The following is a 72,089-nucleotide window of genomic DNA, read 5'->3' on the forward strand; positions in this document are numbered from 1 at the left end:
CAGTAGCTCCTGAGGGAGTTGTTGAGGATGTGATGGTGTCCATTGATTCCTAGGAATACCCTGTTGACTTCTTAGTTCTCCAACCTAATACCAATTTCAATGGTTATCCTCTCATCCTTGGAAGGCCATGGTTAGCCACTAAGGATGGTTACATAAGTTGCAGGGCTAGGAATATGACCATTCCAAATGGGCATTTGTCCAAACAATTGGTCTTGTACCCTCCTGCTCAACCATCTCTGGAGCATGACTTACCTTTATGGTTGGAAGAGGACGAGGAAGATGAAGTCTACTCTTTCCCAATATGTACCCTAGATGCTATTATAAGAGAGGGGCAACCTGATGAAGATGACCTGATTGAGAAAATCCTCCAGAATCAACCCCCAACACCATGTCTCTTGAGGAGTTAGTGAAGAAAGATGAAGATAACCCTTGAAATGATTTGTGCCTAGCTGACTAAATTCCTACTCATGTCAAGATGACAGAGTTTGGCCTAGAAAGAACATTGAAAATAAACCCCTCTCTCTCTATAAATCAAGAAGAGGAGTTATGTGACATGCTAAGGAATCATCTGGATGCCTTTGCCTAGAGTTACAAGGAAATGAAGGGAGTGAACAATTCGGTGTGTACTCACCACATTTACATCAAAGAAAGTTGCAAGCCAGTACGCCAACCTCAGAGGAGAATGAACCCAGCGCTCAAGGATATAGTCAAAGAAGAACTGCAAAATTTTTTGGACGCAGGGTTCATTTACCCCATCTCAGATAGTGAGTGGGTGTTTCCTCTGGTTTTGGTTCCAAAGAAAAATGGGAAGTGGGGGATCTATGTAGACTACATAGAGCTAAGAAAAGTCACAAAAAATGACCATTTCCATCTACCTTTCATTGACCAAGTATTAGATGGTCTGGCAAGAAATAAGTTCTTCTATTTCCTGGATGGATTCAGTGGTTACAATCAGATCCAGATCAGCCTAGAGGACCAAGATAAAACCACATTTACCTGTCCCTGGGGCACCATTTCTTATAGAGTCCTTCCTTTTGGGTTATGCAATGCCCCTGTTACTTTTCAGAGGGCAGTCCTAAGCATCTTTGCGGAGCTAGTCCATGAATCTGAAGAAATTTATATGGATGATTTCACCCCTTATGGGTGTGATTTCTAGGAGGGTGTGATTTCCAGGAAGCTCTCTCTAACTTGGGGAAAGTATTAAACAAATGCATTGAAATGAACTTATCCCTTAGTCCTGAGAAGTGTGAGTTCTTGATGACTATAGGGACTGTTCTAGGTCACTCAATATCCCAGGAAGGACTACAGGTGGACCCAAATAAGATAGTTATCATAAAGAGGGTCCCTACTCCTTAGAAGCAGAGAGATGTCACAAGTTTATTAGGTTTAGCTAGATACTATAGGAGATTCATAAAAGAATTCATCAAAGTAGCCTCACCTTTGTTTGTACTATTGGCCAAGGACTCTGAATTTTTATGGTTAGAAAGATGCCAAGAGGCCCTAGAAACCCTAAAAGACAAGTTGACTATTGCACCTATACTCTGAGGCCCAAATTGGGCTCTTCCTTTCCACATCCATGTTGATGCCTCTGAAAAAGCTATAGGAGCATCTCTAGGCCAAATATGGAAAGCCAACTTATTCCATTTACTTCATCAGCAAAAATATGTCCAAAATTGAGTTGAACTATACTGTGACTGAACAAGAACTCCTAGTTGTTGTCCATTCCTTGAATAAATTTAGACATTACATCACTGGTTACCAGACCTTTGTACATACTGACCATGTTTTTATTAAATATTTGATGAACAAACTTGATGTAAAGGCCCGAATTATTAGATGGTTTCTTTTGTTACAACGGTTTGATCTAACTATCATTGATAAGCCTAGCAAAGAAAATGTAGTTGTAGATTTTTTTGTCCAGATTGGCTTTGCCTGCAGGTGAGGAAGGAATGGTTGATGACCAGTTGCCAGATGAGAATTTATTCGTCATTTCAATTCTCTCTCTATGGTTTGCTAACATAGCCAACTACTTAGTAGCTGCACAGTTCCCGCCAAATCTGTCCTCCAAGAAAAAGATCAAAATTATAAGGAAAAGCGCACCATTCACTTGGATTGCAGGCAATTTCTTGAAGATGGGCCCAGATCAAATTCTGAGAAGATGTGTCAAGGAGGAGGAATTTTTTGACATCCTTCTGGCCATTCATGATGGGCCTTGTGGATGTCACGTTGAATCCAAAAGGACAGCCTTCAAGGTACTACAAGTTGGCTAGTAATGCCCCACTCTCCACCAAGATGCAAGAAGATATGCCAGTCAATGTGACCGGTGCCAAAGAATGGGGAAACTTACTCCCATGGATGAAATGCCTTTGAAACCTCAAGTGAATTTTGAGTCATTTGACAAGTGGGGCACTGATTTTATTAGGCCCATTGATCCTCCATCAGGGCAGAGAAAGTACATCATTGTGTGCACTGACTACTTGACAAAGTGGGTTGAAACCAAAGTTGTCAAGGTAGCCACCAAAGAGAAAGTAACTGAGTTCTTGAGGCAGAATGTGTTTTACAAGTTTGGATACCCTAGAGAGCTAGTCACTGCCCAGGGCACTCAATTCACCTCACACATGATTGAGAATATGTTAAGATATCATAAGATCAAGCACAGAAAATCAACTCCTTACCACCCTCAAGCCAATGGACAAGTAGAAGTTACCAATAGAGCAATGGAAAACATTCTCACAAAGGTGGTGAGCAGCAACAGGAAGGATTGGGCTGAAAAACTAGTGGAGGCCACTTGGGCCTACAATACAACTTGGAATACAACCACTAGCTTCACCCCTTATGATTTGGTCTATGGGAAGAAGGCTCTGCTCTCCATTGAGTTTGAGTACAACACTTTAAGAATGACAGCGTAGTTTAGATGTTACAAGGGCACATCGAGAGAGTTTGCTCCAGTGTAATGGGTTATATGAACTCAAGATGCAGGCCCTCCTACACACAAAGGTGACTCAAGTACAAAGAAAGGTTTGGCATGACAAAAATATCAAAGACAAATTGTTTCAAGAAGGTGATTGGGCTCTGTTGTATGACTCCAGGTTCAAGGATTTCAAAGGCAAGTTGATGACCAGATGGTTGGGCCCATATGTGATAGAAAAGTGCCATGACAATGGGGTTGTTCAAATAAGAACCATTGATGAAGAAGGTATCCCCTTGCTTGGCAATGGGTATAGATTGAAATCCTAAAAAATGTCAAAGGAAGAGTTCGTCAATAGTATCAGTAAGGCAGTAATGGTGATTGAAGGAGTTTCGACTTCCACCTCACCAAATTGTTGGAGACTATTGAATTTTGAAAAAAAAAAGAGGAATAAACAATAAGAGACCTAGGTGAAAACCTCCATGAGGCACCTAAGGCCCACATTTGGGTTGAAAACCTCCTCGAAGCAGCCCAAGAGTGAAAGAAAAAAGAAAATAAAAGACCCCTAGGTGAAACTTATGGGAAGAGGATTTTGGGGATTTAACCAAAATCCCTGTCCCTTAAAAAAACGATCCTGAGGCCTATGGGTTATGGGCCCACTAAGCCTATCGGAAGCGTTTCTTAGGCTTCTGCCTTTAACCGTGGACTTACATTAGACCCGGAACCATATAAAATTATCGGCCTTTTTACACTATCGGCCTTTTCACATCTATTGGGAGCTTACACATGGGCATTTAGGCCTTAAACCCCGTAACCCATTTAACTATCGGAACATAAGAATACCCGGGAAACCATAGGAATTCCACCTGAACACATACACGGACTTGAAACATTGTTATCCCAACTTCACAATTCGTCGGCGGGTTCGCACTTCGAACCTCCCGATCGCCGATTGACGCACCTCCGATCTCCTCCAAACTCCGACTACCCGATCGCCGATTAGTTTATCGGCGATATCGCCATCGGCGTATCAGCCCTTCATTGTTCCGTTGTCCAAGTCCTTTGGCCTCTTCGATATGCGATCGCCAATCGCATCTAGGTCGTCGATTTGACGCCAGATCCGACGGCTGTCGCTTAATCGCAACTTCGCGTTCACAGTCGAACTTTAGCTGGTTCCGATAACTCATAAAGAGTTATGTCGATGTGATAAAGGATTTGGACCGTTGATCTTTCAGCTTCAACAGTTCCTGTGTATTCTCGCCATTTTGATGGAATCTCTGCGCTTTAAACACAGTTCTCTGCCACCTGCGTTCACACGCGACATGCATATATACAACGGTAATTTGATATCATAGGGTCGCCATCGATCCTACAGGAATCGATGGTTGACCAAACCTGCACGCGGAAACATTCAAGCTATCCACATGACAAACACATAAACGCACAGTTTCAACATAAACACACATATATTATATTAACACAGCACGGTTACAATTTCTAAGGCATTTCAGCCTTAGCAGTAGTTCTCCTCTCGACTACATTTTGTCTATCTACTGCTCTCTCTCTACTCTTGAACGTGCAGGTTCGTATATATAAGAAGTGTGTATCGGATCCTTCTGTCCTCTAACAAAAGCCCTTAAAGCTCGATAACGCATGCATGGCAGATTACAATAAATATATATATCTAAAGGAACACTAGATCGAATCACTGGGAAGGATCCGATCATATCCCTTCCTCAAATATCTCAACTAATTCGCATACATATGTGGCAGTATTACATTAATAAGTCTCCTCGAGACTTTATCCATTCCATCTTTAGATCTGTTTTAAAACAGTGTGTTCTCTGTTTTGCTCCCCTGGTCCACGTCTTCCTCTTCGCTCCGCTTTTGGATTTCTCCCTTTGACTAAGGGTGTTGGATGCCCCTGCATCAGAAAACCTCCCTTGAGGCGCCTAGTGCAGGCAAACAGGGTGAAAACCTCCTTTGAGGCGACCTGGTTATCTTTCAAAAAAAAAGAGAGAGAGAAAAAAAACACAATAATGTAATGGCAGGGACCTCAAATCTGCCCACTAATAACAGTTCCTGGTTTTTGCAAGTTTTCAAGAAAATAATAGGCACCAAGTTCAGAGGGCAGCACGCCATGCAAAACCCATTTTTTCTTCACTCATTTCATATCCTCCATGACCACCATGTTTCGTCATCCATACTCATCTCCAACCATCAAAAATCCAATTTCCAAGCAATTTTGTGACTTCTACAGAATTTCCTATAGTTACTACACAGGTTTCTTGTAGTAGTACAGGAAGTCCTGAAAATCTATAGGAATGAAATTCTGGTTGAAAAATCATGATGCAGACCTATTTTGGGTTGAAAAAGGAGGCCATTGACCTCACCACATCTCAACCAACACCATTTCATGACCATATCACTCTCTGTGTCCATCAAGAAATTCACTTAGAAAAATGAAAAATATATATATAAAAACAAAAAGGAAACAAAGAAATGTAAAAGGGCCATACCATCAGTATCCTACTTCACCTACCACTCCATCTCCCCATTGCCACCCCTTCCACTCCTATTTCAACACCTATTCATCCTCCAAGCAAAAGAAAGACAAAAAAGAATATTCAGAAAGAAGCAACTACAGGATTTCCTGTAGTACTACAGGAAACCCTATAGCATCCTATATTGTAATCGCAGCAGTCTCCAGGCTCCTCCTTCAGCGCCCATGCAGAGGAAGAATAGCAGCACACCTGAGGCACTATGGCACCTATCCAAAGCTCAGCAACAATAGAAGAGACCAGCACATGCACATCACAACAAGAAGACACCCTATCAGCAAAATAAAATCAACAAAACAAGAGCAAAAGAGAAGATGTACCTGAACCAGAAACAGCACAACATAGCCACCCTCTAGCATATATCAACAAAGCAAAGGAATCCACATGCATGGCACCTCATCCACACTCTCTCCTAAGTACGAATATGATTAAAATTGTAGTAATATGAAAAAGTTGGTCTTATAAGTTGAAGGTGGCCAGTTAACTTGGCCACCCTTGGCCCGATAACAAAAATTTAAGTTCTAGTCAGGTGAACACGTGGCAAGGTCACATCAAAGGAAATAAATCGGAAAGGTGGTCGAGTTATGTTGTACAAGAGTGGGTGATGATTACGAGAAAGGGTTGCATGATAACTAATAGTGGGCCAATGGTCCAAAAGGAGAAATTACGTACCCAGACAGCCAGCACATCACTCAAAGGAATCGACCATAAATAGAAATATTCCCTAACTTTCATGCAATACATTGTTCATTTCGAGATTTTGAGAGTTGGGACCACCTGGAGGAGCCATCGAAGGAGAAAGCTAGTCTCGGTCATCCTACAGGAAACACAAGAAAACTACAGGAAACAGTGAGAATTGTCAAAAATTCTATGAGGGGGTGCCTAGGGCCCAGCTATTCAAGAATTCTCCTCAAACAAGGCATTATAGTGAAAGGTAGGTGGCCCATATCCTCTGTTCTTTCATTTTTAAAGAGGAAAGGAAAAGAAATTGTCATTTATTTCTAGTAATTACAGTGTGCATAGAGATAGACAGAATTGTGTGGAGGAATTGTGTGGAGTTAAAGGGAGAATTGTAGTCATCACCCTCCTAAAATCTAAACCCTCATTCACCTGGGAAAGCTCTTAAGCTATAGCCACCAAACTTCATACAATCAAATTGATAGAGAGAGAAGATGACAGCGGGTTTCAACAGAAGGGAACCCACCAGAACAACTAGAATACATCTCAATCCTCTTATGGTAGATATATTTAGAAGGAATCAATGGTTGGGGTTCTTCAAGCTACTTAGAGGATATGATGATGATGTAGCTCAGGAATTTGCAATGTCACTCACACCTCAAGCTAGAGTCAGTGCCACTACTGTAGTGAGAGGATTGTCAGTAACAATTACCCCTAAAAGCATTAACAGAATCACTACACTTCCTCTAGGTTTACAATGGAGAAAAGAGGATAAAGCTAGCAGCACTTATGCCAAGAAGAACTTTTTCTTGGAAGATGAGGACCAATTGAGGACAAAAATGGGATTAGAAGGGAGAGAATTCCATATCCTTGGGATGAAGTAAGTTATCACATTCTCAAGTATATTTCTTGTGAGGGAAGGCTCAGTATAGTCTATGGTTACCATTTTAGACTCCTCCATGAGCTGAGATTTGGAGAAGAGTTACCTCCTCATAGAAGACTTAGTGTGCCCTACTCATTGTTGTAAACAATAATAGTCATGAGCATCAAAGTACAGGAAGGAAAGCATCAGCAGTTGGCACATCATGGACTAATCAAGCTCATACTTGAAGACGCCTTAAGCCAATTAAGAATCCCTATTATGTGGTCCACATTTGAAAACATGGACAGAGAAGATGTAATTTAAGCAATTGGGTATGAAAGGGATGCCACCTCTAGTGGTGAGGAAGAGGGAGAAGAACCAGAAAAAGAAGAGGAAGAAGAGTCTGAAGAAGAGGAAGAAGAACCTGAAGAAGGAGAAGAACATGGAGAAGAAGATGAAGAACCAGAGGAAGATGAGGAGGCAGAGATAAATGAAACAAAGGAAGAGAAGGAAAGTAGGGAAGAAGCACAAAAGGATGAGTCAAGCCCTGAAATGCATAGCAAGGAAGGGGAGGAATCCCCAAGAGTGTCTCTTGAATCCATAGAGGAGGAGGCAGATGTTGCCTTGACTATTCTAAGTACAACCATAAAGTCAATAGGAAAGAGGCAGAGGTAGACTCCCCTATACCAAAACAAGAAGGAGCACCAGGATAAAACAAGGAAGACCACAAACACCTACCAAGCCTCCTACCATCATTGAAGCCTCGCCAAGAGGACAAGAAAAGCTAGTCTCCCCAGGAATAAAAGGTGAAGAGGGCACATCAAAACAGGCTTCTCCAAGGTCATCAATCACCTATGTTAGGAGGCCTATCACCCGGTCAAACACAGCAAAGAAAATTAGAGAACCTTTGACCCCTTTCAAAAAGGGAAAAGTCTCCTACAGGAAACACAAACAGTGCTACAAGAAACTCTGTCAAAATTACATGAAACATAGAAAAAGGAGCAGGAGTGACAACAGGGACAAAGGAAAGGAAAGGAAACAATGACACAAGTACAGGGGGAGACGGATACTCCAAAGACAGTAAAGGAAGAATCCCAAGAGCTGCAATAACCTAGCCCACAACCCAATCTTAGCTCCTATTACAGATTCATTGAGGGAGGCAGAGTAATACCACAAAAATTTTCCATCTCTATATTCTTTGAGCTTGAAAAGGAGAGAGCAAGGACACATCGATAGATGCAAATTTTTAAATCAAAGAGTGTAGAGGATGTGGGCCATATGGAAGAGAAGTTGCTAGAGATGGGCAGAGAGTTGAGTGAGATAACAGACAAGGAAAGAGTGATGAAACCTCAACTAGAGTCTGAGAACACATGGCTGAGGAGGCCAATACAGGAAAAAGAGAGCCAATTGGCCACTATGGCAAGTCTCTCTATGGAGGCACTCTAGTGCAGGATTCCAGCAAAATCATATGCCTTGTACCTAAAAGAAAAATCGCTGCAGTGTCAGATAAAGACCCTAGCACAACGAGGGACTATGCCTTTCCAAGACTATAGGCAGTTCATTGAGCTCTAACCAAAGCACACTGGAGGACAGGGCCAAGATATCTGAATTCTACTTACATAACTTGGCCTTAACATACTTGAATGTGTGGGACCCCAATCCAAAGCTGGGGGACTTACAACTAATGAACTTCGCATCATGGATGAGTCATGAGGAGGCCAAAGCTAAGGAAGTAAAAATAGTATTGGAAAGAGAAGAAACATAGCCCCTTTACATCATAGCAAAACAGATCAATTCCATGGTTGTCATTAGCACCCACAACCTCATCGCCAATGATCCCCAGCTTGCACCAAGATACCTAGCTACACAAGAGCAAGCAGTCACTCATTTTGAGGACACTTTGAGATTGCTAGGGGATGAAAGCCAGCAAGCATGCCAAAGGAGATGGGGCACCTTACCATACAACCTAAAGATTAGGGAGTATCATTCCCCTGAAAGAATGAGGGATGCACTAGAAAGGACCCCACTGTATAAGAAGGCACTACAGAGACTTAAAATAAACTAGATTGGCTTGAAACTCAGTGCACCATTGCACTTGGGTATGTTAGAAGCAAGAAAGGAAGAAGAATAAAGAAAGCAATGGGAGGAAATAGAGAAGCATGCATGATTTTATCCACAAGAGGAGGATACAACAACAGAAGCCTGGAATGTCAGAGAAGCCACCAGAGCAATGAAAGACATGGACATAGATTGAGTTGCTCCGAGGATGAGCAACACACTTTCAGTAGGGGGATGATGATGAGTCTCATCAATCAGTAAATTATATGGACCTTAATGCCACTCTCCAGCTTACTAAAATCAACTTTTCTCACATTTCTCTACATGTTTTGTTATATGTTGCTTAGTAAGAAAGGTAAAGATGAGATGCTATGTCTTGTGGTCTAATGTGCATTAATTGAAGGAATTGGATATTTTGGCTAATTAAAGTGCCGGAACTCGAAGTAGACAAGAAAGAGGGATTTTAGGATATTGGATCTCCCTCCTTAAATCCTCCATCAATTGAAGATTCCTCCACCAGATCTCATCAGCTCGGAGTTACACGCAGCCAAGCCACTAAGGTCATTGGCAGCCAAGCTAGTGATCGTTGAAGACCAGTTGATCTTGAGTTGGGAGCCAAGCTTCCCTAAATTTAAGGAAGTCGTTGGTAGCTTCAGTGGTATAAATAAAAAGGCCTAGAGCCTCATTAGGATTTGACTTTTTCTATTGTAGCCAAGAGGCATTTTCGAGCTAAGACATTGTCACTGATTACTCTTATGTATTTTTGATATTTTAATGAAAATGAAAAGCATTCCCTTCATCCAGAATTGAGTTGACTCAGAGGGCTGAAACTCTTGGGTTAGGGCCCAACCCTAGCAGCAGAGGTTCCTCTTTTTGTACTTGTATGCTTAGATTACATTCATAGTTAGTTGTTGAAGTGATTTTGGTTTTGTTAATCTGCAAGTATTTGGATGATTAATTAGTTTTCTTCCATTTTTGGATAGACAGACCAATGGTATCATAGTGACAGTAAACACTTCAGAAAATCTTGTGATAATGCCTTTCACCTCATCTCCCTTATGGGATCATGATTTGAAGGTTCCATCCACATAGCCCAAAAACAGAATTCTTGTTTGATTACTACATAATCTAGGGATTCTTGTTGAATAGATCACTATCTCTGAATTTCTTAGAAGTATTTGCAATTTTCATTTTGATCTCTTGAGTTTCCTATGGTTTAAAAGCATTTCCATTCATCAAGTTAGCCATTAGTTATTAATAACTCTATTTTCCTCTATTCAACTAAAGAATGTTTTCCTCCTTTCAACTCATCTTTTCCATGTATAAATGAATTTGTCCATAAATGAAGTTGTTGCGAGAGCTTCTAATTTGCAAGGAGACCTCATCTCATTCGCCTCATCCAAGTCTTCTCCACCTATGATGCCAAGGTCCACCAAACCCTAATCCGAATTCTTGTTTTGTAAGCAAATTGGTCACCTCCATTGAGTAAATCCAACCAACTTGAAGCATTTGACTAAGCCTTGGATGGTGTACACCTCCTCCATGCCTTATTTCCCCATCAGACACCTTTCCCACACTTCATTCTACCTTTCTTACCATCTTCTAAGCTTTCGGCATGTTTCCTGTAGTAAAACAGGGCATCCTGTAGTAGAACTAGAACACCCTGTAGTACTACAGGAAACCCTGTAGTAGCCTGTTTTAAGCCTGAATTGAGCAGAAATGGTCATCTAAACATAGGTTAGGCCTCCACTTGGCTTCCATATCCTTGAAACTAGTCCGGACCTTTTCCTCCATACATGTCTCCCTTGCCAAAGAACAAGTTGAAAATTAGCATTCGCATTCATAAAACTAAACATCAAAAAGGTTTTTTTTTACAATTTCTAAATTAGCACATGCATGCAATAGTCATAATAGTTCTTATATCAAATTCCATGCTGGGTTACTCCAAGTCACTAAATGTTATAAATAGGGTTAAGCTAGGTTTCTTTTGCAAGAAAAATTCATTGATGTTTAGCTAGATGATTTCATGTCACTTTATAGCACCTTCCAATTCAATGGTTCATTCCCTAGAGTAGGCAGCATTCCCTTCTTGCATTAAGGATCATTTTCCGTTTTATAATAAGGCTTGTCTAACCTTTCCTAGGCACATAAAAGTTGTATTGGACCTTCCCTTTTGCACTTCATGACGTTTTCTTAGCTTAAATGAGTTCTTAGGAAGGTTAAAGATATTTATCATGCTTTATATACCTAATGTGCTCATGATGCAGGATATTGAGAAGATTTGGTACAGATCACGAGGATATCTAATCAAAGAGATTTATGGGACATGTTCCCTGTTGCAAGAAGATCAAACTCATCTAGATTAAAGAACTAATTACTCCTCCCTATAGCTACGAGGTCATTCAAGAAGCATGATCTTGATTTTTAGTAGTTTTGGAAGGGTAGTAGTCTTCCTTTCAAGGAGGTTGCCCCTCACTCATCTTTTATAAATAGAGAGCTAGAATTGCCTGTTAGTCAGAAGCTAGCAATATTCGAGTTAGAGGAAGCAGTAGGCGCTTGAGAGCTTAGGAGTTTTTTAGTTCCAAAACTTTTCATGTACAAGCAATTCTCTGATTAATGAAAGACATATTTGGTTCTTATACTATTGTTCCTTCAGGGATATGAGCTTCCATGGGTTGGGGCCCACCCCAAGTGCTCAATGCCCCTTTTATATTATTATCTTTTACACACTATTTTATTTCTGCAAATTTTATTTATGAGTATTTTTTTATTAAGAGCTAATTAGTTTGTTTTTGAACAAACTATTCTTACACAATAGTTGAACACTATATGGTAGCTTTAGCAGTGGTTATCTTGCTTAGTTAAAATCTCTTTTCATGCATTGAGTTCACTTTGGTTGATGATATTTACTTGTTGTTTATCAATATTGTGTTGTAATTGTACAACCCCCTATTTTCCAAAGCTATAAGAGACTTTATAGTCTCCCATTGGCTGAATAAATCCTTCTACCATTGACATGAGGACATGGATGCATGCTTGATCACTTCTTAGCCTCCCCTTAGCTCATTATTCCTTCAAATTGCATCCTTAGTGCACTTTCCTACTCATTGAATTGTCTCTTGTAGCAAAACAAATACTCTTGTAAATAGTTTGCATTTTGTATCTGAAACTCATCTAAACTTGCGTCCAACTCATGGTTAAACTTATTTGATGTGATAGAACATCCCTAGAATCCTGAAGATGAAATTTATAATGCAAGAGACCAAGTAGATTCTTTGACCTAGTTTGTTGCAGAAATTGTCTTTTTCTGCAAAATTAGGGTTTGTTATTTGCATGCCTTATTTCAATTAGAGTTTGATTTCCCTATACAAAAGAATAGATATGCTTTTATTTCCTCATAGTTAAGATGGTTTGCTTCCTTTTTCATGCAAATAGAATAGATTTTCCTATTTCCTTTTATTTCCTGCAATTCTGAATTTTGCCTATAGTTTAGGACAGTTAGTGTGGTCTCTCAGTAACTAAATCTCATCTCAATGTTTCATAGAAGTCAACAAAGGAAGAAAATAAATACATGTCGCACACATAGTACCAACCCCTCTTAAGATTGTATGAACCTCGGGTTGACTATTAAAGTTGAAATCCTTGGCAGATGCAGTATTCTTGCTGCAATACTGAGGGCCATCATTCATGCCTCCATGAATGCTCCCTCCATTACATTCATGATGTGGACTCCCATTAGATGGCCCCCTTAACCATGGAACTTGACCATGAATCATTTTCCCCTCCATTTCCACTCATTTACACTCACACCTATTGATTGAGGGATTGAGGGATTGACCGTGGAAATGTCACTTCCCTTACGGGTTGAAGGCTAATAGGGTTGATCATTAACCACCTCTATCAAGGTAGGAAACACCTTTAAGGGACTTTGTCTATTTAGATATTGCAAGGTGATTCCAGTTTGAAGTATTAAATTCCCTTAACATGCAAGTTTGGTCAAATTAGATGTTCATATGACCTTAGTCTATAATGAGTGGTTTCTTTCACTAGAGTCTGAGTTGCCTTTGTCAGGGGGCCCACAATAGCCCAAGCCTTTTCAGATAGGTTGATGACTTAGCAAATGCAGTGTTTCCCACTTGCATCGGACAGATAGGAAATATGATGATTGGAGCAGTTGTTGCACTTTGCATAGTACCCATAAGACCCAAGACATTGATCTTATTTGACCTAGCACAAAGGATTCTTGATGATTGCATCACTAGACTTAGGATGCCCCCAGGTTAGCCTTGACACTACCTTATGGGAAAGCCATGATTCAAAGCCTAAATGGGGATGGTCTTCCATGAGATGACTAGGGAGGGCTTGTTGCACATGATAGAGCCTTGACTTTGGAGATAGGAGACATTGTGTTGACCACTGGAGACCCATAGAGATGACATGGTGACACCCCAAATGGATTTGTGACCCCTAGAGATGTTTTGAGGTTAGATTGAAGGATTCTTTTCAAATGATGGATGATCATGACATATGGACACACTTTTAGCCTTATATCCATCATCATATAACATATAGAGCCCAAAAATGGGCGCGATGTCATCATTTAGAGGCTTGTGACTCACACCTATGGGCCTTTTGTGGCATAATTTCACATTGAGCTAGTGGGTTGCCTTGTAACCCAAGGATTGTTTTATGTCTACTCATTGTCAAATTTGTTTAAGGGCTTCTTAGGCTAACGTTAGGTGAGATAGACCTTGCTACCCACCCAAATGGGGAACCCATAAGAAAAAAAAATTCTCCTATATTTGACAGCGATCCAAACGGCCAATAGCCCTTGCCAACCACCATTAGTTGATGATATGCCATATATCTCCACCACTTGCATCAACCATTTGCGTCTCACCCATTTGACATGAGCGTATAGATGAAGGTGGGCTACCACTCAAAAGGTACTTCGATCAGTTTGCAATCAAGTACTTATACTTGTTTGTTTGGGGCATTTAGTATGGATTGTGGGGTGATCTGGAGGATTGTTAGACTTTGAATGTGATCTTTTTCTCTCACCTTACTTGGGCATTTATCATACTCTAGTGGGATCTCCCCTAAGGACATTTGGGAATATGAGGAGCACAACCTGGGAAGCTTTGATTGAGATAGCGTTGCTCCATCTTCCCATATGTCATAATTAACACCTTCCATCTTACATTATAAGCCCATATCTCAACTCCATTCTTCGGGTACAACTTGTCATTGGCTATTTGGGATTTAGCACTCATGTCCACATACCTAGGCAGGGCCCAAAAACTTTTCCCTGGGATGTTGATGCAGCTAAAAGAAATAGAAAGAGCAAATCATGGCCACAATGAAATAAAGGAATGAAAAATCAAAGTGAAAAAAATGGCCAGGGACAAAGCTTAGCATGTGGCAAAAGCCTAGCAAGAACTCTACCTCACTCATATGGCCAAAACAAGGTTAAGTTGGTAACTTATGCATCTACAAATGCTCCCTCCTCATATCTATACACTCAAGATGTCAACATACCCATTAGTTGGTCCCTTTTTCCATGGATTCTTATCCTTGTGTTACCATCATTGATATTGACTAACACCTATCAATTGAAGGGTGGACAAGGGAAATGTTACTTTCCCTTTGGGGCGGAAAGCACCTAATAGGGTTGACCTTAAGCCACCCCTACCTAGGGAGAAAATGTTTTTGTGAGATCAGGGTCCTGATTTTGGAAGGGTATATTTATTTTAAGTATTAAATTACCCTTAACATTCAAGTTTGGTTCACTTAGATGCATTATTCATCTTGGTCCCTAATCACTGGTTGCTTTCACTAGACTCCATGTTCTTGTTAGGTGGTTCAGCAGCCCATGTCCTAGGAACTTACTCCACATGTACCCAAGCCCTTCAGAGAAGTATATTGGCACAAACAAGGGAAGAAAGTTTAGACTCTTGGGCCTCCCAGCGACATCATTGGATCAAACATGCCCCGAAGCACCTCTAGCACCTAAGAAGTTGGTTGATCTTAACCTTGATTAAGGATTCTTCAAGATGACACAACTGGACCCAGCTTGTCACTAATTTAGCCTTGACACAACTTGATGGGAAGCAGCTAATTCATAGCCCAGATGAGGATGCTCTCCCCAGAAGAAACTAGGGAGGGTTTGTTGCACCAATGAAACCTTTTAACGTTGGAGCAGAGAAGGCCACATTTAGCAGTTGGAGACCCATGGAGACCACTTTGTGGGGGCCCATCGAGAGCTTGGGACCGCACAGGAGGTAATGAGGTGAATTTGAGGGCTAGCCCTCAAATCATGGACTTCACTTGCATCAACATCATTTTGGACACCTCATCACCCTGGAGCATGGCATTTGGATAACAGCAGCCCTAAACAACTTACAACTCACACGTGTGGACTAATTATTGCATATAATGTTAAAGCTAGTGGGTTGGCTTCTAACCCAAGGGAATTTACACATGAAACGTGTTTTAGGAGCTTTATTAGGCTAATTATTAGTCCTACTCCTCATATAAATAGAGGAGAGGCTCATTGTATTGGATCATCATCACTTGTGATTGTTTTAAGCCCCCTTAGAGATTTTTGACCTTCTTGGATTCTTATGGAGATGTGACTCTATGGTCTACTTTTCTAGTTGCAGTTATTTCTTTGGTCTTGGAGTTGTTACTTTGGATCAATAAAGGATTGTACATGCATGTTATCTTCTAATCAAGCCTTGGATTTGATAATTTTTTATTCGTATCTAACGTATGGAATGATTTGTTATCTAGGGTTTCTATTGTGCTAGTTATTATTGTAAATCTATGTATGGAATCTAGATAATGGCATTGTACACATTACTCATTAGTAGAATGTGAATGGCAATTCCCTTGCTGTATCTTTAAACTAGCTCTCCCAAGTGACTTTGATCCCTCACAAAAGTAATAGTTAGGGTTTTGAGCTAAAGCTTGAAAATCCCCCTACTCCTTACCAAGACTAAGCAAATTTTTCGCTCCTATAGACTACATCATCCCAAGGACTAGGCATTGGCCTTGTCACTTTGTTGATCACATACAAAATTTACCCTAAACCTAATTTTCTCTCTCCTATTCTGATTTTAAGCCCTCTTAAGGTTAAGTTGCTAGCTAGGGCTAGGGCGCAAATTGAGCTAGTGTGGAAGGATTCAACATTGGAAGGAGTGTCAGTTGCCTCAAAATCACTTCCTTCTAGTGGCAAATCCATCCATTCCAAGGTTGAATTATTTTTCCCAAAGAAAACCCTTGTTTTCCTAGCCTTCAACTTGGGGACTTGTTCAAGGTTTCTTGTTCCATTCAGTTGCTAGTATTCATTGTTTGGGAACCTTTTCTTAACCACTTGACTCTAGAGTAATACATTAGGTTTGCTATCTCTCAAGCCCTAGTTCATTTGTGCCCTAAATGGGCATGTGAATTGCCCTTTTATACTTGTTGAGCCTAGTTCTTAGAAAGAGTTGTCCTCTATAAGCCTTCATTGTCACCTTGATCCTTGAACTTGATATATCCTAAGGTGACCTATACAAAGGGGAGCCTCCCTCGTGCTGAAAATCCATAAAAGAGCAGGAGTTAGTGGTTGTAGTGATAGTGGGCCACACCTCATTGTTGTCCCTTAGTCTAGTTTTGCCTTGTATGATGCCCCTTACGAGACCTACTAGATTTTGAGGCAACTTACCTCATATAAATAAAAGGTCACCTCACATCGCATTTCATCATCCCCTGGACTATTTCAGCCTCCTTAGAGATTTCAGCCTAGCTGTTGTAGCCTTGTACTCTTGTGGAGATGTGATCTTTATGGATACTTTTTCTATTGGAGACTATTCTTCATTGTGGAGACATCACTTTGGGATAAAGAAAGACTTGTTCATGAATATCTTGTGGTGGATATCTTGTGAGTATCTTTATGGTTGAATATATTCTAATGGCTATTGCATGCAAATATTTTTGCTAAGATTTTTATGTTCTTGTAATAATCACACATTTATATGAGATTTTGGTAGAATATTGTATGCTTTAATTAAAAAATCTTGGACAACCCTTGAGGACCTATTACAAAGCTTTCCTCTTGAATTTACCCCCTCATAAAGTGATAACTAGGTCTTTGAAAGATGAAAATTGGGATTCCCCACTCGCCCTCCCCTTACTCCCTTCTAAGTTTTGATATCTCCATAGTAGTTGTCCCTTAGACTCCATCACCCAAGAAGTAGGCATTCACAACCACATAGATGATCAAACCATATCATAACATTATTCTTCTCTCTCTTTTTCCTATTTTCAGCCCTTCAAGGCAAGCCCCTAGGGCTAGAGCATAATGTCGAATTCAACTAAGGCCAAGTCATTAGCTTGTTATAAGGTGTTTCGTGTGGATTGAACCTTATTGCTTCAAAATCTAGCCTTTTCCGCAATTGGAATAGCCTCCCTAGCGCTCATGTCACAAACCCCAAGTAATTTTTCCCTAAGAAACCCTAGTCTAGCATTTAAGCTTCAACTTAGGCTGTATTAAAGGTTTGTGGTTCCATTTGTTGATCGTACATATTGTTCACTAGCCTTTTCCTAGTATTATATGCATTTTGTAAGCCACTCTTGTTGCATATTCTTCAAACCTTGGGCTATAAGTTCCCTTGATAGGTCTCTTGGAGAGCACGTTATTCATTGTTCCATTGGATTGAGCCTTGTCCTTAGTTTGAGTGCCCTTCTTGAGCTTATCCAAGTTGTCGCATTTGAACTATTACTTTAGAATATCTATTATGTGACCTATACTGGGAAGCCTCCCTTGTGGTGAAAATCTACTAAAGCGCAAGAGGCGGTGTGTCGTTGTGACAGTGGGCCCCTGCCTCATTGTTGTCCTTGGTCTAATTCTTGTCTTGTGAGGCCTCTCACAAGGCCTGCTAGATTTTGAGGCAACATGAACTCTGGAGGAAATAGCGATTATCTAAAGGACTACAATGCAAAGAAGAAAATTTCATCCCTTTGGTTGTGCAAACTAATGGAGAATAGAGTTGTGTGGTTGGAATTGTTGTAAAAATCATGTAATTTTGTTTTCACTATGTCTTGAGCTGTGCGAGTGAACTATAGACATCCATGTGTCATCGGGAACTCATAGCTCAACTTGAGGGTGACTTCCTGCTGAAAGAATTGGAGTAGCTGAGACTATAGTTGAGTGGAACATGCAACATCTGCAGTTGGTTGTGTAAATATTTATAAAAATAAATGTTCATTTACTATTAATTTTACAGTGTTAATACTATGCTAAAATGCTTGAATGTTGTTTTTAATTCCATATCTATGTGTTCGAATATTGTTATGCATGTTTGAATCAATTGCATTGACTTTTGTAAAAAATATGGTAGTTGCACGAACACATGTATGTCACTATGTACATATTTCTGCATTTAAATAGTATCACGGTGACTTTTTAATAACGTGGCCTAGCGATGGGTCTGGATACATTACATTTCTTATGTTCTCTCTTTGCCTATCGGATGCCTAGATGCCTAGTTCAACAAATTAGCAGCAGGGTCCAAATCCCACTTTGCAGTCTTCATCATAGGTATCATGAGCTGCCTGACTGTGTGGCAGATATAAGAACTGAGGATTCAAGTAAGAGAGCTATTAGACAAATACCAAACTACATCCTTGAATCTCCTCTGCCTCAATGTCTTCTCCAGCTGCTTCTTTTCAGTGTCTTCTCTAAGCTCCTCCGTAAGCTTTTCAAGCTCCAGGACGGCCATTGATTTTCTTCAAAAAAATCCTCAGTGCTGTGCAATCTATAACCACTAGCGAACAAGTGTACAATGTCGATGACATCGGCACCCTTGATTGCCTGAGAGATTATCAAGAAAAAACCGTTAATTTTCTTGCGCAAAAACCCCAATGCTACGCAATCTACAAACCCTAGCAAACTTTTGTACAATGTCAGTGATATGGGCACCATCGAGAGAGGATCGCCTCCGATGTAGGATCCCAGGACCAGATATCCTAGAATTGCCAATGCTGGCATGTCTCTGCTTTTCAGGATACAAAATAGCAGGAAGAGAACCTGTAACATAGAAATGGCCAGTCTCAAACCCATTTTACATTCTTTGGCAGACATAGCATTCAAAGGCATATTTCTTATGCTCTCTTTGCATATAGGATGCCTAGTTCAATAGAATTGCAGCAGCATTCAAATCCCACTCTTCTAGTCTGAGGTCTTCACCATAGACAGCTTTGCGAAATCATGAGCCGCCTTGGTTGCTGCCTGTACAAATGCATATGCCTTGCACTAAAGCGTTAATTGCACACTACCCTCAACATCTGCGTGTGGCAGGCTACCATGTTTTAATTCTTTTTAATTTTTTCAATTTTTTCTGCTACAAATAACATAGAATTTTAATAATATGTCCAAGTAAACTTTCTCATCAATCAAAATCAAGAAAACATTTTCATAAACTTAAAACAGTAGACTTATAAAATAAAATTTTGCACTGTAACATTACAGAGCCTTTATTGTACCATGGAAAACCATACTTCCTGCAAGGGAGGACTAACAGAAAATAGAAATGTTTTTACTGATGAAAGAATGTATTTCAATTCAGAAATATGTCTAACGTTATGTGGAAAAGAAGGTTTTCCCTAGCCACAAAATGGTCAAATTATTTTTGGCAAGGAGATCTAGCTCACCTGGTAAGGCCACAGTTGGAGAAGGTATGTTCAGGAAGATTCGTAGCAACAGAAGTTTATCTTGAAGAACTGAGGCCCTGATCTTGGGGTTGAGGCTAGTAGGAGGCATAGTGAAATTCATCTGCATGTAAAGAGGGACTATGTTGTGTATTGGAGGGAAGTCGTGGCCTATTTAGTCATGAGAAGGCTAACAAAATGTTTCAAGAATGGCCATACAATAGGTTGGAATTCTATATAGACCTACTAAGGCTAGATTGAGGGTTTGAGGGTTGTTGAAGAAGCCCACAAGCATCTGTTGTGAAGAAAAGGAAGACCAAGGATAGATCTGAAGGGTACAACCAGGAGGGCTGAGTTAACAAGGTCTGTGATGATTTTCTCAATATATGGACATTATATAAGGGAGCAGATAGTGCACAAAGAAGAAGATTGTAGCAGACAAAGGACAAGGGCTAAAACAAGGCACATCAAGGGAACGAGGATAGAAAGGGTTGAACGCAAAGGACTACAACATCAAGTCAAGTGATTTTGTATTTGATGTAATGGAAAGACTGAGGATCATCTAAGAGATTAGCCCTCAAGACATAGTTGTATTTTAGTGTATATAATTGTGTATACTAATTTGTATCATGGTTATTAAAAGGGCCATTGTCCCTGGTAAAAGAGCCCTAATTTTTTCTTATTGATGGACTAATGAGAAACAATATGTTGGGCCAATATTCTTGTGGATTATTGTTGATTTCACTGTTGTTATATTTTCATTGTGCAAAATTGCTTTTAGTTGAGTATCTTTAGTGTGTTTATGATCTAGCCTAGACATAGACCAAACCTGGGGGACAAGGGAATTTCAAAACCCAAGAGGACTAAATGGAGTAAGGAGGAGAGACATGAAGCAATCATTGCAAAAGAGTATTGTTCCTCTCTAATGAGAAACCAGAAGAAGATAAGAACGGGATAAAGAGGAAACGCATACCACACTTTTGGGATGAAGTTTCATATCATATCCTCAAATATATTCATTGTGAAGGAAGACTAAGCATTGCATATGCTTATCAATTTAGACTCATGTATTAACTCAAATTCTAAGCTGACCTACTTATCCATGAGAGGCTTAGCACCCCACATTTTCTCTTCCAATCCATGAAAGAGATGAGCACAAAAGTGGAGGGGAAACACAATTACTAGGCCCATCATGGCCCGATCACACTGATAACCATGGATGCCCTAGAACACCTCTGAGAAAGCCATATCCCCTGGGCATACTTCGTTGACATAGATAGACAGGCATTTTTAGAGGCCCAAGCTAAACTAGTAGAACCAGAGGCAAAGTTTGGTGGGACGGAATTATCAAATCCATAGACAAAGTGGGATGAGTTAGAATTGGAAAAAACGGAGGTAGAAGCAGATTCAGCAAAACACCAGGCTAAATTAGCAACCCCATAGACAAAATATCAAGTAGAAATAACAAAGCCTCAAGAGGGATTAGAAAAATCTCAAAAAGAAATTGAGAAACCATAGAGGCCAACTAAGAGAAGGAAGAAAGAGGCAGTAGAAATCCCTTTAGCACAGGAAGGAGGGGAAGAACTTTTATAGGAGGAAGAAAATGAGATTGTTGCTACATTGGTAGCCCTAGGCACTCCAACAAAACCCAAGGAAAGAAGGCCCACTCAACCAGTTACCCACTTCAAAAGAAGAAAAAGTACTAAAGTGTGGTATACTAGAAAACCAAAGCTTCCATCTCCCACTCCTATAACCATTGAAGAAACCCCTAACCAAGAGAAAGAAGAACCTCAGAATATAGAAGGGAAGAAAATAATGTCATTAGTGGGACAAACAGTAGTGGCACCCACACATCCTAAGGAAATGAAGTTGCAAACACAACCAGAGGGACCAAGTACTCAGCTTACAGGGCTACATGAACAAATAGTAGAGCTACAGGAGCAACTTGCAGGGCTATACTAGAAAACCAAAGCTTCCATCTCCCACTCCTATAACCATTGAAGAAACCCCTAACCAAGAGAAAGAAGAACCTCAGAATATAGAAGGGAAGAAAATAATGTCATTAGTGGGACAAACAGTAGTGGCACCCACACATCCTAAGGAAATGAAGTTGCAAACACAACCAGAGGGACCAAGTACTCAGCTTACAGGGTTACATGAACAAATAGTAGAGCTACAGGAGCGACTTGCAGAGCTACAGGAACAAACAACAGAGCTACAGGAGGTTGGCAGAATAGCAGATCGACCGGCCTCGGTAGGATCTACTTCCCTCTATTCTTGGATTGAAGCAGGAAAAATGATCCCTGTGCACTTGAGTAAGAGAATGATAGTACTCACAGATGGAAATAAATTGTGCAATCCAAGGGAATTGCAGATATTGGAAAAATGGAAGAGGAAATGAAGAATATGAGGGAGGAAATGGAACTCCGTAGATTTGACGAGTCCAATAGGAGAGACCACCTAGAATAGGAAAACAGTTAAAATATTAATTACAGCAAACACAAAATCCGGCAAGAAAAGGAAAATCAGGTTTCAACCCTAGAAACAAATTTGGTTACCACTTTGGAAGCAATAAGTTGCAGACAACCCTCAAAGACCTACTCCTTATTCCTGAAAGAGTAGTGGTTCCAATTTCAGATAAAAATGTTTGCACAAAGAGGATCTCTCTCTCTATAGGATGGTAAAGAATTCATTGACTTTTGCCTTCAGTGCAACATAGAAGACAAGGCCAAGGTTGTTGAGTTTTACATTCACAACCTTGTGTTTCCTAATATGACCATATGGGACCCAAATCCATATTTTGGAGATACACAACTAATGGCCCTAGCATCTTGGTTGAGGCATGAAGAGGTCAGGGTAGAAGAAGTAAAAATATCCTTGGACACAGAGTTGAAGGAACCACTTTGGATCATACCAGAGCATCCTAATCCATCCATCCTCACTTCTACCCATGCAATCCTAGCAGAGGATCCTGAAGTGGTGAAGATTTACAAACAAAGGTAGGTAGAGGCCATCCTCCACTTTGAGGATACCTTTAGACTATTGGGAGAAGAAAGTTCACAGCCTTGCCAGAGGAGACAGAAAACACTACCTTGAAGCATGAAGATCAAGGAATATCATTCCCCTAGCATATTGTCGGTTGCACTAGCAAAAAATCCTTTATATAAAAGGATCATTCATAAACTTGAGACCCAATGGATTAGAATTAGATTCAATCCTTCTTTGTTGTTAGGAATTTAGGAACATCAAAGTCAATAGGAAGAGGCAAGAGTGGCAGGACATAGAGACAAATGCAAGCTTTTATCCAATAGAGATAGCCACTTCTAGCACACCATGGGATGTTAAATAGGTCATGTAGGAAATTAATGTGGAAAATAAAAGGGTGAAGAATAGGTTGCTCAAAAGACGAACAACAGTTTCAGTAGGGGGTATGATGGGAATCCCAATTAGGTAAAACATAAGGCTTGTCTAACCTTTCCTAGGCACATAAAAGTTGTACTGGACCTTCCCTTTTGCACTTTATAACATTTTCTTAGCTTAAATAAGTTCTTAGGAAGGTTAAAGAGATTTATCATGCTTTATATACCTAATGTGCTCATGATGCAGGATATTGAGAAGATTTGGTACAGATCACGAGGATATCTAATCAAAGAGATTTATGGGACATGTTCCCTGTTGCTAGAAGATCAAACTCATCTAGATTAAAGAACTAATTACTCCTCCCTATAGCTACGAGGTCATTCAAGAAGCATGATCTTGATTTTTAGTAGTTTTGGAAGGAAAGTAGTCCTCCTTTCAAGGAGGTTGCCCCTTAGTCATCTTGTATAAATAGAGGCTTATGACTCACACATGTGGGTCTTTTGTGGCATAATTTCACATTGAGCTAGTGGGTTGCTTTGTAACCCAAGAATTGTTTTATGTCTACTCATTGTCAAATTTGTTTAGGAGCTTCTTAGGCTAATGTTAGGTGAGATAGACCTTGCTACCCACCCAAATGGGGAACCCATAAGAAAAAAAAAATCTCCTATATTTGACAGCCATCCAGCGAGCCAATAGCCCTTGCCAGCCACCATTAATTGATGATATGCCATATATCTCCACCACTTGCATCAACCATTTGCTTCTCACCCATTTGACATGAGCGTATAGATGAAGGTGGGCTACCACTCAAAAGGTACTTCGATCATTTTGCAATCAAGTACTTATACTTGTTTGTTTGGGGCATTTAGTATGGATTGTGGGGTGATCTGGAAGATTGTTAGACTTTGAATGTGATCTTTTTCTCTCACCTTACTTGGGCATTTATCATAGTCCAGTGGGAAGCTTTGATTGAGATAGCATTGTTCCATCTTCCCATATGTCATAATTAACACCTTCCATCTTACATTATAAGCCCATATCTCACCTCCATTCTTCGGGTACAACTTGTCATTAGCTATTTGGGATTTGGCACTCATATGTCCACATACCTAGGTAGGGCCCAAAAACTTTTCCCTGGGATGTTGATGCAGCTAAAAGAAATAGAAAGTGAAAATCATGGCCAAAATGAAATAAAGGAAAGAAAAATCAAAATGAAAAAGATGGCCAGGGACAAATATTAGCACGTGGGAAAAATCCTAGCATGAACTCTACCTCACTCATATGGCCATCACCTAGTTCTTAAGCACATATTGCTTAATTACATCACAAGAAGGAACCCTTGCATGTCCCAACCCTAATGTGCGATAAACTGATTCGTTTTAAAGAGGTAATAAAACTGCTAGATCATGCAAACCAACCTCTAACCCTTGAACTATAAGTAGTAATACAAAGAAAAAAAAATCAAGAAGTAAAAGGCACACAAGAGGGGTGCAAAAACAAGGTTAAGCTGGTAACTTATGCATCTAAAATTGCTCCCTCCTCATATCTATACACTCAAGATGTCAACATACCCATTAGTTGGTCCCTTTTTCCATGGATTCTTATCCCTGTGTTACCATCATTGATATTGACTAACACCTATCAATTGAAGGGTGGACGAGGGAAATGTTACTTTCCCTTTGGCGCTGAAAGCACCTAATAGGGTTGACCTTAAGCCACCCCTACCTAGAAAGAAAACGTTTTTGTGAGATCAAGGTCCTGATTTTGAAAGGGTATATTTATTTGAAGTATTAAATTACCCTTAACATTCAAGTTTGGTTCACTTAGATGCATTATTCATCTTGGTCCCTGATCACTGGTTGCTTTCACTAGACTCCATGTTCTTGTTAGGTGGTTCAGCAGAGCAAGTCCTAGGAACTTACTCCACGTGTACCCAAGCCCATCAGAGAAGTATATTAGCACAAACAAGGGAAGAAAGTTGAGACTCGTGGGCCTCCCAGTAGCATCATTGGATCACACATGCCCCGAAGCACCTCTAGCACCAAGGACGTTGGTTGATCTTGACCTCGATTGAGGATTCTTCAAGATGACACAACTAGACCCAGAATGTCGCTAAGTTGGCCTTGACACAACTTGATGAGGGGCAGCTAATTCATAGCCCAGATGAGGATGCTCTCCCCATAATAAACTAGGGAGGGTTTGTTGCACCAATGAAACCCTTAACGTTGGAGCAGAGAAGGCCACATTTAGCAGTTGGAGACCTATGGAGACCACTTTGTGGGGGCCCATCGAGATCTTGGGACCGCACATGAGGTAATGAGGTGAATTTGAGGGCCAACACTCAAATCATGGACTTCACTTGCATCAACATCATTTTGGACACCTCATCACCCTAGAGCATGGCATTTGGATAATGGCAGCCCTAGAGAGCTTATGACTGACACGTGTGGAATAATTATTGCATATAATGTTAAAGCTAGTGGGTTGGCTTCTAACCCAAGGGAATTTACACATGAAACTTGTTTTAGGAGCTTTATCAGGCTAATTATTAGTCCTACTCCTCATATAAATAGAGGAGAGGCTCATTGTATTGGATCATCGTCACTTGTGATTGTTTTAAGCCCCCTTAGAGATTTTTGACCTTCTTGGATTCTTGTGGAGATGTGACTCTATGGTCTACTTTATTAGTTGGAGTTATTTCTTTGGTCTTGGAGTTGTTACTTTGGATCAATAAAGGATTGTACACGCATGTTATCTTGTAATCAAGCCTTGGATTTGATAATTTTTTATTGGTGTCTAACATATGGAATGACTTCTTATCTAGGGTTTCTATTGTGCTAGTTATTATTGTAAATCTATGTATGGAGTCTAGATAATGGCATTGTACACATTACTCATTAGTAGAATGTGAATGGCAATTCCCTTGGTGTATCTTTAAACTAGCTCTCCCAAGTGACTTTGATCCCTCACAAAAGTAATAGTTAGGGTTTTGAGCTAAAGCTTGAAAAATCCCCTACTCCTTACCAAGACTAAGCAAATTTTTCACTCCTATAGACTACATCATCAAGGACTAGGCACTGGCCTTGTCACTTTGTTGATCACATACAAAATTTACCATAAACCTAATTTTCTCTTTCCTATTCTGATTTTAAGCCCTCTTAAGGTCAAGTTGCTAGCTAGAGCTATGGCGCCAATTGAGCTAGTGTGGAAGGATTCGACATTGGAAGGAGTGTCAGTTGCCTCAAAATCACTTCCTTCTAGTGGCAAATCCATCCATTCTAAGGTTGAATTATTTTTCCCTAAGAAAACCCTTGTTTTCCTAGGCTTCAACTTGGGGGCTTGTTAAAGGTTTCTTGTTCCATTTAGTTGCTAGTATTCGTTGCTTGGGAATCTTTTCTTAACCTCTTGACTCTAGAGTAATCCATTTGGTTTGCTATCTCTCAAGCCCTAATTCATTTGTGCCCTAAATGGGCATGCGAATTGCCCTTTTATACTTGTTGAGCCTGTTTCTTAGAAAGAGTTGTCCTCTATAAGCCTTCATTATCACCTTGATCCTTGAACTTGATATATCCTTAGGTGACCTATACAAAGGGGAGCCTCCCTCCTGCTGAAAATCCATAAAAGAACAGGAGTTAGTGGTTGTAGTGATAGTGGACCACACCTCATTGTTGTCCCTTAGTCTAGTTTTGCCTTGTATGATCCCCCTTAGAAGACCTACTAGATTTTCAGGCAACATACCTCATATAAATAAAAGGTCACCCCACATCGCATTTCATCATCACCTATGGACTATTTCAGCCTCCTTAGAGATATTGGCCTAGTTGTTGTAGCCTTCTACTCTTGTGGAGATGTGATCTTTGTGGATACTCTTGCTATTGGAGACTAGTCTTCATTGTGGAGACATCACTTTGGGATAAAGAAAGACTTGTTCATGGAGATCTTGTGAGTATCTTTATGGTTGAATATATTCTAATGGTTATTGCATGCAAATATTTTTGCTAAGATTTTTATGTTCTTGTATAATCACACATTTATATGAGATTTTGGTAGAATATTGTATGCTTTAATTAAAAAATCTTGGACAACCCTTGAGGACCTGCTACAGAGCCTTCCTCTTGAGTTTACCCCCTCATAAAGTGATAACTAGGGCTTTGAAAGTGGAAAATTGGGATTCCCCACTCGCCCTCCCCTTACTCCCTTCTAAGTTTTGACATCTCCATAGTAGTTGTCCCTTAGACTCCATCACCCAAGAAGTAGGCATTCACAACCACATAGATGATCAAACCATATCATAACATTATTCTTCTCTCTCTTTTTCCTATTTCCAGCCCTTCAAGGCAAGCTGCTAGGGCTAGAGCATAGGGTCGAATTCGAATAAGGCCAAGTCATTAGCTCGTTATGAGGTGTTTCTTGTTGATTGAACTTATTGCCTCAAAATCTAGCCTTTTCCACAATTGGAATAGCCTCCCTAGTGCTCATGTCACAAACCCTAGGTCATTTTGCCCTAAGAAACCCTAGTCTATCATCTAAGCTTCAACTTAGGATGTATTAAAGGTTTGTGGTTCCATTTGTTGATCACACATATTGTTCACTAGCCTTTTCCTAGTATTATATGCCTTTTGTAAGCCACTCTTGCTGCATATTCTTCAAACCCTGGGCTATAAGTACCCTTGATAAGTTTCTTGGAGAGCATGTTATTCATTGTTCCATTGGATTGAGCCTTGTGCTTAGTTTGAGTGCCCTTCTTGAACTTATCCAAGTTGTCGCCTTTGAACTATTACTTTAGAATATCTATTATGTGACCTATACTAGGAAGCCTCCCTTGTGGTGAAAATCTACTAAAGAGCAAGAGGCGGTGTGTCGTTGTGACAGTGGGCCCCTGCGTCATTGTTGTCCTTGGTCTAGTTCTTGTCTTGTGAGGCCTCTCACAAGGCCTGCTAGATTTTGAGGCAACATGAACTCTGGAGGAAATAGCGATTATCTAAAGGACTACAATGCAAAGAAGAAAATTTCATCCCTTTGGTTGTGCAAACTAATGGAGAATAGAGTTGTGTGGTTGGAATTGTTGTAAAAATCATGTAATTTTGTTTTCACTATGTCTTGAGCTGTGCGAACGAACTATAGACATCCATGTGTCATCGGGAACTCATAGCTCAACTTGAGGGTGACTTCCTGCTGAAAGAATTGGAGTAGCTGAGACTATAGTTGAGTGGAACATCCAACATCTGCAGTTGGTTGTGTAAATATTTATAAAAATAAATGTTCATTTACTATTAATTTTACAGTGTTAATACTGTGCTAAAATGCTTGAATGTTGTTTTTAATTCCATATCTATGTGTTCGAATATTGTTATGCATGTTTGAATCAATTGCATTGCCTTTTGTAAAAATTATGGTAGTTGCACGAACATATGTATGTCACTATGTACATATTTCTGCATTTAAATAGTATCATGGTGACTTTTTAATAATGTGGCCTAGCGATGGGTCTGGATACATTACATTTCTTATGTGCTCTCTTTGCCTATCGGATGACTAGATGCCTAGTTCAACAAATTAGCAGCAGGGTCCAAATCCCACTTTGCAGTCTTCATCATAGGTATCATGAGCTGCCTGCCTGTGTGGCAGATATAAGAACTGAGAAGTCAAAGTAAGAGAGCTATTAGACAAATACCGAACTACATCCTTGAAGCTCCTCTGCCTCAATGTCTTCTCCAGCTGCTTCTTTTCAGTGGCTTCTCTAAGCTCCTCTGTAAGCTTTTCAAGATCCAAGTCCCTCGTCTGAATTAGGATCTGAAACTTCTTCACCATGACCTCTGTCTGTAGCATGCTTTGCTACTCTCGTATTTCTGCTAACAGATAGAAGTCCTCATCAGAGTATGTCGAGGGCTTTTCCTTCTCCCTACAAGAATGTTTGAGCTCTGCAATGACTGCTATATCTCATCTAAATTTTCTAAGGATCACAAAGCAGATGAGCTGCTTGATGTTGCACATAGCTGCCTTCAAAGCAGAAATGTTAGCAAATAGCTTGAAAATCAGGGTTTCCAGGGCTTCTGTCTTGGGATAATTTTCATCCGAGGGTTGTGTGTATAAATTTTATGATGCATCCTCATTTTTGTCTGTTTCCTTTGATGCTGCTGACACCTCGCTGCTATTTTCAGAGGGTGGCCATTGATTTTCTTCAAAAAAATCCTCAGTGTTGTGCAATCTACAACTGCTAGCGAAAAAATGTACAATGTCGTGACATCGGCACCCTTGATTGCCTGAGAGATTATCAAGAAAAAACCGTTAATTTTCTTGAACAAACACCCCAATGCTACGCAAACTACAAACCCTAGCAAACTTTTGTACAATGTCAGTGATATGGGCACCATCGAGGGAGGATCGCCTCCAATCTAGGATCCAGGACCAGATATCCTGGAATTGCCAATGCTGGCATGTCTCTGCTTTTCAGGATACAAAATAGCAGGAAGAGAACCTGTAACATAGAAATGGCCAGTCTCAAACCCATTTTACATTCTTTGGTAGACATAGCATTCAAAGGCATATTTCTTATGCTCTCTTTGCATATAGGGTGCCTAGTTCAATAGAATTGTAGCAGCATTCAAATCCCACTCTTCTAGTCTGAGGTCTTCACCATAACAGCTTTGCAAAATCATGAGCCGCCTTGGTTGCTTGCACACTACCCTCAACATCTGCATGTGGCAGGCTACCATGTTTTAATTCTTTTTAATTTTTTCAAATTTTTCTGCTACAAATAACATAGAATTTTAATAATATGGCAATGTAAACTTTCTCATCAACCAAAATCAAGAAAACATTTTTATAAACTTAAAACAGTAGACTTATAAAATAAAATTTTGCACTATAACATTACAGAGCCTTATATTGTACCATGGAAAACCATACTTCCTGCAGGGGAGGACTAACAGAAAATAGATAAGTTTTTACTGAAGAAAGAATGTATTTCAATCCAGAAATGTGTCTAACATTATGTGGAAATAAGGTTTTCCCTAGCCGCAAAATGGTCAAATTATTTTTGGCAAGGAGATCTAGCTCACCTGGTAAGGCCATAGTTGGAGAAGGTATGTTCAGGAAGATTCATAGCCACAGAAATTTATCTTGAAGAACTGAGGCCCTGATCTTGGGGTTGAGGCTAGTAGGAGGCCTAGTGAAATTCATCTGCATTTAAAGAGGGACTATGTTTTGTCTTGGAGGGAAGTCGTGGCCTATTTAGTCATGAGAAGGCTAACAAAATGTTTCAAGAATGGCCATACAATAGGTTGGAATTCTATATAGACCTACTAAGGCTAGATTGAGGGTTTGAGGGTTGTTGAAGAAGCCAACAAGCATCTGTTGTGAAGAAAAGGACCAAGGATAGATCTGAAGGGTACAACCAGGAGGGCTGAGTTAACAAGGTCTGTGATGATTTTCTCAATATATGGACATTATACAAGGGAGCAGATAGTGTACAAAGAAGAAGATTGTAGCAGCCAAAGGACAAGGGCTAAAACAAGGCACATCAAGGGAAAGAGGATAGAAAGGGTTGAAGGCAAAGGACTACAACATCAAGTAAGTCAAGTGATTTTGTATTTGTTGTAATGGGAAGATTGAGGATCATCTAAGAGATTAGCCCTCGAGACATAGTTGTATTTTAGTGTATATAATTGTGTATGCTAATTTGTATCATGGTTGTTAAAAGGGCCATTGTCAATGGTAAAAGAGCCCTAATTTTTTCTTATTGATGGACTAATGAGAAACAATATGTTGGGCCAATATTCTTGTGCATTATTGTTGATTTCACTGTTGTTATATTTTCATTGTGCAAAATTGCTTTTAGTTGAGTATCTTTAGTGTGTTTATGATCTAGCCTAGACATAGACCAAACCTGGGGGACAAGGGAATTTCAAAACCCAATAGAACTAAATGTAGTAAGGAGGAGAGACATGAAGCAATCATTGCAAAAGTGGATTGTTCCTCTCTAATGAGAAACCAGAAGAAGATAAGAACGGGATAAAGAGGGAAAGCATAGCACACCTTTGGGATGAAGTTTCATATCATATCCTCAAATATATTTATTGTGAAGGAAGACTAAGCATTGTATATGCTTATCAATTTAGACTCATGTATTAACTCATTCTAAGCTGACCTACTTATCCATGAGAGGCTTAGCACCCCACATTTTCTCTTCCAATCCATGAAAGAGATGAGCACAAAAGTGGAGGGGAAACACAATTACTAGGCCCATCATGGCCTGATCACACTGATAACCATGGATGCCCTAGAACACCTCTGAAAGCCATATCCCCTGGGCATACTTTGTTGACATATATAGACAGGCATTTTTAGAGGCCCAAGCTAAACTAGTAGAACCAGAGGCAAAGTTTGGTGAGACGGAATTATCAAATCAATAGACAAAGTGGGATGAGTTAGAATTGGAAAAAACGGAGGTAGAAGCAGATTCAGCAAAACACCAGGCTAAATCAGCAACCCCATAGACAAAATATCGAGTAGAAAGAACAAAGCCTCAAAAGGGATTAGAAAAACCTCAAAAAGAAATTGAGAAACCATAGAGGCCAACTAAGAGAAGGAAGAAAGAGGCAGTAGAAATCCCTTTAGCACAGGAAGGAGGGGAAGAACTTTTATAGGAGGAAGAAAATGAGATTGTTGCTACATTGGTAGCCCTAGGCACTCCAACAAAACCCAAGGAAAGAAGGCCCACTCAACCAGTTACCCACTTCAAAAGAAGAAAAACTAAAAAGTACTAGAGTGCAGTATACTAGAAAACCAAAGCTTCCATCTCCCACTCCTATAACCATTGAAGAAAACCCTAACCAAGAGAAAGAAGAACCTCAGAATATAGAAGGGAAGAAACTAATGTCATTAGTGGGACAAACAGTAGTGGCACCCATACATCCTAAGGAAATGACGTTGTAAACACAACCAGAGGGACCAGGTACTCAGCTTACAGGGCTACATGAACAAATAGTAGAGCTACAGGAGCGACTTGCAGGGCTACAGGAACAAACAACAAAGCTACAGGAGGTTGGCAGAATAGCAGATCGACCAGCCTCATTAGGATCTACTTCCTTATATTCTTGGATTGAAGCAGGAAAAATGCTCCCTGTGCACTTGAAATCACAGTTATTCCTCGAGGTTGAGTAAGAGAATGATAGTACTCACAGATGGAAATAAATTGTGCAATCCAAGCGAATTGCAGATATTGGAAAAATGGAAGAGGAAATGAAGAATATGAGGGAGGAAATGGAACTCCGTAGATTTGATGAGTCGAATAGGAAAGACCACCTAGAATAGGAAAACAAACAGTTAAAATATTAATTACAGCAAACACAAAATGCGGCAAGAAAAGGAAAATCAGGTTTCAACCCTAGAATCAAATTTGGTCGCCACGGCACACCTTTCTTTGGAAGCAATAAGTTGCAGACAACCCTCAAAGACCTACTCCTTATTCCTGAAAGAGTAGTGGTTCCAATTTCAGATAAAAATGTTTGCACAAAGAGGATCTCTCTCTCTACAGGATGGTAAAGAATTCATTGACTTTTGCCTTCAGTGCAACATAGAAGACAAGGCCAATGTTGTTGAGTTTTACACTCACAACCTTGTGTTTCCTAATATGACCATATGGGACCCAAATCCATATTTTAGAGATACACAACTAAGGGCCCTAGCATCTTGGTTGAGGCATGAAGAGGTCAGGGTAGAAAAAGTAAAAAAAATCCTTGGACTCAGAGTTGAAGGAACCACTTTGGATTATACCAGAGCATCCTAATCCATCCATCCTCACTTCTACCCATGCAATCCTAGCGGAGAATCCTGAAGTGGTGAAGATTTACAAACAAATGTAGGTAGAGGACATCCTCCACTTTGAGGAAACCTTTAGCCTATTGGGAGAAGAAAGTTCACAGCCTTGCCAGAGGAGATGGAAAACACTACCTTGAAGCATGAAGATCAGGGAAGATCATTCCCCTAGCAGATTGTCGGTTGCACTAGCAAAAAATCCTTTATATAAAAGGATCATTCATAAACTTGAGACCCAATGGATTAAAATTAGATTCAATCCTCCTTTGTTGTTAGGAATTTAGGAACATCAAAGTCAATAGGAAGAGGCAAGAGTGGCAGGACATTGAGACAAATGCAAGCTTTTATCCAATAGAGATAGCCACTTCTAGCACAACATGGGATGTTAAATAGGTCATGTAGGAAATTAATGTGGAAAATAAAAGAAAGGGTGAAGAATAGGTTGCTCAAAAGACGAACAGTTTCAGTAGGGGGTATGATGGGAATCCCAATTAGGTAAAACATAAGGCTTGTCTAACCTTTCCTAGGCACATAAAAGTTGTACTGGACCTTCCCTTTTGCACTTTATAACGTTTTCTTAGCTTAAATGAGTTCTTAGGAAGGTTAAAAACATTTATCTTGCTTTATATACCTAATGTGCTCATGATGCAGGAAATTGAGAAGATTTGGTACAGATCACAAGGATATCTAATCAAAGAGATTTATGGGACATGTTCCCTGTTGCAAGAAGATCAAACTCATCTAGATTAAAGAACTAATTACTCCTCCCTATAGCTACGAGGTCCTTCAAGAAGCATGATCTTGATTTTTAGTAGTTTTATAAGGAAAGTAGTCCTCCTTTGAAGGAGGTTGCCCCTCACTCATCTTGTATAAATAGAGGACTCGAGGAGCCCGTTAGTAAGAAGCTAGCAATATTCGGGTTAGAGGAAGCAGTAGGAGCTTAACAGCTTAGGACTTTTTTAGTTCTAAAACTTTTCATGTACAAGCAATTTTCTGATTAATGAAAGTCATATTTGGTTCTTATACTATTGTTCCTTCAGGGATATGAGCTTCCATGGGTTGGGGCCCACCCCAAGTGCTCAATGCCCCTTCTATATTATTATCTTTTACACACCTTTTTATTTCTGCAAATTTTATTTATGAGTATTTTTTTATTAAGGGTTAATTAGTTTGTTTTCGAACAAATTATTCTTACACAATAGTTGAACACTATATGGTAGCTTTAGCAGTGGTTATCTTGCTTATTTAAAATCTCTTTTCATGCATTGAGTTCACTTTGGTTGATGATATTTAATTGTTGTTTATCAATACCGTGTGTTGTAATTGTACAGCCCCCTATTTTCCAAAGCTACAAGAGACTTTATAGTCTCCCATTGGCTGAATAAATCCTTCTATCATTGACATGAGGGCATGGACATGCATGCTTGATCACTTCTTCGCCTCCACTTCGCTCATTATTCCTTCAAATTGCATCCTTAGTGCACTTTCCTGCTCATTGAATTGTCTCTTGTAGCAAAACAAATACTCCTGTAATAGTTTAAATTTTGTATCTGAAACTCATCTAAACTTGCGTCCAACTCATGGTTAAACTTATTTGATGTGTTAGAACATCCCTAGAATCCTGAAGATGAAATTTATAATGCAAGAGACCAAGAATATTCTTTGACCTAGTTTGTTGTAGAAATTGTCTTTTTCTGCAAAATTAGGGTTTGTTATTTACATGCCTTATTTCAATTATGAGTTTGTTTTCTCTATACAATAGAATAGATATGATTTTATTTCCTCATAGTTAAGATGGTTTGCTTCCTTTTTCATGCAAATAGAATAGATTTTCCTATTTCCTTTCATTTCCTGCAATTCTGAATTTTGCCTATAGTTTAGGACAGCTAGTGTGGTCTCTCAGTGACTAAATCTCATCTCAATGTTTCATAGAAGTCAGCAAAGGAAAAAAATAAATACATGTCGCACACATAGTACCAACCCCTCTTAAGTTTGTATGAACCTCGGGTTGACTATTAAAGTTGAGACCCTTGGGAGTTGCAGTATTCTTGCTGCAATACTGAGGGCCATCATTCATGCCTCCATGAATGCTCCCTCCATTACACTCATGATGTGGACTCCCATTAGATGGCCCCCTTGACCATGGAACTTGGCCATGAATCATTTTCTCCTCCATTTCTACTCATTTACACTCACACCTATTGATTGAGGGGTTGATCATGGAAATGTCACTTCCCTTAGGTGTTGAAAGCTAATAGGGTTGATCATTAACCACCTCTATCAAGGTAGGAAACACCTTTAAGGGATTGGTCTATTTAGATATTGCAAGGTGATTCTAGTTTGAAGTATTAAATTCCCTTAACATGCAAGTTTGGTCAAATTAGATGCTCATATGACCTTAGTCTGGAATGAGTGGTTTCTTTCACTAGAGTTTGAGTCGGCTTTGTCAAGGGGTCCACAACAGCCCAAGCCTTTTCAGATAGGTTGATGACTTAGCAAATGCAGTGTTTCCCACTTGCATCAAGAGTTAGGAAATATGATGATTGGAGCAGTTGTTGCACTTCCCATAGTACCCATAGGACCCAAGACATTGATCTTATTTGACCTAGCACAGAGGATTCTTGATGATTGCATCACTAAACCTAGGATGCCCCCAGGTTAGCCTTGACACTACCTGATGGGCAAGCCATGATTCAAAGCCTAGATGGGGATGGTCTTCCATGAGATGACTAGGGAGGGCTCGTTGCACTTGATAGAGCCTTGACATTGGAGATAGGAGGCATTGTATTGACCATTGGAGACCCATAGAGATGACATGGTGACACCCCAAATGGATTTGTGACCCCTAGAGCTGCTTTGAGGTTGGATTGAAGGATTCTCTTCAAATGATGGATGATCATGACATATGGACACAATTTTAGCCTTATATCCATCATCATATAACATATGGAGCCCAAAAATGGGTCTTTTGTGGCATAATTTCACATTGAACTAGTGGGTTGCCTTGTAACCCAAGGATTGTTTTATGTCTACTAATTGTCAAATTTGTTTAGGGGCTTCTTAGGCTAATGTTAGGTGAGATAGACCTTGCTACCCACCCAAATGGGGAACCCATAAGAAAAAAAAAAATCTCCTATATTTGACAGCCATCCAGCCGGCCAATAGCCCTTGCCAACCACCATTAGTTGATGATATGCCATATATCTCCACCAGTTCAATCAACCATTTGATTCTCACCCATCTGACATGAGCGTAGAGATGAAGGTGGGCTACCACTCAAAAGGTACTTCGATCATTTTGCAATCAAGTACTTATACTTGTTTGTTTGGGGCATTTAGTATGGATTGTGGGTGATCTGGAAGATTGTTAGACTTTGAATGTGATCTTTTTCTCTCACCTTACTTGGGCGTTTATCATAGTCTAGTGGGATCTCCCCTAAGGACCTTTGGGTATATGAGGGGCACAACCTGAGAAGCTTTGATTGAGATAGTGTTGTTCCATCTTCCCATATGTCATAATTAACATCTTCCATCTTACATTATAAGCCCATATCTCACCTCCATTCTTCGGGTACAACTTGTCATTGGCTATTTGGGATTTGGCACTCATATGTCCACATACCTAGGTAGGGCCCAAAAACTTTTCCCTGGGATGTTGATGCAGCTAAAAGAAATAGAAAGAACAAATCATGGCCACAATGAAATAAAGGAAAGAAAAATCAAAGTGAAAAAGATGGCCAGGGGCAAAGATTAGCACGTGGGCAATAGCCTAGCATGAACTCTACCTCACTCATATGGCCATCACCTAGTTCTTGAGCACATATTGCTTAATTACATCACAAGAAGGAACCCTTGCATGTCCCAACCCTGATGAGCGATAAACTTATTCATTTTAAAGAGGTAATAAAACTGCTAGATCATGCAAACCAACCTCTAACCCTTGAACTATAAGTAGTAATACAAAGAAAAAAAATCAAGAAGTAAAAGGCACACAAGAGGGGTGCAAAAACAAGGTTAAGGTAGTAACTTATGCATCTACAAATGCTCCCTCCTCGCATCTATACACTCAAGATGTCGACATACCCATTAGTTGCTCGCTTTTTCCATGGATTCTTATCCCTGTGTTACCATCATTGATATTGACTAACACCTATCAATTGAAGGGTGGACGACGGAAATGTTACTTTCCCTTAGGGGCGGAAAGCACCTAATCTGGTTGACCTTAAGCCACCCCTACCTAGGGAGAAAACATTTTTGTGAGATCAAGGTCCTGATTTTGGAAGGGTATATTTATTTGAAGTATTAAATTACCCTTAACATTCAAGTTTGGTTCACTTAGATGCATTATTCATCTTGGTCCCTAATGACTGGTTGCTTTCACCAGACTCCATGTTCTTGTTAGGTAGTTCAGCAGCCCAAGTCCTGGGAACTTACTCCACATGTACCCAAGCCCTTCAGAGAAGTATATTGGCACAAACAAGGGAAGAACATTGAGACTCGTGGGCCTCCCAGTAGCATCATTGGATCACACATGCCCCGAAGCACCTCTAGCACCTAGGACATTGGTTGATCTTGAACTCGATTGAGGATTCTTCAAGATGACACAAATGGACCCAGCATGTCGCTAAGTTGGCCTTGACACAACTTGATGGGAAGCAGCTAATTCATAGCCCAGATGAGGATGCTCTCCCCAGAAGAAACTAGGGAGTGTTTGTTGCACCAATGAAACCCTTAACGTTGGAGCAGAGAAGGCCACATTTAGCAGTTGGAGACCCATGGAGACCACTTTGTGGGGGGCCATCGAGATCTTGGGACCGCACAAGAGGTAATGAGGTGAATTTGAGGGCTAGCCCTCAAATCATGGACTTCACTTGCATCAACATCATTTTGGACACCTCATCACCCTAGAGCATGGCATTTGGATAACGGCAGCCCTAAACAACTTACCTCACACGTGTGGACTAATTATTGCATATAATGTTAAAGCTAGTGGGTTGGCTTCTAACCCAAGGGAATTTACACATGAAACGTGTTTTAGGAGCTTTAGTAGGCTAATTATTAGTCCTACTCATATAAATAGAGGAGAGGCTCATTGTATCGGATCATCATCACTTGTGATTGTTTTAAGCCCCCTTAGAGATTTTTGACCTTCTTGGATTCTTGTGGAGATGTAACTCTATGGTCTACTTTTCTAGTTGCAGTTATTTCTTTGGTCTTGGAGTTGTTACTTTGGATCAATAAAGGATTGTACATGCATGTTATCTTGTAGTCAAGCCTTGGATTTGATAATTTTTTATTCATATCTAATGTATGGAATGATTTGTTATCTAGGGTTTCTATTGTGCTAGTTATTATTGTAAATCTATGTATGGAATCTAGATAATGGCACTGTACACATTACTCATTACTAGAATGTGAATGGCAATTCCCTTGTTGTATCTTTAAACTAGCTCTCCCAAGTGACTTTGATCCCTCACAAAAGTAATAGTTAGGGTTTTGAGCTAAAGCTTGAAAATTCCCCTACTCCTTACCAACACTAAGCAAATTTTTCACTCCTATAGACTACATCATCCCAAGGACTAGGCATTGGCCTTGTCACTTTGTTGATCACATACAAAATTTACCCTAAACCTAATTTTCTCTCTCCTATTCTAATTTTAAGCCCTCTTAAGGTTAAGTTGCTAGCTAGGGCTAGGGTGCAAATTGAGCTAGTGTGGAGGGATTCAACATTGGAAGGAGTGTCAGTTGCCTCAAAATCACTTCCTTCTAGTGGCAAATCCATCCATTCCAAGGTTGAATTATTTTTCCCAAAGAAAACCCTTGTTTTCCTAGCCTTCAACTTGGGGACTTGTTCAAGGTTTCTTGTTCCATTCAGTTGCTAGTATTCGTTGTTTGGGAACCTTTTCTTAACCACTTGACTCTAGAGTAATCCATGTGGTTTGCTATCTCTCAAGCCCTTGTTCATTTGTGCCCTAAATGGGCATGTGAATTGCCCTTTTATACTTGTTGAGCCTAGTTCTTAGAAAGAGTTGTCCTCTATAAGCCTTCATTGTCACCTTGATCCTTGAACTTGATATATCCTTACGTGACCTATACAAAGGGGAGCCTCCCTCGTGCTGAAAATCCATAAAAGAGCAGGAGTTAGTGGTTGTAGTGATAGTGGGCCACAACTCATTGTTGTCCCTTAGTCTAGTTTTGCCTTGTATGATGCCCCTTACAAGACCTACTAGATTTTGAGGCAACTTACCTCATATAAATAAAAGGTCACCTCACATCGCATTTCATCATCCCCTATGGACTATTTCAGCCTCCTTAGAGATTTTGGCCTAGCTATTGTAGCCTTGTACTCTTGTGGAGATGTGATCTTTGTGGATACTTTTGCTATTGGAGACTATTCTTCATTGTGGAGATATCACTTTGGGATAAAGAAAGACTTGTACATGGATATCTTGCGAGTATTTTTATGGTTGAATATATTCTAATGGTTATTGCATACAAATATTTTTGCTAAGGTTTTTATGTTCTTGTATAATCACACATTTATATGAGATTTTGGTAGAATATTGTATGCTTTAATTAAAAAATCTTGGACAACCCTTGAGGACCTGCTACAGAGCTTTCCTCTTGAGTTTACCCCCTCATAAAGTGATAACTAGGGCTTTGAAAGTGGAAAATTGGGATTCCCCACTCCCCCTCCCTTACTCCCTTCTAAGTTTTGACATCTCCATAGTAGTTGTCCCTTAGACTCCATCACCCAAGAAGTAGGCATTCACAACCACATAGATGATCAAACCTCATAACATTATTCTTCTCTCTCTCTTTCCTATTTTCAGCCCTTCAAGGCAAGTCGCTAGGGCTAGAGCATAGGGTCGAATTCAACTAAGGCCAAGTCAATAGCTTGTTATGAGGTGTTTCTTGTGGATTGAACCTTATTGCTTCAAAATCTACCCTTTTCCACAATTGGAATAGCCTCCCTAGAGCTCATGTCACAAACCCTAGGTAATTTTGCCCTTAGGAAACCCTAGTCTATCATCTAAGCTTCAACTTGGGGTGTATTAAAGGTTTGTGGTTCCATTTTTTGATCGTACATATTGTTCACTAGCCTTTCCTAGTATTATATGCCTTTTGTAAGCCACTCTAGCTGCATATTATTCAAACCCTAGGCTATAAGTACCCTTGATAAGTCTCTTGGAGAGCACTTTATTCATTGTTCCATTGGATTGAGCCTTGTCCCTAGTTTGAGTGCCCTTCTTGAGCTTATCCAAGCTCCTTTGAACTATTACTTTAGAATATCTATTATGTGACCTATACCACGAAGCCTCCCTTGTGGTGAAAATCTACTAAAGAACGGGAGGCGGTGTGTCGTTGTGACAGTGGGCCCCTGCCTCATTGTTGTCCTTGGTCTAGTTCTTGTCTTGTGAGGCCTCTCACAAGGCCTGCTAGATTTTGAGGCAACATGAACTCTGGAGAAAATAGTGATTATCTAAAGGACTACAATGCAAAGAAGAAAATTTCATCCCTTTGGTTGTGCAAACTAATGGAGAATAGAGTTGTGTGGTTGGAATTGTTGTAAAAGTCATGTAATTTTGTTTTCACTATGCCTTGAGCTGTGCGAGCGAACTATAGACATCCATGTGTCATCGGGAACTCATAGCTCAACTTGAGGGTGACTTCCTGCTAAAAGAATTGGAGTAGCTGAGACTATAGTTGAGTGGAACATCCAACATCTGCAGTTGGTTGTGTAAATATTTATAAAAATAAATGTTCATTTACTATTAATTTTACAGTGTTAATACTATGCTAAAATGCTTGAATGTTGTTTTTAATTCCATATCTATGTGTTCGAATAGTGTCATGCATGTTTGAATCAATTGCATTGACTTTTGTAAAAATTATGGTAGTTGCACGAACATATGTATGTAACTATGTACATATTTCTGCATTTAAATAGTATCATGGTGACTTTTTAATAACGTGGCCTAGCAATGGGTCTGGATACATTACATTTCTTATGTGCTCTCTTTGCCTATCGGATGCCTAGATGCCTAGTTCAACAAATTAGCAGCAGGGTCCAAATCCCACTTTGCAGACTTCATCATAGGTATCATGAGCTGCCTGCCTGTGTGGCAGATATAACAACTGAGGAGTCAAAGTAAGAGAGCTACTAGACAAATACCGAACTACATCCTTGAAGCTCCTCTGCCTCAATGTCTTCTCCAGCTGCTTCTTTTCAGTGGCTTCTCTGAGCTGCTCCGTAAGCTTTTCAAGCTCCAAGTCCCTCAACTGAATCTGGATCTGAAACTTCTTCACCATGACCTCATATGTCTTCAGCATGCTTTGCTACTCTCGTATTTCTGCTAACAGATAACAGTCCTCATCAGAGTATGTCGAGGGCTTTTCCTTCTCCCTACAAGAATGTTTGAGCTCTGCAATGACTGCTATATCTCATCTAAACTTTCTAAGGATCACAAAGCAGATGAGCTGCTTGAAGTTGCACATAGCTGCCTTCAAAGCAGAAATGTTAGCAAATAGCTTGAAAATCGGGGTTTCCAGGGCTTCTGCCTTGGGATAATTTTCATCCGAGGGTTGTGTGTATAAATTTTATGATTCATCCTCATTCTTGTCTGTTTCCTTCAATGCTGCTGACACCTCGCTGCTATTTCCAGACGACAACCATTGATTTTCTTCAAAAAAATCCTCAGTGCTGTGCAATCTACAACCACTAGCGAACAAGTGTACAATGTCGATGACATCGGCACCCTTGATTGCCTGAGATATTATCAAGAAAAAACCATTAATTTTCTTGAGCAAAAACCCCAATGCTACGCAATCTACAAACCCTAGCAAACTTTTGTACAATGTCAGTGATATGGGCACCATCGAGGGAGGATCACCTCCGATCTAGGATCCCAGGACCAGATATCCTGGAATTGGCAATGCTGGCATGTCTCTGCTTTTCAGGATACAAAATAGCAGGAAGAGAACCTGTAACATAGAAATGACCAGTCTCAAACCCATTTTACATTCTTTGGCAGACATAGCATTCAAAGGCATATTTCTTATGCTCTCTTTGCATATAGGATACCTAGTTCAATAGAATTGCAGCAGCATTCAAATCCCACTCTTCTAGTCTGAGGTCTTCACCATAACAGCTTTGCGAAATCATGAGCCGCCTTGGTTGCTGCCTGTACAAAAGCATATGCCTTGCACTAAATTGTTAATTGCACACTACCCTCAACATCTGCATGTGGCAGGCTACCATGTTTTAATTCTTTTCAATTTTTTCAATTTTTTCTGCTACAAATAACATAGAATTTTAATAATATGGCGATGTAAACTTTCTCATCAATCAAAATCAAGAAAACATTTTTATAAACTTAAAACAGTAGACTTATAGAATAAAATTTTGCACTATAACATTACAGAGCCTTATATTGTACCATGGAAAACCATACTTCCTGCGGGGGAGGACTAACAGAAAATAGAAATGTTTTTACTGATGAAAGAATGTATTTCAATTCAGAAATATGTCTAACATTATGTTTATACAAGTTTCATGAATACTTTAATTTGTCTTTTGGGTTTATGATTTGGGCATTTTAGTTGCCCGATATGATTCTTATTAAGAGCGGGAACCAGCAACATACTTTTCTCTTATGTTTTGATAATGCTCAAAGAGATCGACCCTATCGCCGAGATGGGACAATATGTGGCCATCAGAAATACCTGCACTTAATTTTTTATCATGTGAGGCATAGACAAGCAAATATCTTACTGCCACACATCCCTCATGTTCTTTAGGAACTGCCCATATACCTGACCCCTCCTTTACTTTTGTAGAAGAAATAACTTCACATATACTCACCACATAGAAACCATGCATAAACATGCCATTCATCCAAGGAACTAGAGATGCTGTAGAAGAGGTTGCATAGCCCGCAGAATAATGAAAGTTGTCCGCCAAATAAATACCATCCCCCAGAGAATTTCCACTGGACATTAATTTCGTACTGCTGAAGCATCGCACGCCGTTTCTGTCAATGCCAATGCCAATCCATAAATAGTTCTTCCAGCATTGCACAAGTAAAACGTTATCATTGATTTTATTAGAAGGATTACTTTGATTTCATCGCCAACAAACACATATACATACCTCAGAATTGAATACCAGTTTTCTCCGCGACTTCCATGAAATCCGAATCTGGAAACTTTCTCCTGGTTTCTGTAGGATTCAGTATACACAGCCTCCCTCTCAGGAGAGTCCCGTACGACTGCAAACTGATATAACAGCGAATTATTGCCTTTTAGAACTTTGTCATCATTGTCAGATAGAAATACCAACGACAGTCTGTTGGTGCACAGAATGAATCTAAGAACGTTATAAGGAAGCTGCCATACTTCCTTCCCAATATATTCATTCCCTGATTTCTCGACCGATTTCCCCTCAGGCGTAGACAGCCATATTTTGGCCAACTTTGCCTTTAACTTAACTTCATCTGCACATAATCTCATCTCCGAAACTGGAGGAAATGATTTTATTATACTCTTCAAAACATCCATGTTTTTGTTGTTGTTTGGACTCTGTTCCCAGCTATTACTGTATCTCTGGCTGGGTTTTGCTATGTAATGCCTAGGGTTTTCATTGTCCTCATTATTTAAGAGTTGTGAACGCTGACGAATTTCCCTTTCCTCCAAAAGAAAAGGAGGGAATGGTTCGAACACATTACGGGAGCCTCCTGCGGCAGCCAAAGCAAGAGAAATCTCTAAATCGATCAATTCTAGTGGCATTCGAATCACTTCTTGCAGCACTTGTGCTCCCAGCCCCAATACTTCGAAGCTGAACAAGCTGCAAAACCCAATGAGTCAGGGTTACAATATTATGTAGCAGAACAAATCAATGTGACTGTGCCCTAATTTTAGGGTTTTGCTTATTAGGTTAGTTTTAATGGTTCTGGAGTCTCCTAAATTTTTTGTGATCGCCTGGAATTTGATCTAAATTTTTTGAGTTTGTCTGGAGCATCCTAATTCCAGGAAAGAGACAAAAAGTCACCTGGTTACAGTAAACTATGCTAAATTAATCTGGTGGTAAATAAATTTAGGTAATTTTTGAAAGCGAATCGACTCCTGATAAAAAAATATCCCTTAAATTTCGTGCAAATTCTCCGTAATCAAAATCCAAAAAGATATGTATTGCATACCATAATTCATTGGCGCAGCTAGATAACTTGGAGACTGTAAAGGGGAGCTCTCTACTGCAGACAATACACCGCTTAAGCAATGACGCCAGACGGCTTGCAGTAAACAGCAAAAATCTGACAAATATATTGTCCTCGCATGCCAATAATACATGGGAGAAGAAATCTTTGGCCATCTGAGGCAATAAAGATCGAAGACCGTACAGATGTGTTGGATTATCGATAACCTTAGCAATCTGCTCATCTGGATCATCTTGACCAGTTGGATCACCATCACCAGAAACAAATTTCCTTTTGATTTGACATTGCGTTGCAGATAGTCCTCGGAAAGCTCCACCTAAGGATTCCCCTTGGGCCTGCAAACTTGCACTGGTGAAGTCGCTGCCAAGAGGCTCAAACATGACTTCAATTAGAAGCGGCGTGGCAAACGAAAAGCCAAGTGCTTCAAACACATGTCCATGGCGATGCCGATAGCCTTCAGACAAAATTCCACTCAGTTCAATCTCAAACCCAGCACACCAATTACTGCGAGAAGATGAGTAAACCTTACACCACCTGAGAATGTTTGGTACTTCAGCTCTCGCAGACGTGGGGCCGCCCAGGGATCCAATGTCAGGTACTTCAGCTCTCGCAGACATGACCAAGGATCGAGCTTCATCGCACTTTTTACTGGCGTCCTCTATAAGCTGGTTAAAATATCGATTCGGGGGGCTGGAAACAGTACCAGTGGCCCCTAAATACCCTTCGCTATCACTAATACCTCCAATTTCCTCATCCTCCTCCTCCTCCTCCTCTATTTCTCCCTCACAGTCACTGCAATACTCAAATTTTTCGAAGGTATCGACTATTAAATCAAGAACGCTACTAAAATCATAAGACCCACGGCTGCTCAGCCTGTCTAACTTTTCGTTCAAAACTGTCACTATTTTGGGAGCTGTATCCATGTTGGATTCATCCAATTTGCCCTTTGCTAACGTGGCAACGAACGCACAATTAGGGTTACTGATTAGTCCATCCGCGGAGAAGCTAGTGTTGAAATTGGTCGGCATCGTTAGCTGTAAAACCTTGCCATCGATAAAGATTTCAAGATACTGATCTGTGACATTCTGTATTTTCAGTGACATGCTGTTAGCTCTTCCGGCTTCATAGTTGGCCAACCAAACTTCAATGTACTTGCTGATACCGAGAAAATCCATGATTGAGGGCAAATTGGCACTAACCCAAGTTCCAATTAGATTTGACGTCTCTACGACAAAGAAAGGGACGACTTAACACTAACAATGACTCAACTTTATTCAATTCAATTTCTCTGCGATTCCAAACAGGGATCAAATTTCAAATCCATTATTGAGATCAAATGATACATAGGGGAAAAAGTTCAGCCTTGTCTGATTCCTCTAGTAATTTTGAAAGGGTTTGATGCCCATCGACTAGAAGCGCCAGCTTCGTTGTCCTGAGGCAACCTGCTATCCTTGTGAGAAACTTTTCTGGTCAGCTCCTTGCTTCAGAGTTTAAATGGCCATTCTGTATGATCAAAAACCTTTACTTTCAAAATCTGTGCACTGATATTTGTCTTCATAATATGTGAAGTATCTTGAACCACTGTCAGTTTGCCATGCATCTTCTCCCCTTCAACAAAGGGGAGATCAAATCTCCAGTCAACTGGATTTGATCTCTCTGATAAAATACGGGGCGAATTAACACTAAACCCCTGTTACACTGTCAAGCAACCCTTGAATTCAATTACATATCTCTGCAACTCATGAACAGATTTCAAACTTGAAGAACTCTGCTGAATTCAATTACAATTTTCTCCAATTTGACGTTTGTAATCTTTCCGTGCGCACAATCTATAACACCTCACACATCACGCTTTTTATTTGACACGCATCACGCATTTTATTTGAAAATAAAAGAATTAGATCACAACCCTAAAATAGAACGTTTTTTGTATTTAAAAATGAAAAAGGAAAGTCTATAAAATACTAATGGTGAACATCTGATCCTTACATATTCATACCCACCAGGACCAGTTCCATACGCATATCCACTTCCTAGGCCAGCAGCATCCTTTCTACCAGGTCTAGCTCTCTTCAACTTTATTGAAGTGCCATACTGGGCATGTCCCAGCAAGTCGAGCCATGGACAACCAACCCTCTGGTCCTTACATATTCATACCCACCAGGAGCAGTTCCATACGCATATCCAGTTCCTAGGCCAGCAGCATCCCTTCTACCAGGTCTAGCTCTCTTCAAGGACAACCAATCCTCTGGTCCTTACATATTCATACCCACCAGGAGCAGTTCCATACGCATATCCAGTTCCTAGGCCAGCAGCATCCTTCTACCATGTCTAGCTCTCTTCAAGGACAACCAACCCTCTGGTCCTTACATATTCATACCCACCAGAAGCAGTTCCAAACGCATATCCAGTTATCCAGTTATCCAGTTCCTAGGCCAGCAGCATCCCTTCTACCAGGTCTAGCTCTCTTCAAGGACAACCAGTTATCCAGTTCCTAGGCCAGCAGCATCCCTTCTACCAGGTCTAGCGCTCTTCAAGGACGACCAACACTCTGGTGCTTACATATTCATACCCACCAGGAGCAGTTCCATACGCATTTCCAGTTCCTAGGCCAGCAGCATCCCTTCTATCAGGTCTAGCTCTCTTCATCTTTATTGAAGTGCCATACTGGGCATGCCCCAACAAGTCCAGCCATGGACAACCAACCCTACCCTCTGAGACTCTTCCTTGATCACTCTGGTATGGCTCATCTCCATAATAATGATTCGAAAAGTGTCGGGAAAAAAAAATCTAGATTAAAAAAAAAAAGAAAAAAAACAAAAACTTTATTTAATTAATTAATTAATAAAAGTATATGATTTCAATTATATAATTTTAATAAAATAAATATAGAAAATTAATTTAATAATAATAAATATTATATTATATAAAATATTTTAAAAAAATTACAACTGGGCAAAATTTTATTAATGAATAGATGATATATACAAGAGAATAAATGTATAGTATAAAAGGTTTGTTTGTTTTTTTTTTTTAAATAATGTTTTTTATTTTATTTTTTAATAATGTTTTTATCTCATAGAGATTAATAAAAGTGAATAAGCTTTTCTTAAGTTAGATAACTTGTATATATTTTTTTATTTGAGATAGATAGTTTAAAGTTTAATTTAATAGAAAGTAACAATTTAGCAAATTATTATGATAATGCATTTAATAAGTGTAGTTTAGTTCATGTTATGAAGTTAAAAGTTATGTTATTAGAAAATTTGGATAAAAAATTATAAATTGGTAAATGTTAATTAAAGTAATAGTGGTTAATATTTAAATGGAATCTTATAAGCATGTTTTGGGAGGAGCTAATAAATTTAAATGTGAAGTGGATAAATTAATTGCTTTCATGCACATGGATTTAAATAAATTTTGGTGGGTAGTAACTATTAGTAAGTCTACACATTTACATTTTTACTCCTACGTAAGTGCTAAGGAAAGTATAAATAATAGTGAGAAGTAACTTTATTATATATTTATTCACATTTTATTCATATCCATTTTTAATGCAAAGACTTGCTTAAATTATAGTAGTAAGTAACTGTTAGTAAATATGTTATTTACACATAGAATTGTGGGCAAAAACGGTGAGCCATTATATTAATATAATAAATTATGAATACAATAATTGTGGTAAGAGAAATATGGGCTTACTATAGCAAGCAAGACCAAACAAAGGTGACAAATCAATGGCTCCAAAGCTCTGAGGAAACTGTGCCCTACCTAGTGTAAACTATTGCTGTAACGGGAACAACCCTATATTTGACCCCTCAAAAGTGCCCAAAAATTTCTGCAATTTTTGTTGGAGTCTCCCCACATAAAACCCAAAAATGGTTTTGGAAAATTCTACCGACCACCCGGGACCCAAAATTTAAGTTTACTCCTCCTAACTTGTTGCTAAATAATCTTGTCGTTTTGGGCACCAAAACTCCTCCAAAAATTATGCGAAATTAAGAGAAAACTCCTTGAGGCTAGTCCAGCAAAACCCATAAATAATTTGGGCTAATTCCAACCTCTCAAAATTACCAAAATTTGGTGCTAGTCCCTCCTTGACAGTTTTTGCATCCCCCCACAATTCAAACTATTGGATATGTCACCTGTAACACCCCCTCCTCCCAGGTCCACCCAGCCGGGGTAAACATGCGACGAGAGAGGTCACTATAAGGGATTCAACTTCTTTGGTGACCTTAAGGAAATGGAATCGACAGAACATATCAAACAAACACATCCACATTAGCAACAACACCCTCAGCAGACATGTCAACCACTCAGACATCCTGTCCCTGAGTCCCACTGATGTTTTAAGCCTTTTAACCCTTGGTCGCTCTCATGCTATAAGCATGATAGCGTCCAGAAGCCAAAGGCGCTCTCACAGGCCTATGTGCCAGCGTCCCTGGACTCTTTTCAGCATACATGTGTCAGTATCCCCATGATTTGAGCCACTTTTCTAGCCCAAAATCTCAGCCTCTGCCTAGAACTTGCTACAACATCTAGAATCCATCAAAGACATGATGACAAGATAAGAAAATCAAAATTCAACGTCAGGACTAGGCTTGAGCATCCCCAACCGGGACTAACATTTTGTCAAATTCTTGGCATCAATGCAACCTACCAGTCTAGGATACAAGACAGAGCATAAATAACTCAAAGAACTTATGAAACATAACCATAAGGATCACCACCTTCTCCATTGAACTATTATAGCATTAATTAAGTTTTGCATCCATCCATTTAACAATTACGAGTAAATACATGAAATAACCATGACATGAACCAGTCATATAACCATGCTTATAACCATCATAAAACCATATAAATATCAGAGATATGACAGCCATTAAATCCACATATAAACTAGTGCAAAAGTAAGAGAACTTAGCTTTTATTAATCATGGGCAAATCTGACCAGGTTCAAGACTTCCACGTACCACCCGACCATAGACATGGTTGAACCAAATCTCTCTTACAGCAAGTCACCCCTCTGCCATATTCCAAGCATGAATGTGGGATCTCATAGAACAACCAATCCAAAAACAAGCAAGGGAATCCAAAGCTTAGACCACCTCCACCCTCACCAAACTGTGATCACACCAAACTCGGTGCCCTAATCAATACCGAACCGAACTTGGGATGTCATCTGGGATCCATCATTATCCTTGAGGAATTTTTCATTTCCTTGTCTCTTAGGCTTTACCACAATTCAATCATGGATCACTAGGCTCTAAATCGAGACTCCTCCCTTAGGTTTTACCGTGTATCCCGCCAAAACCAGTCAAGGGATTCCTAGGCCTTTGGGAATGAAACTTGATACCACCTCCACCCAAGATTTTGAAATCCATCTAGCAAACCAAAGCTCAAAACTGAGATAAACATCCCAACATACCATGGCATCTAGAAAAAGGCAAGGCTAGGTTGAAAACCACTGTCATAACTTGGAAAAACGATGCCACCGACGGCAAGAGAACCATCCACCAACATGCAAATCCATGCATGTCCAAAACAGCTAGGAAATCACACATGCAAAAGGTTATCTGCAAGTATCCTTGTTGAAGTTGCTTGATCCTATTTTTCCTTGCTGGATCATTGCTTTCCTTTCCTTTCATTTCCTTTTTTCCTTCCTTTCCCGTGCTTGCTTTTCCTTCCTCGATCCAAAGCTAGAGTGCTCCGAGAAAACTCTAAGTGACCAAGAGCGAGAGAGAGAGAATAATGAGAGAGCTCCAAACATAAACTGACAAAAGGTTACCAACTGATCCTCAAAAGCCTTTTTATTAATGAGGCCTTTATTTTCTTCATTTTCATTATTTTCCTTCATTTTCCTCCTCACATGCAACCTGTGACCTTTCACCTTACTTTTCTCCTAATTTCCTTTATTTTCATAAATAAATGTGCCAAAAATACATTTTTTCCTTTTAATGTATTTGTCTTTTCCTTTGCAATCTCCTTAGCCAAAACACACATCAAGTGATGCCCGCTAGGATATCTTTGCCCAACATTCAGCTTGGAATAAGTGTCCCTTAACTGTGGTCTTATTTTTCCTTTATTAAATTTTAGTACATGAACTTTTCACCAAGGCTATTACAGAACCCTCCCCTTGGGGAACATCGTCTTCGGTGTTAAACCACACCAAGACCTCAACAAAACCACTGAAAAGCAAACATATTGCCCATGGAGCTTTATAACTTAGCTCGTCGCAGTATTTACAATGACATACCTGCTCAAAAGCAAAACATCACGATAGCATGACAAGATAACAACCATAATAACATGACACCCACAATGCTTATTGGAGATTTATAACTTATCTCATGGCGGTATTTACATCCATATACAGATACATACCTATACCAAAACATCAGCAAAACATATACCAAACATAAACTAACATCAAACCAAAGTTGTTTTTCCTCAACCGGCAAACAATTAAGGATACAGGGCCCTCATCTGATCCGCCATCTCCCATGTAGCTTCTTCAAGCCCAAAGTGCATCCACTATATTTTAATTTGTTCTATGGCTCTGTTCCTGAGCATGAGATGTTTCCGCTACAATATGCACTGAGGCTCTGGCTGGAACTCTCCTTCTTGCTCCACCTGCAATACAGACCAATCAATAACATGATCAACATCCTTTATATGCTTCTTAAGCAATAAAATATGGAAAACTTCACGGACTTTCACTGTTGGAGGTAGTGCAAGTCGATATGCCACTGCTCAAATCCTCTCAAGGATCTCGAAAGGCCCGCAATACAATGGTGTCAACTTGGCACATGAACCAATCCTCAAAGATATTTTCTTGGGTTTGATGCACAAATACACATGCTCCCCAACCTTAAACTCCTTGAATACCTTGTGCTAATCCGCATAACTCTTATGTCTATTATGTGATGTCTTTAGATTCGTCTTTATAACCTGCATTTCCTACTCCATGTTTGCCAACATATCTGGTCCAATAAGTACCTTGTTCACTTGATCACTCCAGCTAATGGGAGTATTACAACTCCGCCCATACAATGCCTCGAAAGGACTCATACTCAATGACTCTTAATAACCAATGTTGTATGCGAACTCAAATAATAGAAGATAATCCTCCCATTTCCTCTGCTAGTGCATCACGTACATCCTCAACATAACCTCCAAGATCATGTTGACCCTCTTTACCTATCCATCTGTCTGCAGATGATAAGTTGTGCTGAAGGCCAACTCTGTGCCCAAGCCTGCAAATAGATCCTTCCAAAACTTGGAAGTGAACTTTGCATCCCTGTCCGACACAATCTTCTTTGGAACACTGTGCAGTCTCACTATCTCTCTGATGAACACCTGTGCAGTCTCACTATCTCTTTGATGAACACCTGTGCTACCTCACTAGCTGAATATGTAGTATTTAGTGGAAAGAAGTGAGCTACCTTCCTTAACCTGTCATACACAACCATAATGGAATCATGTTGCCTCGTTGTTTTCAAAAGACATGTGATGAAATCCATGGAAATGATTTCCCATTTCCATTCCATAATCGCTATAGGTTGTAGTAAACCACCTAGATTCTTACATTTTGCCTTTACCTACTGATAGTCTAAACATCTAGCTATGAACTCTACCACTTCCTTCTTTAGATTCGGCCAATATTATAACTTCTTTACCGTCGTCAATGTCTTTTGATATCATAGATGACCCGAGTATGGATTGGCGTGAAACTCCCTCAAGATAAGCTTCTTGAGCTCACTACAATTCGGCACATAGATCATGTCTCTAAACTTCACTAAACCATTTGCCATGAGATGATAATCTGCATCCTAATCACCTGTACCTGTACTCTGTTATAACTTCTGTATAATCTCCATGTATTTGTCATCCCGCTATCTTGCTTGCAAGATCCTATCATGTAACTCTGTCCCATAAGAGCTCATAGCTGCTATATGATTTACATGTACCTTCCTGCTAAGAGCATCTGCAACTTGGTTCTCCTTCCCTTTGATGTATCTAATCTCAAAGTCGAACTCACTAAGGGTAGCCAACCATCTAGCTTGCCTAGCATTTAGATTTGGTTGGTCAAACAAATACCTCAGCCCACTGTGATCGCTCATCAATGTAAACCTCCTACCAAGAAGATAATGCCTCCACATCTTCAATGCATGTATAATTGCTGCTAGCTCAAGATCATGCGTCAGGTAGTTCTGCTCGTGCTCATTTAGTTTTTGTGACTCATAACACACTACCTGTCTTTCTTGCATGAAAACTCCTCCAAGTCCTCTCTTGCAAGCATATGTACACACTACAAACTCCTTATCTGGATCCACAATCTTTAGCACTGGTGCAGGTGTCAACAACTGCTTAATTTGCTCAAAACTAGCCTCACATTCTTCTATCCATTCAAATTTATTACCTTTTCGTTGCAATGATGTGATAGGATATGCAATGCGTAAGAAGTCCCTAATGAACCTCTTGTAGTAACCTACCAATCCCATAAATGATCTCACCTCATCCACATTCTTAGGAGTTGCCCACTCTATGATGGCACTTATCGTTTCTAGATCTATTGCTATGTCGTCCTTAGAGTCAACATGCCTCAAGTATTGTACCTCAGTCTAAAAGAAGCTACACTTGCTAAGTTTAGCATACAACTGATTCTCTCTTAGCAATCCCAACACTGTTGATAAATGCTTGGCATGTTCTTCCTCATTTTTAGAATATACTAGTATGTCATCAATGAATACAATAACAAACTTGTCCAGATAAAGATGCGACACACTACTCATCAACCACATGAATGTAGCTAGAGCATTAGTCAAATCGAATGGGACAACAACAAACTCATAATTCCATACCTGGTCCTGGACACAGTCTTGAAGATATCCTCTTTCTTGATGTGTACCTGATGGTATCCTGAACTCAAGTCGATCTTAGAGAACAATGTTTCTCCCTTCAACTGATCAAACAAATCATCAATCCTCAGCAAAGGGTACATGTTCTTGATGGTCACTTTGTTCAACTTCTTATAGTCAATGCACAATCTAAGAGTACCATCTTTCTTCTTTACGAACAACATTGGTGCACCCCAAGGCGATGCACTTGGCCTAATCTATCCCTTGTCAAGCATCTCCTTTAACTACAATTTCAACTCTACCAACTCAGGTGTGCTCATCCTGTAAGGTGATTATGATGTTGGAGTTTCCCCTGGCACCAACTCAATAGAAAAGTCTGTTGAAATGTGGCAACAAGAATATTCCAATTTAATTTGTCCTTGAATTAAAATCGAATTTAGTCTTAACAACTACTTGTAAATAATTAATTAAGTTATTTTGACTTAATTAGTTGGAGAAATTCAAGTTAGAAGTCTTTATGAAGTCATGCAACAGTTATCCCTTAAATTAAGGAAATAAGCATTAAATTAAGGAGATAAGATTGAGTTATATTTGAGTTGTAATTAGTTAACTCAATTTACTGAGTTAAGTCCAATTAAATTAGTTCCAAACTATTTGAGGAACTAATAGAGAGTTAACAGTCAGTTGATGCATGCATGCACTCAACTAATGTACTCCAGTTAACTAAAGATTCCCTCATCAAAAACTCATGCATGTCTATTATGAGAAAGACCCAGTTGAGATTAAGGTCAAGGACGATGTACTATCAGTTGCATGTGTTTTCTTATAAAGAAAACTCATGCATGCAGTCAAGGAATCATTCCTTGAGGATTGCGCAGTTCTCACAACGTGTGAGAGTGATCATCCACTGGGTAGAAGAGGTTTTCCACTTGGTTGAAGGAGAATCATCCCAGAAGAATAGCGTAAGGAAATAGGAGCTTGGAGGGTAGAGAGGAAGGCTTGAGAGAAGCCAGGATTGCCTATGAGCATCTGTGAGGATTGTACTGAGAGCTGGCTAGCTATGAGAGCTAAGGCTTTGTATAATTCCTATGTATTTCCACCTTGTATGATAATATAGATAGTGGGGTTTTTAGCGGAGGCTTTCCCCAAAGTATTTTCATGTGTATTATGCATTGATTCTTCTTATTCTGGTTATTGTTGAAATGGCAACAAGAAATGCTAAAAATAGAAGTGTTAAAAATAGCACTGCTATAAATTCCTCAATTAATAGAGAAACTGTTGCTTGTCCTTAATTAATTGAGGAATTTATCCATTAGTTAAAGAGATAAAGATGAGTTCTAATATTGAGTTGTAATTAATTGGCACAGTTAACTAAGTCAAGTCCAGTTAGATTGATTTAAATAGTTTGTTTAAATTAATGTGAGTTCAATTAGTTAATGCATGCTTGCATATAACTATTGCATTTCAGATAACTGAATATTCTCTCATGAATAACTCATGCATGTCAGTTCAGACAGAAACCCAGTTGAGATCAAAGGAGAGATAGTGTACTATCAGTTGGATGGATTTTTTTTATAAAGGAAGCTCATACATGGAGAAGGATTTATCTCCTTCAGGATTGCGCAGTTAGATTAGAGGTTAGTGAGTGTGTGAAGAGGCCAATTCACATAAGTGGTTGCATTGGACCCCAAGGAAAATTGCGCAAAGAAATAGGAGGCTTGGAGGGTAGAGGAGAAGGTTTGAGAGAGGCCTTTGACTGTCTATGAGTAGCAGAGGGATTGCAGAGAGAACAGGATAGCTTGTGAGTTGATTCTTTTTGTAATTCGGACTATATTTCCACTTGTATGATAATACAGAGTTGGGGTTTTAGGCTGAGGCTTTCCCCGGGTTCTTTCTTCTATGTTATGTGTGATTGATTTCTCATTCTCAGTTATATGTGTTCTCTTGATCTTACACAATTCGATTAAGCTTCTGCAAAGTTTTTTGTAGAAGTAGATCTTGTATTGTGTTTTAGTATATTGCATAATCTGTTGATCTACAGTGGGAAATTCTACATGGTATCAGAGCTAGCTAATTTGTAGAAAATTTTCTACATGGTATCAAAGCAAAGGTGATCAAGGAAGAACAGTATACAAGAAGGGAGAAGTTCGAAGTTTGAGGTTCCTGAATATAGAAATCAAGTTCTTATCATATCTCAATTTTACCAATGGCGTTCAACGGTTTGAGGCTTGAGGATGCACTTGATGGCAGCTCAAACTATATAGCCTGGAAGGATAGCATGGAAGCGGTATTAGAGGATAACGGGTTAAAGGATTTCATTGATTAAGAAGTCCCCAAGCCTGCAGCATCTAGTGCCCAAGAATTGGCGGAATGGAAGAAATGTGTGGCTAGAGCAAGGAGGCTTCTTCTTGAGGGAGTTCGAGATCACATAGTCTGGAGTCTCCATGGGAAGGAGACACCATTTTCAATGTGGAAAACATTGAAAGATCTATATCAGAATAGCAGTGATCGAAAGAAGCTAGCGCTGAAGGACAAGCTTCGGAAGATTAAGTGTGAAAAGGGCGACACGATCTCTACGTATCTGAACAAGCTCACCACAAGCAGGGGATGAGCTTGGAAGTGTAGGGATCACTATAGTTGATGATGACATGGTGAGTCTTGCACTACTCGGTCTTCCTAAGAGCTGGCATAGCTACCCGGACTCGATTAATGGAAGAGAGAAACTGCCAGATTGGGAACGACTTTGGTCACATCTTATGCAGGAGGAGATAAGAAGAAGCACCAGAGATGGTTCTTCATTTATGGAGGATGAAGAAAACTGCGCCTTAGCGAGTAAGGCGATGAAGGGGAAGGAGAAGGATTCTCTTTCCCAATCCACCTTGGGAAGAAGTTTGACAAATCGAAAGTGCGATGCTTTCGTTGTCATGAGGTGGGCCATTTTGCTACAAATTGCCCACTGAAGAAATCCTAGAAGGGATCCATGGAAGGATCAGAAGGTGAGGCACTGGCCTCATAGTTCGAGTTGGATTTCACATTGTTCGCATGCATGGTTTCATCCATGTTGGGAAGTGGTTGGTTTCTTGATAGTGGAGCTTCTTTCCACATGACCAGCGACAAGAGTTTGTTCAGTACTTTGGAGGAGAAAGATCTCCAGATACTCATAGCGATGGGTAATGATGAAAAGTATAGTATCTCAGGTGTAGGTACGATTGTTTTTCAAAGGGAGCATGGAGCTCGCATTACCTTGACCGATGTCAAGTATGTACCAAGACTAAAGAGAAATTTGGTGTCGATCGCGATGCTGGAAGACAAAGGCTATGATGTAGTCTTTAGTAAGGGAAAGGTTTTCCTTAGACACATCATCACTAGAAAGGTGAAGCAGATCGGTTCACGGGTCAAGAACCTATATGCTCTTGAGGTTCAAGATGCATGCAAAGCCTTGAGGAGTAAGGCAATTGTTGGAGACTTGGTGGTTGAGAGGGAGAGTACATTACCTCTCAACATGCAACGCCAGGAGAAGTCTCAGACGATTGTGGAGGAGCCATGATTGGTGAAGCAACTTCAGGAGGTTGTGGAGCAGCCACAACTAGAGAAGCTGAGAGGAGATCGAGTAGAGACATCTACTCATGCAGAGACCTCTAGTAGGGGGAAATTTTGAGCCAGGTGGGCAAAGGGATCACATGCATCCATACCTCCAGGTAGGAGGTGGGGCGATGTGGAGTGATCGTCCCAAGAAGGCTAGAATAGGGGCAGGATCCTTGAGGTACCCAACCTCTTTGATTCGACTTTGCTATAGGAGCCCCGATGAGGAGTAGTAGGACTGGCTGATTGGGTAGAGACAGATGCAGATGGAGCGACAGAGAGAGCTACAGTGCAGGAGTCCCAGGACTGTGTAGAGCTAGCAGGCTGCAACAATGCGAGAGGCATAGGAGTGTTGCACCAGTGCAGGATGACACAGTGAGGTGTGCAACGGTGCGAGATGCATGGAGTGTTGCAGCAGCTCAGAGGTCAGAGAAGGAGCACTTGTCAGCAACAGGTAGAGCTTCCACATCAGAGTATGGTTCTAGCCCAACATAAAGGTCAATGGAGAGTTTCTTTTGTTTCTAAAGTTGTTGGAGCAATCACACTTGGTAGAAGTGTTGCATGCAAAACATTCCAAAGGTACAGGATCAGGTTCATGTTGAATGCCTTTCTTGTTGAGAGGGAGTGTTGAAAATGGCAACAAGAAATGCTAAAAATAGAAGTGTTAAAAATAGCACTACTATAAATAGCAGTTTGGGTACCAATGCTGGATTGAGCCAATGTTATTTTTAGTAGTTCAGGATGGATTCCAATTTTAGTCAATCCCTGGACTAAAATAGGAAGTAAAATTCGAATTTGAACTTAATAGTTAGTTGAAAATAAATAAATTAATTCACCATGAGTTAATTAGTTGTGAAAAATCAAACATGAAGTCTATGTGAGGACATGCAATAGTTTCTCTATTAATTGAGGAATTTATCCATCAGTTAAAGAGATAAGGATGAATTCTAATATTGAGTTGTAATTAGTTGGCTCAGTTAACTGAGTCAAGTCCAGATAGACTGATTTAAACAATTTGTTTAAATTAATGTGAGTTCAATTAGTTAATTCATGCTTGCATATAACTGTTGCACTTTAGATAACTGAATATCCTCTCATGAATAACTCATGCATGTTAGTTCAGACGAGACCCAGTTGAGATCAGAGGAGGGACAATTTACTATTAGTTGGATGGATTTTTCCTATAAAATAAGCTCATCCATGGAGAAGGATTTATCTCCTTCAGGATTGCGCAGTTAGATTAGAGGTTAGTGAGTGTGTGAAGAGGCCAATTCACACAAGTGGCTGCACTAGACCCCAAGGAAAATTGCGCAAAGAAATATGAGGCTTGGAGGGCAAAGGAGAAGGTTTGAGAGAGGCCTTTGACTGTCTATGAGCAGCAGAGGGATTGTAGAGAGAGCATGATAGCTTGTGAGCTGATTATTTTTGTAATCTGGACTATATTTCCACTTGTACGATAATACAGAGTTGGGGTTTTAGGCCGAGGCTTTCCCCGGGTTATTTCTTCTGTGTTATGTGTGATTGATTTCTCATTCTCAGTTATATGTGTTCTCTTGATCTTGCTCAATTTGATTAAGCTTCCGCAAAGTTTGTTGTAGAAGTAGATCTTGTATTGTGTTTTAGTATATTGCATAATCTGTTGATCTATTGTGGGAAATTCTACATGGTATCAGAGCTAGCTGATTTGTAGAAAAATTTCTATTGTTATATTGTTCAGCTCGATCTTTAAGCTTTCGCAAATTGATAGTAGAAGTAGGTTATAGTATTCTACTTTGATTTATATTGCATTATCAGGTTAGCCTACATAGAAGATTTTTCTACATGGTATCGGAGCTGGATTTGTAGAAATTTTCTACATAGTAACGGAGTTGTGAACAGTATACGGAGAAGAGAATTCGAAGTTTGAAGTTCATGGTTGCAAGTGCAAATCGAATTCATATCATACTTCAAGGTTGGCCAATGGCGTCCTATGGCTTGAGACTCGAGTATGCGTTGGAAGGTAGCTCGAATTACATAACATGGAAAGATAGAATGGAGGTTGTATTAGAAGACAATGGCTTGAAGGAATTCGTTGATCAAGAAATCCAAAAGTCAACTTCAACTAATGCACAAGAGTTGACTGAGTGGAAGAAGTGTGTGGCGAAGGTGATACAGATCATCCTTGAGGGAGTTTGAGACCATATTGTCTCGAGTCTCCATGGGAAGGATACTCCATTTTCAATATAGAAGACATTGAAGGACCTCTACCAGGACAGTGGCGACCAGAGGAAATTGGTGCTCAAGGATAAGCTTCAAAGAATCAAGATGGGGAAGGGCGATACTATTTCCACATATCTGATCAAGCTCACCACCTACAGAGATGAGTTTAGCAGTGTGGGAATAACTACTGTCGATGATGATATGGTGAGCTTTGCTCTCCTTGGCCTTCCCAAGAGTTGGAATAGCTACCAGGACTCTGTGAATGGAAGGGAGAAATTGTCGAATTGGGAACGACTGTGGTCGGATTTTATGCAAGAGGAGATCAGGAGGAGCACACGAGATGGTTCTTCATCAAAGAATGATGATGAATAAAGTCTGGCCTTAGCAAGTAAGGCAAGGAAAGGGAAGGGGATGGCTTCCCATTCCAAATCGAATTCTTCTCATGGAGGGAAGAAGGGTGACAAGTCTAAAGTGAGATGCTTTAATTGTCGCGGGATGGGACATTATGCAACTAATTACCCATCAAAGAAGTCCAAGAAGGGATCCTCGGAAGGATCGGAAGGTGAGGCATTAGCCTCTTAGTTCGAAATGGACTTTACCATCATCGCATGCATGGTGTCATCGATGATGGGTTGTGTCTGGTATCTTGACAGTGGAGCCTCATTCCACATGACCAGTGGTAAAAATTTATTCAGTGCCTTGGAGGAGAAAGACCTCAAGATGCGCATAGAGATGGGTGACGACGGAAAGTATAGTGTTTCAGGCGTGGGTACGGTTGCTTTTCAGAGGGCGCATGGAGCTCCTATCACCTTGACAGATGTGAAGTATGTGCCTGGACTGAAGAAGAACTAGGTATCGGTTGTGATATTGGAGGACAAAGGCTACGATGTTGTCTTCAGTAAAGGAAAAGTGTTCCTAATACACATAGCCACGGGTCAGACCAAGAGGATAAGGATTCGGGTGAAGAATCTCTATAAACTAGAGGTAGATGATTGTGCAACATTGAATATGAAAGCAAAATTGGTGCAAAGCCAAGACATTGGCAAGTTGTGGCACAGGCGGTTGGGCCATTTGCATCATGGGGCTTTGAAGATAATGCAACAGATATCTACAGGACTTCCCAAAGGTAAACTTGAGTAAGTTGACACATGAAAAGGTTGTACCTTGGGAAAGTACACCAAGTCTTATTCTCATAATCGAGATAGTCGAGCAAAGGCTATCTTAGAGCGAGTTCATACTGATGTGTGTGGACCATTCTCAACGACATCCACAACGGAGCAAAGGTATTATGTGATTTTCATTGATGATTTTTATCGTAAATGCTGGATTTATTTCATACAAAAGAAGGACCAAACTTTCACAAAGTTTTGTGAGTTCAAAGCTTTGGTTGAGAAAGAGTCAGGGAAGAAGATCAAGGCCTTGAGAAGCGACAACGGTGGAGAATATGTCTCTCAAGAGTTAAAGGACTTCTGTGCAGCAGAAGGAATTAAACGAGAGTTAACGACACCTCATAACCCACAATAGAATGGGGTGGCCAAGAGGAAGAACAGAACTATTGTAGGGGTAGCACGGGCGATGCTGCATGACCAAGGCCTACCACTTCACTTGTGGGCTGAGGCACGCAACACAACGGTCTATTTACAGAATAGAAGCCCGCATCACATACTTGGGATGAAGACACGAGAGGAAGCTTTCTCCTGTAAGAGACCAGATGTGGGTCACTTCAGGATCTTTAGCTCATCGGTATATTGCCATGTGACAAAGGATGCATGGAAGAAGCTTGAACTGACAACAGAGTTGGGGATACTTGTGGGGTACATTGATACACCCCACAACTATCGGGTGTACTTGCCTACCAGTCGGAGGACAGTGGTTCGCAAAGATCTCAAGTTTGATGAGCAAAAGGCCATGCGAGTTTCCCTTGAGAGGGAGCTCAAACTACAGGTTGTGGAGGAACTGTTGGTTCCTAAGGAGGAGGAGCCTTAGACTGATGCGGAGCAGCCACATGCAGAGGTTCCAGGAGTGGAGACATCCACTCAAGCAGAGTCTTCCAGAGATGGACGGAAGCGCACAAGAGAAGCTGACAGATTGTTGAAGGATGCGAGAGAGAATGTGGGAGCACCATCTTCTCAGCGCAGACAGAGGAGGTCACCTGAGAGGTACACTGGATACATGGCCCTTGTTGGGGAATGTGTTGAGACCGAGCCATCTTCCTTTGAGGAAGCAGTGCAGCAGCCGATTTGGGTTGATGCTATGGTGGAGGAGTATGACTCCATAGTTCGTAACAGTGTTTGGGACGTGGTTTCGAGACCGGAGAACAAGTCAGTTGTGAGTTCCCGTTGGCTTTACAAGGTAAAGCAAGTTGCTGATGATGGGAGGATCATGTTGTTGCAGTATATTTCGATAGAGGAGCAAGATGCTGACATTTTGACAAAGGCATTGTCAAAGTGTAAATTCGAGTTCCATAAAGACAGGATCTGGGTGGTAGATAATCCCTTTCTTGTTGAGAGGGAGTGTTGAAATGTGGCAACAATAATATTCCAATTTAGTTTGTCCTTGAATTAAATTGTGAATTAAAATCGAATTTAGTCTTAACAACTACTTGGAAATAATTAATTAAGTTATTTTGACTTAATTAGTTGGAGAAATTCAAGTTAGAATTCTTCCTGAGGTCATGCAACAATTATCCCTTAAATTAAGGAGATAAGCCTTAAATTAAGGAGATAAGATTGAGTATTATTTGAGTTGTAATTAGTTAACTCAGTTTACTGAGTTATGTCCAGTTAAATTAGTTCCAAACTATTTGAGGAGCTAATAGAGAGTTAACAGTTAGTTGATGCATGCATGCACTCAACTAGTGTACTCTAGTTAACTAAAGATTCCCTCATCAAAAACTCATGCATGTCTATTCTGAGAAAGACCCAATTGAAATTAAAGTCAAGGACAATGTACTATAAGTTGCATGTGTTTTATTATAAAGAAAACTCATGCATGCAGTCAAGGAATCATTCCTTGAGGATTGTGCAGTTCTGACAGTGTGTGAGAGTGATCATCCACTGGGTAGAAGAGGTTTTCCACTTGGTTGAAGGAGAATCATCCCAGAGGAACAACGCAAGGAAATAGGAGCTTAGAGTGCAGAGAGGAAGGCTTGAGAGAAGCCGGGATTGCCTGGGAGCATCTGTGAGGATTGTACTAAGAGATGGCTAGCTGTGAGAGCCAAGGCTTTATATAATTCCTATGTATTTCCACCTTGTATGATAATACAGATAATGGGGTTTTTAGTTGAGGCTTTCCCCAAATTGTTGGAAAATATGCAACAAGAAATGTTAAATTTAGAATGTGCTAAAAATAGACCTGCTAAAAATAACATGTCTAAAAATAGCAGTTTGGCCAGTGAGGTCATTGGCCACATTGGGTGAGAGGTGAAACTGCTAAAAATAGAAAGTTCTAAAAATAGTATTTATGGGTCCCTTCCTATTTATAGCAGTTCCTAGTCTATCTATAGGAAGTAAAATTAATTTTGGTCTTAACAGCAGTTGGAAATATTAATTAATTTATTCAGTTGAGTTAATTAGTTAAGGAAATTCAAATTTGAAGTCTTTGTGAGCATGCACATGCGTTGTCCCATTGATTGAGGAAATAAGTATGAGTTCTATAATGAGAGAATCAGTTGACTTAGTTCTAACTAGTGAAGTCCAGTTAGATTATTTTAACAAGTTGTTAAAATAATAAAATATATTTTGTTAATGCTTGCATGCATGTGACAACTATTATTTTAGATAACTGAAAATTCACTCATGGATAACTGTTGCATGTCAGTTCTGTCAGAGACCTAGTTGAGATCAGATGTGGGACAATGTACTATTAGATGCTTGGATATTTCTAGTAAGCATTCATTGCATGGAGAAGGATCTATTATAGGAGATTGGAGGACTTGTGGCGTATATATTGAGGCCTAGGTAGTCCATGACTTCCATCTTCTGATTGAAGATCATCAGAGTACAGAGAGAGCAGAATAGCTTGAGAGCTAATTCTTTTTGTATTGTGAAGAGGATTTCCACTTGATTGATAATACATGGTTGGGGTTTTATGCTGGTGCTTTCCCCTGGAGATATCTTGTGTTATGTGTGATTATTTCTCTTGATCAGTTATGCATGTTTCTACTTGATGTTGCTCATGAATTCGATTATGCTTCCGCTTAATGTTTTGTAGAAGTAGAACAAGTATTATGCTTTAGGATATTGCATATATCGGTTTGTTCTACAGGTGAAATTTCTACATGGTATCAGAGCACAGGTGATCAAGGAAGAACAATATACTGAGAGGAGATTTCAAAGTTTTGAGTTTTGGGCCGAGAGTTTGCAGAGTAGATCTGAAAATTTATGTACAAAAATTTCAGAAATAATTAACAGATTTGGATTCCTTGCGGAAAGATACCCAAAATCAAAAAAAAAATCGACTGAATCGGAGTTCGGATGAGGGAGATAGCGCTAATTTAAAATCAGCTTCTTTTCTAGAAAATTTCGTGACGACTGGAAAGTGGAAATAGATTGGTGTGCTAGCCAAGAACCTGTATGCACTTGAGGTACAAGATGCATGCAAAGCTTTGAGGAGCAAGGCAAAGGTTAGAGACTTGGTGGTTGAGAGGGAGAGTAAATTACCTCTCAACATGCAAAGCCAGAAGAAGTCTCAGACAATTGTGGAGGAGCCACGATTGGTGCAGCGGCTTCAGGAGGTTGTGGAGTAGCCACAACAAGGGAAGCCGAGTGGAGATTGAGTAGAGACATCTACTCATGCAGAGACCTCCAGTAGGGGGAAACTTCAAGCTAGGTGGGCTGAGGGATCACATGCAGCCATACATCCAGGTAGGGGGTGGGTGATATAGAGTGATCGTCCCAAGGAGGAGGGGCAGGATCCTTGAGGTACCCAACCTCTTGGATGAGACCTCGCTACAGGAGCCCCGATGTGGAGTAGCAGGAACTGACTGATTGGGTAGAGACAGATGCGGATGAAGTGGCAGAGAGAGCGACAGTGCAGGGAATCCCAAGACAACGCATAGCTAGCAGGCTGCAGCAATGCGAGAGGCACAAGTGTTTTGCACAGTGCTAGGTGGCACAGAGAGGTGTGCAATGGTGCGAGATGTTGCAGTAGTGCAGATGTTAGAGAGGGAGCACTTGTCAGCAGCAGGTAGAGCTTCAGCATTAGAGTATGTTCCTAGCCCAACAGAGTGGTCAGTTGGGAGTGTTTTTGTTCCAAGTGTTGTTGGAGCAAGTGGACCGGGTAGATGTGTTGCATGCAGAACATTCCAGAGTTATAGGATTGGGTTCGAGAGAAATCCTTTCTTGTTGAGAGGGAGTGTTGGAAAATGTGCAACAAGAAATGTTAAATTTAGAATGTGCTAAAAATAGACCTGCTAAAAATAGCAGTTTGGCTAATGAGGTCATTGGCCACATTGGGTGAGAGGTGAAACTGCTAAAAATAGAAAGTTCTAGAAATAGTATTTCTGGGTCCCTTCCTATTTATAGAAGTTCCTAGTCTATCTTTAGGAAGTAAAATTAATTTTGGTCTTAACAACAGTTGGAAATATTAATTAATTAATTCAGTTGAGTTAATTAGTTAAGAATTCGAATTTGAAGTCTTTGTGAGCATGCACATGAGTTGTCCCACTGATTGAGGGAATAAGTATGAGTTCTATAATGAGAGAATCAGTTGATTTAGTTCTAACTAGTCAAGTCCAGTTAGATTATTTTAACAAGTTGTTAAAATAGTAAAATATAGTTTGTTAATGCTTGCATGCATGTGACAACTATTATTTTAGATAACTGAGAATTCACTCATGGATAATTGTTGCATGTTAGTTCTGTAAGAGACCCAGTTGAGATCAAATGTGGGACAGTGTACTATCAGATGCTTGGATATTTCTAGTAAGTATTCATTGCATGGAGAAGGATCTATTATAGGATATTGAAGGACTTGGGGCCTATATATTGAGGCCTAGGTAGTCCATGATTTTCATCTTCTGATTGAAGATCATCAGAGTACAGAGAGAGAAGAATAGCTTGAGAGCTAATTCTTTTTGTATTGTGAAGAGTATTTCCACTTGATTGATAATACCTGGTTGGGGTTTTATGCTGGTGCTTTCCCTTGGAGATATCTTGTGTTATGTGTGATTATTTCTCTTGATCAGTTATGCATGTTTCTACTTGATGTTGCTCATGAATTCGATTATGCTTCCGCTTAATGTTTTGTAGAAGTAGAACAAGTATTATGCTTTAGGACATTGCATATATCAGTTTGTTTTATAGGTGAAATTTCTACACTGGGTAGAAGAGGTTTTCCACTTGGTTGAAGGAGAATCATCCCAGAGGAACAACACAAGGAAATAGGAGCTTGGAGGGCAGAGAGGAAGGCTTGAGAGAAGCCACGATTGCTTGTGAGCATCTGCGAGGATTGTACTAAGAGCTAGCTAGCTGTGAGAGCTAAGGCTTTGTATAATTCTTATGTATTTCCACCTTGTGTGATAATACAGATAGTGGGGTTTTTAGCTGACGCTTTCCCCAAAGTATTTTCATGTGTATTGTGCATTCATTCTTCTTCTTCTGGTTATATTGTTAAGCTCGATCTTTAAGCTTCCACAAATTGATAGTAGAAGTAGGTTATAGTATTCTGCTTTGATTTATATTGGATTATCGGGTTAACCTACATAACGTATTTTTCTACAAAGTCTACCTCCCTATGAGGTGGAAACTCTGTAATGTCCTCTGGGAATACATTCTGAAACTGCTGCAAAACTGGGTACTTACTTAACATATCTCCATCCTCAACCTCCTTACCCTTGTCACTGGAAATGTGTACTGCAAACATCACACAACCTTTTATGCAACTATGCTTAGCCTGCATAGCGGTAACCATCCTCACTGATGTAGGCTTCTTCTTTCCCTGCAAAGTCCTTTTTTCCCCACTATCATCCACACACTCAATGGCCTTGTCAAAGCAATCCACTTTGGTTCTATGAAGGTATAGCCAATCCATACCCAAAAGCATACTATACAATCCCAATGGAAATACATTCAAATGTGTTGTTGTAGGCATACCATTTAACTCAAATGCACAAGCTCTTACCCAATGGTGAACTCACTTCTTTGTACTTGTAGCCAACTGTACCAACCAAGATTCTGTATGCACTTCTTTTCTCAAACCACACTTATCCATTAGGTTGGGATTAATATAACTATAGTTAGATCCAAGGTCAATCAAAATAGAAACAACTTGATCACAAAACTTACTTTCCATCTCAATGATCGATGCCTATGATCCGCCTACATATTGTCCACAACTGCACAGATCCAAAGAATGCTATGACCAACATCACCAACTATATGCGCCTCCTGAGAACTGTAGATCTAAGGTCTACCACCACTTTGATACTGCAGACAATCCCTCTTACGGTGATCCTTACCACATATCCAACGCTACAATGGTTCCCTACCGCCACCTCTAGCTTGCTGCTCTCCATGTCCTTTCTCAGTTGTATTGAATCTCTTGTAAGGAACTGCATTTTCTTTCTCACTTTCATCTTGAAGTCTTCCTCTCTTTGGTGGCCATTTTCCTTTAGCTTTCTCATTTCTTTTCAATTCATGCTTAGGCTCAAATTTGCGCTTCGACTGCTCATAACAATTTTTCAACTTTCGAATGGCCTTCTCCAACGATTTAGGCTCATCGAACTCAATTTGGTCTTTGTATGCAATTGACAGTCCACTGATGAATCTCTAAACCGTGGCCTTCTCCTCCTTGAGGTAAGGCACATGTCTCAGCAACTCCAAAACCTGCTAGTATACTCATCATATGTCATAGAACCTATCCGGAACTCATAAAACTCCTTATCCTTGTCATCATAGTACCTCTTCGACAAGTACTTCTTCATGAAGAGCCTTTCAAATGAATTCCAAGTCAAATCCTCCTCATGTATACTTTTGACATTCTTCACGTCTTCCCACCAAATATCCACTTTACCTTGAGACTAAAACTGATTATCTTTGCTTTCATGTTTTCTGAATAATCATGCAATCTGAATAATTTCTTCATACCAAGCAATCGTGCCTCTACATCCTGTGATTTATTCATCTCTCCATCAAAGGTAGGTGGCTTTTCTTTTTTAAACTCATTTGACAAGCATCCCCTATCACTCCTCCTATAAGGATGATAATGATGACAATCACGATGCTTCTCAGAACCAAAACTCTAATAGTACCTGTATCTATCACCTCTCTTATCCAGAGTGTCCAACAACCTACCATCTCTGATCGTGTCAAATCTATTTGAACTGTGTCTACAAGGAGACCTACTGCCATATGCCCCATTAGTTTTTTCCTCATGTCCATCGTTGATCTGAAGTGGTCCCTGTTGCTACAAATATGAAAAACTCTGAAGTAGTATCGCATTCACCTCTGTTTGTTTCTCTTGTGCCTACATGATTTTGTCATTGTCTACTTTGCAACTCCTTATTTCTTCCTTCGAGATTCTCAATGTGTCTGCCAAATGAGAAGAGTGCCCCACACCACGCTACCCATCTGATTCATTGGGAGATTCTATGTAGTCTACCATCTTTCTAGACATCTGATCTATTTCCTGCAAGGCATACTATGTCAGCTAAACGAAATCACAATAACCCAACGTACCTTAACATAATTCAAGGAGGATACCTTGTCTGCAAGATCATCAAATTAGCATGATACATGCATAACATAATCATAACATCATATAGACATATACCGAAATAAGTGCATCAACACATAAACATCATTCTAGCTAGGGTCCAGTCATCATGTAAGGCCATTGATGAGGCTCATCAATAGGTATATTATATGGGTCACAATGCCATCCTCCAGCTTATTAAATTATCTTTTTCTCACATTTATCTACAAATTTTGTTATATTATGCTTAGTGTGAGGAGTAAAGATGTGTTACTATGTCATGTGGCCTAATGTGTGTTAAATGCAGGAATTGGAGCACTTTTGAGATGATTTGATTATAGGAACTTGAAGTAGACAAGCAAGAGATATTATAGGAGATGGTCCACCTCTTTAATTCCTCAAATCAATCAAATATCCCCCACTCTATCTCATCAATTCGGTGTCATTGGCAGCCAAGCAGGCCGAGTTCATTGGCAGTCAAGCCAGTGCAAGTCAAGGAAGAGTTAGATTCACCTATTCTCAAGTTAGGGAGGAAAATATCCCTATTTTCTAGGGAGATGTTGGTAGCTCCATTTTTGTATAAATAAACCAGCTAAGGGACTCATTAGGATTCAAAGTTTTATTGTAGCCAAGAGGCCATTAAGCTAAAGCACATTTGACTATTATTGTTATGATGTATTTTCCACTTTTTGAATGATAATGAGAAGTTTTGTTTTGATCCAACACTGAATTGACTCAAAGGGTTGAAGCTCTTCGGTTAGGGCCCAACCTTAGCAGTAGAAGTTCCTCTCTTGTATCTATATTCTTAGTCTAGAATGTTGATTAGTTGTTGCAGTTCATTCATGTCTCTTGTAGCTTAAAAGATTGATTAAGTTGTTGGTTTACTCATGCTTCCATTAGCTTAGAGGATAAATTAGTTGTTGCAGAGAAATAAAGTAAACTACATCAAAAAACTTGTGACGGTGACCCCTATCTCATCTCCCTCTTGGGATCATGATTAGAGGATCCCACTCTCACAACCCAAAAAAAAGAGTTTGATTTCTTGTTGATTGCATAGATCAAGTTTTAGCATTAGTTAGATAGTTGTTTATGATTTCTTGAAAATATTTACACTTGTCTGTTATGAAACCAGCTCACAAAAAAATAGAAAATATAGATCGACGCCTTAGAAATAAGCCTCTTTGAGGGGACAACCTCCTTTACATTACACAAATGAACAATTCTTGGATGATACAAATGACAAGACCTCCTTTCTATATATAGGAGTCTAAGGGGTCATGATATAATCAGAGCCGACATAACAATAATAATGTAAGGGCACAATAATAACAATATGGGGACTACATGGGCACAACAACATAATAAGGGGGTTGTACTAATAACAATAAGGGGTTACACTAGTAGTATAGGGACTTAACATGTCCCTCTCCTTCAAAAAGTGTTGTCCTCAATGCTTGAGTAGTTCTTGATGCTTCCGTATAAAATTCTTGTCCTCCCATGTGGAATTTTCAACGGGTAAGTTCTTCCACTTGATGAGATACTCTAAAATTGATTGATTTCGTAGCTGTTAGGGTCTTGTTTCTGTGACTGCTCCAGGTTCCAATATGATTTTTCCTTCCTCGTCAAGTTCTGGCAATATTGTTTGAACTGGGATCTTCTGCAACTTTTGAATGAGCGGCCACACTTCTTCATCCTTCTTCCATTCATCCCTTGTTTCATTTACCCAATCTGGTTGGATAATAGAAATAGCATAAAACAATGCTTCCACACCCTCATCCTTTCTTGAGAGTACATCTGCAACAACATTTTGCTTCCCTTTTTTGTAGATGATTTCAAATTCACAACCCAACATATTTGTGATCCATTTTTTTTGTTCTTCTAAAGATAATATTTGTTCTAAAAAGTATTTAAGACTATCATGATCCTTTTTTACCTTGAAGTGTCTTCCCATTAGGTAAGGTCGCCATTTCTTAAGTGCATGTAGTATTGCCAACATTTCCTTCTCATAAATAGCTTGCTTGAGATGTAGCCGTAAAAATACCCAATCGCCTACATCAAAACTTCTTTCATTGCGATGTTGATCTACTTGTTGTTTCATTTGATTATGCACCAAAGTGGTGTTATCCTTTAAAAGTTGAAGAACTTGTTGTTGATGCTCGATGTGACATTTCACTGCTTGAATCTTTTTCTTCTTGATATGTCCTTCTATCTTGAGAGTTTGAGGAGTGGTAATTTCTTCCAATGCATTACAAGAGATGGTCAGATTCATTTCTTGATGCTTGATGTGATGTTTCTCTTCTTGAACATTTTTCTTCTTGATATGTCCTTCTATGTTGATTGTTTGAGGAGTGGTAATTCTTGCCAATGCATTACAAGATATGGTCGGATTCATTTCTTCTTTCTCGATGTGATCTTTCACTTCTTGAACCTTTTTCTTCTTGATATGTGCTTATATCTTGAGAGTTTTAGGAGTAGTAATTCTTTCCAATGCTTTACAAGATATGGTCAGATTCATTTCTTCTTTCTCTGGGGTTGGTTCCTGGTGTATATCCTCTTCTTTTGATGTTTCTTAATCTTTTTCTTCCTCCTCTTCACAATCTTTTTAAAATGATTTCTTCTCAACACATTTATGACCTTTAATATATTTGTTATCACAATTGTAACAAAGCCCTTTTGCTCTTTTTTCTTCCAATTGTTGTGGTGTCAACCTTGTAGGTTATGGAAGGCTAGGAGAAACAACATTTCCATCTTTATAGTTGTGAGGGGTAGACTTCCTTGTTGCCATAATTTTGCTTTCCACTTTTCTTGCCAACCTAAATGCCTTCTCCAATGAATCAGGTTTCCAAAGATGAACCTCATGTTGAATGTTATCCTTTAAAGTCCCGATGGAGACATCAATCCTCTGCTTCTTTGGAATATCATTTTCACTTATATTCAATTTTTGAAAGTCCTCAATGTGTTCTGCCATTGAACACTTTTGTTTGAGATTTATCAATTGGCTAAAGAAGGTGTTGCTCTTTGTATCCTCATAATGTGCTATCATTTCCTCCGTGAAAATTAACCACGTAATAAGTGGCTTACAAGAACAAAGCCCTTTATACCATAAAAATTGATTCGGTTCTAAATATGAATATGCAATATGTACCTTTTGTAATAGTTTCACCTCATGTAGATCAAAATATTGCTCCATCTGTAGTATCCAATTTATGGATCCTTGCCTTCAAACTTCCTCATATCGCCTTTTCTTGATTTTAGGATATCGATCTTGAAATGACTGTAACTCTGTAATTTAAGATCTTAAAGTTCTGAAATTGCATCTTGCAGTAGCCCTCTGCGTTCTCTTTCTAACCCTACAAGTCTGATCAAGATTGGATTCTACAAGGAAGAGTTGTGTCAAATCTCCCACGATGACCTAATTATAGATTGGTTCAGTAGAGCACACTTGTACGGAGTGCCACATGTCACTGTTTCAACCTTAGGATATGAAAAATATACACAGAAAGATACAATCCGTCCTCTTTCTATAACTTCTTACGAAATTTCAATTTGATGCTCAGAGAGAAAGTTATGACGAGTTTCCCAAGGTCACATGTTTATAATGTAATTCGGGAGTCTGCAAAAACCCTAACTTCCTCAGATTATATCTCTGAAAATATAGTGAGACAAGATCTGAAATTCAGACCCGAACTTCACCAATATTGCGGTTTAAATGGGTTTTAATTTGAAATTTGGACCCGAGGTTCAGACCAATTTCTCCTCAAATGGGCTTTTTTTTAGCTTTTAAGACTTTGTAATGAAAAATTTACAGTGAAAATGCCACAATGACCTGTTTGGAGCAGCGAAACCCTAGAATCCAAAGCTCTGATACCAAATGTTATAAAACCAGCTCACAAAAAAATAGAAAAGATAGATCAACACCTTAGAAATAAGTCTCTTCGAGGGGGCAACCTCCTTTACATTACACATATGAACAATTCTTGGATGATACAAATGATAAGACCTCCTTTTTATATATAGGAGTCTAAGGGGTCATAATATAATCAAAGTCGACATAACAATAATAATGTAAGGGCACAATAATAACAATAGTGGGCTTCTATGGAGCATAATAATAACAATATGGGGACTAATTGTACTAATAACAATAAGGGGTTACACTAGTAGTATAGGGACCTAACATTGTCATTTTTCTTCTCCTAATTGTTGTAGTTTAGAAGGTATTTTAGTTCATTAATCAATTTCTTAGCAGTAGTTAGATTAGTGTTTCCAAATTCAATTCATCTTTTCCATATTGACATAAAACAATTTGCAAATGAAAAGTAATAAGTGCAGGTGTTATGTTAGGATTTTTGATCTGTAGGCAAGGACCCTTTCCACCAACTCCATTTAGGTCTTCTCCACCTTCTGTTGATGCATGCCAACCCATGTTCTAAACCTCTATTTTCAGGTCATCGTGAGCAAGCCATCTTAGCCAAACCCAACCTTCTTGAAGTATTGGGCTTGGCCAAGGGTGAATATCACCTTCCCCACACTTTCCACAGTTGTCATACACCCTTCCAACACTTCATATCACCATTTTTACCCTCCAAACCCTCTC

General features: G+C 39.7%; 1 protein-coding gene across 10 annotated transcripts; it reads right to left on the minus strand.

Annotated features, from left to right (window-relative positions):
• Window positions 1-18,532: 18,532 nt before the first annotated feature.
• On the minus strand, window positions 18,533-46,916 carry LOC149240793 (uncharacterized). 10 transcript variants are annotated; one of them, XM_089373834.1, is made up of 4 exons: window positions 44,136-46,916; window positions 43,091-43,783; window positions 42,803-42,971; window positions 18,533-18,923 (listed from the first exon to the last, which is right to left on the minus strand). In XM_089373834.1, exons 1-4 carry the CDS (start codon window positions 45,326-45,328, stop codon window positions 18,753-18,755), a joined length of 2,226 nt encoding a protein of 741 aa, XP_089229960.1. In that variant the 5' UTR covers window positions 45,329-46,916; the 3' UTR covers window positions 18,533-18,752. The 10 variants fall into 10 exon arrangements, with proteins under 10 accessions (XP_089229960.1, XP_089229963.1, XP_089229961.1 ...); XM_089373837.1 differs by lacking the exon at window positions 18,533-18,923 and adding an exon at window positions 18,974-19,340; XM_089373835.1 differs by lacking the exon at window positions 18,533-18,923 and adding an exon at window positions 28,941-29,814.
• Between the last annotated feature and the right edge of the window lie 25,173 nt (window positions 46,917-72,089).

The sequence above is a fragment of the Pinus tabuliformis genome, chromosome 8 (assembly GCF_031772625.1).
Source record: "Pinus tabuliformis cultivar Carrire ecotype Pingquan chromosome 8, CPIR1, whole genome shotgun sequence".
In the NCBI taxonomy this organism is placed as follows: domain Eukaryota; kingdom Viridiplantae; phylum Streptophyta; class Pinopsida; order Pinales; family Pinaceae; genus Pinus; species Pinus tabuliformis.

Bases quoted from the DNA above. Each gene is read 5' to 3' on its own strand.
- LOC149240793 (XM_089373833.1), bottom strand. From the start codon at position 45,328: ATGGATTTTCTCGGTATCAGCAAGTACATTGAAGTTTGGTTGGCCAAC. The intron at 43,784-44,135 runs GTATGCAATACA...TGGGTTTTGCAG, and splicing joins AGCTGCGCCAATGAATTATG to CTTGTTCAGCTTCGAAGTAT. The intron at 42,972-43,090 runs GTATGTATATGT...TGGCATTGACAG, and splicing joins AACTGGTATTCAATTCTGAG to AAACGGCGTGCGATGCTTCA.